At 38.1% G+C, this 71442-nt stretch overlaps 5 protein-coding genes and 3 long non-coding RNA genes across 13 annotated transcripts; 4 read left to right on the top strand and 4 right to left on the bottom strand.

Annotated features, from left to right (window-relative positions):
* Window positions 1-14909: 14909 nt before the first annotated feature.
* On the bottom strand, window positions 14910-16597 carry LOC110910955. The gene is made up of 2 exons (XR_004880381.1): window positions 16437-16597; window positions 14910-15056 (listed from the first exon to the last, which is right to left on the bottom strand). It is a non-coding gene; the product is annotated as an uncharacterized LOC110910955 (long non-coding RNA).
* A 6501-nt stretch (window positions 16598-23098) lies between these two features.
* Window positions 23099-25490, top strand: LOC110913021 (protein IQ-DOMAIN 1). The gene is made up of 5 exons (XM_022157880.2): window positions 23099-23244; window positions 24020-24096; window positions 24186-24473; window positions 24561-24776; window positions 24912-25490. The coding sequence occupies exons 2-5, from the start codon at window positions 24028-24030 to the stop codon at window positions 25332-25334; spliced, it is 996 nt and encodes a 331-aa protein (XP_022013572.1). The 5' UTR covers window positions 23099-23244; window positions 24020-24027; the 3' UTR covers window positions 25335-25490.
* A 359-nt stretch (window positions 25491-25849) lies between these two features.
* On the top strand, window positions 25850-27343 carry LOC110913023. The gene is made up of 2 exons (XR_002578333.2): window positions 25850-26337; window positions 27239-27343. It is a non-coding gene; the product is annotated as an uncharacterized LOC110913023 (long non-coding RNA).
* On the bottom strand, window positions 27140-36880 carry LOC110913020 (arogenate dehydratase/prephenate dehydratase 2, chloroplastic). Of its 2 annotated transcripts, XR_004880382.1 has the most exons (12): window positions 36622-36880; window positions 36172-36239; window positions 30798-30890; window positions 30436-30636; window positions 30281-30361; window positions 30044-30139; window positions 29890-29967; window positions 29709-29798; window positions 28085-28149; window positions 27688-27781; window positions 27520-27601; window positions 27140-27441 (listed from the first exon to the last, which is right to left on the bottom strand). XR_004880382.1 is itself a non-coding variant. In XM_022157878.2 (11 exons), exons 1-11 carry the CDS (start codon window positions 36812-36814, stop codon window positions 27382-27384), a joined length of 1107 nt encoding a protein of 368 aa, XP_022013570.1. In that variant the 5' UTR covers window positions 36815-36880; the 3' UTR covers window positions 27140-27381. The 2 variants fall into 2 exon arrangements, 1 of the variants encoding a protein (XP_022013570.1); XM_022157878.2 differs by lacking the exon at window positions 27688-27781.
* Window positions 36881-42563: 5683 nt separating this feature from the next.
* On the bottom strand, window positions 42564-46389 carry LOC110913019 (vacuolar protein sorting-associated protein 9A). Of its 2 annotated transcripts, none has more exons than XR_004880383.1 (3): window positions 46235-46389; window positions 43681-45131; window positions 42564-42678 (listed from the first exon to the last, which is right to left on the bottom strand). XR_004880383.1 is itself a non-coding variant. In XM_035983680.1 (3 exons), the coding sequence occupies exon 3, from the start codon at window positions 45091-45093 to the stop codon at window positions 43741-43743; it is 1353 nt and encodes a 450-aa protein (XP_035839573.1). In that variant the 5' UTR covers window positions 45094-45131; window positions 45625-45774; window positions 46235-46370; the 3' UTR covers window positions 43691-43740. The 2 variants fall into 2 exon arrangements, 1 of the variants encoding a protein (XP_035839573.1); XM_035983680.1 differs by lacking the exon at window positions 42564-42678 and adding an exon at window positions 45625-45774 and having other exon boundaries at window positions 43691-45131; window positions 46235-46370.
* Window positions 46390-50520: 4131 nt separating this feature from the next.
* Window positions 50521-56190, top strand: LOC110913018 (chorismate synthase 1, chloroplastic). The gene is made up of 10 exons (XM_022157876.2): window positions 50521-50788; window positions 52311-52461; window positions 52550-52626; window positions 52720-52778; window positions 52869-52952; window positions 53040-53345; window positions 53430-53532; window positions 54779-54939; window positions 55646-55730; window positions 55805-56190. Exons 1-10 carry the CDS (start codon window positions 50641-50643, stop codon window positions 55951-55953), a joined length of 1323 nt encoding a protein of 440 aa, XP_022013568.1. The 5' UTR covers window positions 50521-50640; the 3' UTR covers window positions 55954-56190.
* A 4885-nt stretch (window positions 56191-61075) lies between these two features.
* Window positions 61076-67023, bottom strand: LOC110913017 (patatin-like protein 7). 2 transcript variants are annotated; one of them, XM_022157872.2, is made up of 3 exons: window positions 65512-67009; window positions 63044-63327; window positions 61076-61698 (listed from the first exon to the last, which is right to left on the bottom strand). In XM_022157872.2, exons 1-2 carry the CDS (start codon window positions 66565-66567, stop codon window positions 63070-63072), a joined length of 1314 nt encoding a protein of 437 aa, XP_022013564.1. In that variant the 5' UTR covers window positions 66568-67009; the 3' UTR covers window positions 61076-61698; window positions 63044-63069. The 2 variants fall into 2 exon arrangements, with proteins under 2 accessions (XP_022013564.1, XP_022013567.1); XM_022157875.2 differs by lacking the exon at window positions 61076-61698 and having other exon boundaries at window positions 63192-63327; window positions 65502-67023.
* Window positions 67024-68150: 1127 nt separating this feature from the next.
* On the top strand, window positions 68151-70787 carry LOC110910953. 3 transcript variants are annotated; one of them, XR_004880385.1, is made up of 4 exons: window positions 68151-68691; window positions 69098-69943; window positions 70034-70145; window positions 70519-70786. It is a non-coding gene; the product is annotated as an uncharacterized LOC110910953 (long non-coding RNA). The 3 variants fall into 3 exon arrangements; XR_002576599.2 differs by having other exon boundaries at window positions 69098-70145; window positions 70519-70787; XR_004880384.1 differs by having other exon boundaries at window positions 68151-68476; window positions 69098-70145; window positions 70519-70787.
* Window positions 70788-71442: the final 655 nt, after the last annotated feature.

The raw sequence follows: 71442 nt of genomic DNA on the forward strand, positions 1-71442 counted from the left end.
CAGGGAGAAACAGTGGTCACCATTGACAAAGACCCCTTCTGAGGTCTTAGCCACTGAAAATCACCAGTTCAAACCACCCCTGCAGATGCGCAACAAGAGGGGTCAAGATCCCAACCTCTTCTGTGAATTTCACAAGGATACGGGCCACCTGACCGATGACTGTTTCAGGTTAAAGCAAGAAATTGAAAGGGCCCTGAGAGATGGAAAACTCACTCACCTGGTAAAGGGCGGAAAGCGCGATTACCGTCAAATTCAAAGACGAGAGGAAGGGCCAGATAACAAAAAGCTCAGGAAGTTAGAAACCCACATGGTTCAGGGAGGTCCACGAAGGCCAAGAAAAAACCATAACAAGCGCACACAAGACGACTCGTGGCGCCAGCGGCAAGTTATTTTTCCCGTTGTTAGAGGGGGGCCCGAGGGAAAAGCGACTATAACAACCCTCGGTAAAACCGACGTCCTCATAATAATTCTGATACCCTAATATATCTCTAAATATATCTATGTGTTTTTATATGTACCCCTTATGTGAAAACCGAGCCCTCAAAATAGAGTATATTATATAAAATAAATAAAAAACAAAAATAGTTAAGTTGAGGCGGGCCGCATAGACCTCACCTCAACCTAACGCGGGCCGCGCGAGTAGTAACCAGGATTTGCTAAAACCCTAAGCCCAAGCGGGCCGCGTACATGGTGGATTAAGTCCATGCGGGCCGCGAGTGTCCGGAATTGTGGCGTGACCCGGAGCGGCCACGTGTCCAAGTCGTGTCGAACCTATTAGATGACCCGGATCAGCTAAGCCTAGGCCCTAGGCCAGGCGGGCCGCGTAGAACCAGGCCCAAACTCCACGCGGGCCGCGTGGGGACGCGATTTCACAACTATAAATAGAGGGCATCGGGCCTTCAGTCTGATCGCTCAAATCTTTTCTTTCTTTCTTAAATTCTGAAGTAGTATACACTATAGCCGGGCATTATACCCCCTAAAATAGCGAGGTTCTGCTACGATGTAAGTATTATAACCCCTGGAGACGTATTAGATACGCTGCCCGATTGATCTAGGGTTCCGTAACGGCTGTCGTGGTTCTGCCCGACGTAGTCGTTGGAATGCCGTCTCGGGGAGGGTATTACTAATGTTAAAATGGGTTATTATACTAACACACGTGCATTTGTGTAATTTATAGATTATCTCCAGGAAACCATTACGAAAAACCTAAAACAGCAATGTGAGTAATCTTCTTTTTGAAAACTGTTTTTACAAAAACCTTGAATATCTTTCCATGCGAATGACAGTTATTGAGTATTTGTAAGAATACAATTACAGTCGGTAAATTTGGGGTTTTGTATACAAAATTTGTTACCACCTGGTAAAGGAGTAACATGACCATAAGTCGGAACGACATTACCGTGTGGTGGTAATTGATATAACTTGGAAACAAATGTAATTGCGGATGCGCCCTCAATACTGTTCACTGTGAATTTTTATTTAAACCTGATTAAACTGGGATTCACTCACCAGTATTTCCCACTGACAAAATATTTTTAAAACGCGTTTCAGGTAACAATATGTGAAAGCCAAATAGAAGCCAGCTGGACAGCACTGAAGGCTTGGAAAAGTGGCAATAAAGTTACCTAAGAATAAAATGGATGTTTTTATTCAAATAAATAGGATGTATTCCTATGAAACGTGTGTATTGAAAACTTGGGTTTTTACCCATATGTTTAATGTTATAAAACATGGTGGTTTACTCTGATTAAAATATTTCCTAACTACGATCCTGATGAAAATTTCCGCTGCCAAATTGAATAAATAAATGTGATACCACCAAAACTGGTTCACGGCCGCCCGTTCCCGGGAAATAGGGATCGGGGGCTGTGACAGAAGGTGGTATCAGAGCTATGCCACTGATTCAGCCACAGAAGTGTTCTGCTGACATCAAAATTCAAAGTGTTAGGAAATAAATTATGGAAATACGTGTATAATTGTATTTCTTGCTCTGTGTTATCTGACTATTTGTTAGTTTACAGTATGAGTGACCAAGGACCTTCTGACGCCTATCGTCAACTGTCTGGTTCGCCTAGGAGCGAAGGCACCTCCTCTTCTCAGCCTGCCCTCTCAGGGTATTCTGCTGACACAGAAGAAGGAATCTTTGTGTTTAAGGCTCAGTCTGAAGAGCCATTTCCTCAGAAAAAGAGGGGATGGTTCAGTAGGGGAGCGCATGAACGTAGGAAAAGAATGAAAAAGTTGCAGGAACAGCGAGTGTTAGCCGCAGCAAAAAGAGAAACTGATGCTTATAATCAGGATATGCTCAATAGGGGTATCGCTAATATCCATATTTTAGCAACCACTGCTGCTGACCCAAACCTGGAACAAATGCTAGCACCACAACCACAAAATCCTGATCAACCCATGGAAATAGAAAACCAGATAGAAATGCCTGATTTCAACCCGGAGGAGATACCTAGGGTACCTGCACCTGATCCTTTAGACCCAAACAATTACGACCCCTGGTGGGACGATGTTAGGGACTACGTGCAACAAAACCCAATTCAGGAAAATGTGCCAATACCCAACTTAGGAGCTTACCCAGGGTTAGATCCTCAAGATCCCTACAACATTAGTGACGCATATGTTAGGGAAATTTTAGAAAATCCATACCCGTACCAAGCCCCTATGCCTCCGTATCAGGAACCCGTACCTCAGTTTCCAAACCCAGTCCTAGAACCTGCACCCCCAATGAGTGCAGAAAATGTCCAGGAACTTAGGACTTTTGGGGAGGAAATTTTAGAAAGCAGTGATCGTATGCGACAGGTGGGAGAACGCCTCGTATGGAAATACGATGAGCGTAATATGGATTTTTGGATGAATCCATATCAGTGAAGGTGATGGTAGAAACAGTAATAATAATAATAATAATAAAATAATATATGTGTGTATGTGTTAGAAAAAAAAAAAAAAAACACTACGGATGCATACTATTAGTATTGTAGCTTTACAATTCAGTCGGTACTGTAAATTTTTATTTCTATACTAGTGTGTATTGATGCATACTATATAAATAGAGTAAAAGTCGCAATGCTCGACGTTTTTGGGTAAACGTGCGTGTTATGTGATTGGATATATTCAAATATTAATTGTGATATTAATATTTGGTAAATGTCTAAAATTCAGATGGCCGACGCGGGAAATCAAGAAAATCTGAATAACGATAACCAGAGTAACATTAACGTGGTTAATGAGAATTCGGACAATAATAATAACGGAAACCAAATGGATAATAGTGTCGTTCAGCATATTGTGGCACAAGGAATTATAGATGCGATGCCATTTATTATTCAAACAGTTCAGGAAGCGAATAATAAAAGTAAGCATAGCAGTAAGCGACCAACTGAACCAGAAAACAGCGTAAACAATGGACCCATAGTTCAAGCGCCCATTCCCAAAAGAAGAAGAACCATGCCACATGGTTGTTCTTACAAAGAATTCTGGTCCTGCAAACCAATAGAATTCTCGGGCAATGAAGGACCCATTGCAGCTTTACGCTGGATAGAGAAAACTGAGGCAGTTCTGAAAATAAGCAAGTGTGCTGAAGAAGATAAAATAATGTTTGCTTCAAATCTGTTTAAAAATGCAGCCTTAGAATGGTGGAACACTATCCTCCAATCCAGAGGAAGTGATAGGATTTATAATATGGAATGGGAAGAATTCAAGAACATGGTAGAAAGGAAATTCTGCCCTCCCAATGAAAAAGAACAGATAGCAAATAAGTTTCTGAATCTAAGAATGACCGGGGTAGATAGTAAGGGTTACACTACCACATTCTTTGAATATGCTAGGATAGTACCTACCCTTGCATCACCTGAACCGGTATTAATCTCCCGTTACATCTGGGGATTAATTGGAGAAATTAGACATGTAGTCAAGGCCGCTAGACCCCAAACCATAGAGGAAGCTGTAGAACTAGCCAATACCTTGACAGATGAGTTAATCCGTACTAGAGAAGAAGACCAGAGGAGAAACCTAACCCAAAGGCTTACTCAAGAATTCCGTTCTGGGAATTCCAATCGTAGGAATGTAGGTTCTACCTCTGCACCATACTGTAAGGCCTGCAAAAAGAAGCATTCTGGAAGATGCTCTACTTACTGTAATTTCTGCAAAGCACCAGGACATAAAGAGGAGACATGCAGAAGAAAACCAACTAATGGGATGTGCTTCAATTGTGGAGAAAAAGGTCATATCAAGCCAAACTGCCCAAAAGTGACCCCAGCTGCAAATAACAAGAACCCTAGAAATGCTAGAGCATTTGTTTTGACTGCAGACGAAGCCAAGATGATCCCAGACGTCATTGCTGGTACGTTTTTAGTTAATGATATTTTTGCTAAAGTATTATTTGACTCTGGTGCCAACCAAAGTTTTATTAATACTTCATTTTGCAAACTCCTAAATCAATCATTAACTAAACTACCACAAAAATGTCTAGTGGAAACCGCAAATGGAGAAACTGTTAGGATTTCTGAAATCTTGCAAGGGGCAAGAATAGAAATTTTAAATCAAAAATTTATGGCAAACCTTTACCCAATGAATCTGGTTGGATTTGATGTAGTATTAGGAATGGATTGGTTAATAGCCAATAAAGCCAGTATTTTATGTGATCAAAAGACAATTCAATTAAAATCACCAAGAGGTGAAAAGATCTCAATTAAAGGAGATAGACCATTTAGATCCACTAAATTTATCTCTGTGATGAAAACTGCAAGTTATATAAGAAAAGGATCTATAGTGTATTTGATTTCTATAATCACTAACACTAAAGGAAAAGAAGTAAAAGATATCCCAGTGGTATCCCAATTTTCAGACATCTTTCCAGAAGAATTGCCAGGACTACCGCCAGACAGGGAAGTTGAATTCAGAATTCATCTGTTACCAGGAACAGCACCGATTGCCAAAGCACCTTACCGTTTGGCACCCGCAGAAATGCAAGAACTGAAGAAACAATTAGACGAATTGTTGGAAAAAGGATTCATACAGCCAAGCTCATCGCCATGGGGAGCGCCGATTTTATTTGTTAAAAAGAAGGACGGATCAATGCGTATGTGCATTGACTACCGCGAATTGAACAAAGTCACGATTAAGAATCGGTACCCATTACCAAGGATCGATGATTTGTTTGATCAACTTCAAGGAGCTCGATTTTTCTCTAAAATCGATTTAAGATCAGGATATCATCAATTAAAGGTACAGGAAGAGGATATTCCTAAAACCGCATTCAGAACAAGGTATGGTCATTATGAATTTACTGTCATGCCATTTGGTTTAACCAATGCCCCAGCCGCATTTATGGACATGATGAACCGAATATGTAAGCCATATTTGGATAAATTCATAATTGTCTTTATAGATGATATTCTCATTTATTCTAAAAGTAGAGAAGAGCATGCTAAGCACTTGCATTTACTTTTAAGTTTATTGAGAAAAGAGAAGCTTTATGCTAAGTTTTCAAAGTGTGAATTTTGGTTAGAACAGGTACAATTTCTCGGACATTTAGTGAATCATGAAGGAATTCATGTAGATCCAACGAAAATCGAAGCAATTACCAAATGGAAAAACCCAGAATCACCAACTGAAGTTAGAAGTTTCTTAGGATTGGCCGGTTATTATAGAAGATTTATTCGAGATTTTTCTAGAATAGCCATTCCTTTGACTAAGTTAACCTGTAAATCTGTTAAGTTTGAATGGGGACCAAAACAAGAAGAAGCTTTTAGAATCCTTAAGCAAAGATTAACCCATGCACCCATACTAACATTACCAGAAGGAACTGAAGACTTTGTAGTCTTTTGTGACGCTTCTAAATTAGGTTATGGATGCGTATTAATGCAACGCCAAAAGGTTATAGCTTATGCATCTAGACAGCTTAAGAGTCATGAAGGAAATTATTCAACCCATGATTTGGAATTAGGAGCTATAATTTTTGCCCTTAAGATTTGGAGACATTATCTTTATGGTAGTAAGTTTACCATATTCACAGATCATAAGAGTTTAAGATATGTCTTCGGGCAAAAAGAATTGAATATGAGACAAAGACGCTGGATGGAATTGCTTAGTGATTATGATTGTGATATCCAGTATCATGCAGGAAAAGCAAATGTGGTGGCTGATGCTTTAAGTCGAAAATATCACGAAAAGCCAAAAAGGGTACATTCTCTTAAATTAAATCTACAAGTAGATTTAAACAATCAAATTAGAAAAGCACAAGAAACAGTAATCAAGGAGGATACTGAAAAGTTAAAGGGAATGATTAAGGAATTAGAACAAGGAACGGATGGAATTTGGAGGTTCCATAAAAAGAGAATGTGGATACCTAAATTAGGAAATTTACGTCACCGTATATTAGAAGAAGCCCATAAGTCTAAATATACGATGCACCCAGGAAGTGATAAAATGTACCAGGATTTAAGGAAAAATTTCTGGTGGATAGGAATGAAAAAGGATGTAGCAGCTTATGTTTCTAAATGTTTAACTTGCTCACAAGTTAAAGCTGAACATCAGAAACCCTCAGGTTTGTTACAGCAATTAGAAATACCAGTTTGGAAATGGGAATTGATAACAATGGATTTTGTTACTAAATTACCCAAAACAAGAAAAGGTAACGATACAATCTGGGTGATTGTAGATAGGTTAACCAAATCAGCTCATTTCTTACCAATGAAAGAAACTTTTAGTATGGAACAATTAGCCAAATTATATGTAAATGAAATCGTTTCATTACATGGCATTCCTTTATCAATTGTTTCTGATAGAGATAGCCGTTTTACTTCTCATTTTTGGTCAAGTTTCCAAAGAGCAATGGGAACCAGGCTAAATCTAAGCACCGCGTATCATCCTCAAACAGACGGACAAAGTGAAAGGACAATTCAGACAATGGAAGACATGCTTAGAGCTTGTGTAATTGATTTTGGAGGTAATTGGGATGAACACTTACCTTTGATAGAATTTTCTTATAATAACAGTTATCACACAAGTATCAATGCTGCACCATTCGAAGCACTTTATGGAAGAAAATGCAGAACCCCAGTCTGTTGGGCAGAAATTGGGGAAAAACAATTATCTGGACCTGAGATAGTACAAGAAACAACTGACAAAATTATTCAAGTCAAGGAACGACTGAAAACTGCACGTGATCGCCAGAAGAGCTACGCTGACAACAGGCGTAAACCCTTAGAATTTCAAGTAGGAGACAGAGTATTATTGAAAGTCTCTCCCTGGAAAGGAGTGGTAAGATTTATCAAAAGAGGAAAGCTAAGTCCCAGGTATATTGGACCTTTTAAAATCATCAGAAGAATAGGACCTGTAGCCTATCAGCTACGACTGCCAGAGGAAATGGCAGGAATACATGATGTGTTTCATGTATCTAATCTTAAAAAGTGTCTAGCCGACGAATCACTCATAGTACCTCTTAAGGATATAAAGGTTAATGAACACCTCAAGTTTGTAGAAAAGCCTTTGCAAATTGAAGATAGGAAAATTAAGAATCTCAAGCATAAAAGACTAGTTTTGGTCAAAGTGAGATGGGACTCCAAAAGAGGACCCGAGTATACATGGGAGCTTGAGTCAGAAATGAAAAAGAAATATCCACACTTGTTCCAGTAGATCTCGAGGACGAGCTCTAAAACAAGGTGGGGAGAATATAACAACCCTCGGTAAAACCGACGTCCTCATAATAATTCTGATACCCTAATATATCTCTAAATATATCTATGTGTTTTTATATGTACCCCTTATGTGAAAACCGAGCCCTCGAAATAGAGTATATTATATAAAATAAATAAAAAACAAAAATAGTTAAGTTGAGGCGGGCCGCATAGACCTCACCTCAACCTAACGCGGGCCGCGCGAGTAGTAACCAGGATTTGCTAAAACCCTAAGCCCAAGCGGGCCGCGTACATGGTGGATTAAGTCCATGCGGGCCGCGAGTGTCCGGAATTGTGGCGTGACCCGGAGCGGCCACGTGTCCAAGTCGTGTCGAACCTATTAGATGACCCGGATCAGCTAAGCCTAGGCCCTAGGCCAGGCGGGCCGCGTAGAACCAGGCCCAAACTCCACGCGGGCCGCGTGGGGACGCGATTTCACAACTATAAATAGAGGGCATCGGGCCTTCAGTCTGATCGCTCAAATCTTTTCTTTCTTTCTTAAATTCTGAAGTAGTATACACTATAGCCGGGCATTATACCCCCTAAAATAGCGAGGTTCTGCTACGATGTAAGTATTATAACCCCTGGAGACGTATTAGATACGCTGCCCGATTGATCTAGGGTTCCGTAACGGCTGTCGTGGTTCTGCCCGACGTAGTCGTTGGAATGCCGTCTCGGGGAGGGTATTACTAATGTTAAAATGGGTTATTATACTAACACACGTGCATTTGTGTAATTTATAGATTATCTCCAGGAAACCATTACGAAAAACCTAAAACAGCAATGTGAGTAATCTTCTTTTTGAAAACTGTTTTTACAAAAACCTTGAATATCTTTCCATGCGAATGACAGTTATTGAGTATTTGTAAGAATACAATTACAGTCGGTAAATTTGGGGTTTTGTATACAAAATTTGTTACCACCTGGTAAAGGAGTAACATGACCATAAGTCGGAACGACATTACCGTGTGGTGGTAATTGATATAACTTGGAAACAAATGTAATTGCGGATGCGCCCTCAATACTGTTCACTGTGAATTTTTATTTAAACCTGATTAAACTGGGATTCACTCACCAGTATTTCCCACTGACAAAATATTTTTAAAACGCGTTTCAGGTAACAATATGTGAAAGCCAAATAGAAGCCAGCTGGACAGCACTGAAGGCTTGGAAAAGTGGCAATAAAGTTACCTAAGAATAAAATGGATGTTTTTATTCAAATAAATAGGATGTATTCCTATGAAACGTGTGTATTGAAAACTTGGGTTTTTACCCATATGTTTAATGTTATAAAACATGGTGGTTTACTCTGATTAAAATATTTCCTAACTACGATCCTGATGAAAATTTCCGCTGCCAAATTGAATAAATAAATGTGATACCACCAAAACTGGTTCACGGCCGCCCGTTCCCGGGAAATAGGGATCGGGGGCTGTGACAGCGACCGATAGTCATCTCAGGAGTGATTGGTCATTACCAAACATACTACATTTTCATCGACCCGGGAATCACCGCGGACATCATATATGAACAATGCTTCAATCAATTTGATCAGGAGGACAAGGCGCGCTTGGAACCAGTCGATTACCCACTCACTGGTTTCTGCAACGAAGCCGTCTTTCCCCTGGGACAAATATCATTCCCGGTGTTACTCTCAGACGAAAGAAATTCGAGAACAGAAGAGGTCACATTTATGGTGCTGCCAGCACATTCAAGACACGACATCCTCTTAGGAAGAGAATCCCAGGGAGACTTCAGTATGATATGCTCTGCACCACACTCAGCTGTTGGGTTCCCAACAGAAACGGGCATCGCATTAATATACGCAAGCAAAGAAGTCTTAGCAACAGACGAGGTGAGACCCGCAAAGGCAAGTAAATCAGCACCGCGTGCAGAAGCAGATAAATGGGTACTGAACAGCGCATACCCAGAACAGACAGTTACCCTAGGACCTGCAATGTCCGATTTAACGCGTGCGCCGCTCAAGAAATTGTTACACGAAAATACGGACATGTTCACCTGGAAACCAGCAGACATGGTGGGTGTTCCACGGCACATGGCAGAACACCGGTTAAACGTCTCGAAAGAAGCGAAGCCAGTAGTACATGCGAAGCGCCACTTGGGCGATATAAAGCACGATGCCATGAAAGAACAACTAATGGAGCTGTTGAATGTGGGCATCATTAGAGAAGTTAGATACCAGACATGGGTGGCAAGCCCAGTGATGGTGAAAAAACCAAATGGAAGCTGGAGAATGTGCGTAGATTACAAAAATTTTAACAAGGCATGTCCACGTGACTGTTACACCTTACCAGACATAGACGAAAAGATCGACTCTCTAGCAACATTTAGGTGGAATTGCTTCCTTGACTGCTACAAGGGGTATCACCAAGTCCAAATGGCTGTTCAAGATGAAGACAAAACCGCATTCCGCACACCGACAGGGCTGTACTGTTACACCAAGATGTCTTTCGGCCTAAAGAATGCAGGCGCAACGTATCAGAGGTTGATGAACGAGACATTCAGCGATGCCATCGGCAAGTACATCGAAGTGTATATGGATGATTTGGTGATTATGAGCAAGGAAGAAAGCATGATGTTGGTGAACATCCGAAAGACTTTCAACACGCTGCGCAGCGTAAGTATTAAACTGAATCCAGCAAAATGCTCATTCGGAATGGAAGAGGGAAAGTTCTTAGGTTTCATCGTCACAAAAGACGGCTTCAAGGTAAATCCAGAAAAAGTTCAAGCAATTGAAAGAATGCCTTCACCATCAAACATCAAAGTGATGCAAAAATTAGCAGGACGGTTAGCCGCACTCAATCGTTTCCTAGCTAATCACGCCGCAAAGTCTTTTCCGTTCATCAAGACATTGTAATGCTCCCAAAGCTGAACACAACTGAGCTCACACAATAACCTGCAACTCGATCACTTCGTAGTCACAAAAGTAACTCGCGCACAAATACGACAGAATAAAACGTTGTAGTTAAACACAACATAACCTGTCAGTGCCATCATTCATTCGTGACACCTAATCAAAGTAATTCCACATGCACATATTATGACGATAGCAAAATTCGCATAAACACAAGTAAATATTCAAATACCCAAACGTCAAACTTGATCAGTGTCCACACACATAACAGGTAAAACAAAATAAAATTGTTTAAACAGATCATCAAAATTACAAGGCCGCCAAAGGCCATACGCGGCTCGCAGGCCGGAATCAACCAATCAAGAACGACTTGTACCAGCGCCTCCCGCCGCGCTTGCCTCATCCCCAAGGGCCTTTTTCAACAAGGAAACACCATCAATTTTCCTAGCTAGCTTTTCGGCAGCTTTAACAACGGCAAATTCCAAAGAGGAAAACCCCTTCCGCTTTGCAGCATACCTACTATCACAATCCTCCGCGTAAAGCTCAAAATGGTGATCTTTCTCCTTATTAACAGCCGCAGCTTTACCCTCGGAGTAACCGTACTTTTGACCACTATTGTATCCCGCCTGACCCAATTCATACATATAAGTGGCAAGCTCAGGGGAATTCACAATACAGTCAGCAAGCTGCAAACAAGCAAACAACAACATAAGAGGAACCGCCAAAACATACCAAAAACAAACATAAAATAATGGAAATTACCAAAGGCACGGCACGCGATATCAACCATTTACAATCGGCAGATATCTCCTCAACGAGGCCATCAGAGGCCACACATTCCGAAGTTTTTTTCTGCAAGAAGCTTTTCAGCAGCCTCGCACTCAGAGACTTTCTGCTTCACAAGGAGCTCCAACTTGTCGATGCGATCGACATACTCCTTCTCTTTCTTCTCAGACGCAAGGCACGCCTTATTGGCTTCCTCAGCAAGCTCCTTTTTCTCCCCAGACAATCGAACAATCGCCTCACGCTGAGATTGCATTTCAGCATTAGTGCGCTCACAGGCTGCCTCCCAATCTTTCTGCTTCTGAACATTAACTCGTTTCTGTTCCTCAAGTTTCTGCTCAGCATCAGCAAGCCTCCATTGCAATCCTTTCTTTTCAGAATTGAATTTTTCTCTCTCTTCGGCTAAAGCTTTCTTCGCATCCTCAAACGCAGTTGACTCTTCCCCCATCAATCGCCAATCGCGCAGAATCTCTTGAGAAGTGGCAAAGAAATTAACTCCAGCATGAACATGATCGTCCAACAACTCAAAGCGATTGCGCCTTTTTTGGAACATTCTTTCCGCATGGGGGAGAGACAAAGAGAAGAAATCATGACAATTAGCCAAATCACTCATCCGGGAACCTTGAGTCAGATTCCACCGAGGACCGTGCAGCAGGTCATCACAAGCAGGATTGTGCGTATCCCATGAATCAGCATGAACTTTCTCAAATTGAGGGCTACGAACAACACCGGAAGTAGCACCATCACCACCCGGAGCACGTTTGGTAAAGATAGTTTGGCGCGGGGTAGCTTCACTAGACTCCAACTCGGTCTCCACACCCGTACCCTTACCCCCAATACCTTCATCCTCGGCAACATCACCACCACCTTCACCTACAGTCTCTGCAACAACCTCACTCGGTTTCTTCTTCTCCCCGATACCATCGCGCGGAGGGGTTAACCCAACCGTCCTCGAAGGAGGAGACTGCGGATGAGTGATGTCTGAAATATCAAACCTGCGAGGCCCTTTTCTAGGCTTCACTCCTGTCATAAAAAACAACCACAACAATCAAAAATAACTCAAAGAAACATGCAGAAAATATACAACTACAACACCATTACCAGTAGGGGCAGAAGCAGCAAATATCTGCTCCAAGAGATTCCCCCGTTGTTCACTAAAGATACCCATATCTATTTCAGACTCAGACGACGCAGGATGGGCTTCTTTGTGGAGTCTAGCCTTTTTCGAGGCAAGAAGGGCAGCAGCTTGCTCGTCAAGTTTGCGCTTTTTATCTTCAAGAGCCTTTTTCTTCATATGCTCGGTCAAAGTAGCGCGGTCGTCCGGATCAGACCCGCGCGGTTTCGCTCCAGTTCCTAAACCAGATAACGTATCAGATACGACTACATAATCTAGAAAAAGGAGGAGTAGAGGGTCGTTCAGGGAAAGTACCACTCGTTTGGCCCTCAACCCTCTTCCCACCTTTATCAAGCTTATCAGTTTTAGCTTTCTTCCTGGTCTCCACCTGAGAGGAAGGAGTAACAGGAATTTCTACATCCTCACCAACAACCTCCTGAACAGGTTCATCAACACCACCCTGCGCGGTACCTGCACGCGCATAATGAGAAGTTAGACCTTCAAAGGGCTTGTCAGAACTTCCACTCGAGAGAACAACAACTTCCTCTCGAGTGGGACCAACAGGGTCATTGATGTGCGTGAAGTGTGTTATATTTTTAGATATATATTTAAGCCTTTTTTACACTTTTAGCCAAGTTTTAAATTTATAAAACACGATATTTACTAACACTAAACACACATATGGGCAAGTGCACCCATCGTGGACGTAGTATAGTGTTGGTAAGATACCGAGGTCGTCCAAGGACACAAGAGCTTTTAATACCGGTTTATCCTCAACGTCTAATCAAATCAAAAAGTTAGAAAAATGTTTTAAACTAAGAAAAATAAAAACTAACTAAATGCTGAAAAATAAAATAAAATAAAAACAGATAGACAAGATGAATCACTTGGATCCGACACGTGTATTAGTATAACCTTTGATTATTTTCGCACTTTTGCACTTGTTTAAGAGATTATCTTAGTTATTGTAGTAGGCCCCTCTTTTGAAGGCGACGTTACCCTCAACCCAGTAGTTTGAGTCAGCAAGGATACAATCCTAAAGGGTCGGATTATTGAAAGATAATGAATTAAGTTATTAATGCAAATTATGGTAGGCCCCGCTTTTGGCGGTGACGTTACCCTCGGCTAAGTAGTCTGAGTCAGCAGGGATACAGTCCTAAATAGCCGGGTTATAGTATTAATAGTAGTTAACTTATGAGGGGGTCAAAGAGTTTGGATCCCCGCCATCCAATACCTATGGGCATTGAAGGAGATCCTACTAAATTTGACCCAGGTCCCAAGCAGGACCTCTAAACGCTGAACAAGGGCAAGACCCTTACCAAACCGTTCCCTTAACCCCCGACCAGGTAGCCAACATACCTCCATATAGACCGTGGAGATATGAATGGTGAAAATCTTTTATTTTATATAGACAGTAAAATAATGCCAAGACACCACGGACAAACGATAAGGAAAGATCACCTTCAACATAAGTAACTAGTTATTAAAGTCATTAATACAAAACCAAATAAAAAGTGCAAAAGATTAAAAATAAAAAGTATTATACTAAACACTTGTCTTCACCAAGTGATGTAAGAGACTTAGGCAAACATGGCCTTGATTGTCAAGAACTCTTACGATCAATCTTGGATCCCGAGACGACTCACACACTCTACGATGGACAATGGATGATGGTGGTGGATGATGGTGATATGGTGGTGGTGGGTGGTGGATGAGGTGTGAGAGAGGTGGTGTGCCAAGGGATGAGGGAGAATGAAACCAAGCTCCTCTATTTATAGGCTGGACAGAACGCTGGACACGGCCCCGTGTCCGCTGGACACGGCCCCGTGCCCGTCTGACACTCTCTCTCTTCATTAATTGTAATTGCGAATTACAATTAATGCGCCTGCTGTACTTTCAACACGCCCCCGTGCCCGCTGGGCACGGCCCCGTGGTGAGCAATGGAAGCTTCTACTGGTTTGTCTTTTCTGCTGCTTCCTGGGCACGCCCCCGTGTTCGCTGGACACGGGGCGTGTTCAGACTCTGTTTTCTTCTCTTTGTTTTGGGAGGTGCCGTTGAGGGTCCGGGCAGTCCACTTTTGTTCCTTTTCTTGTATTTATGGTAGAATTAGTGGTCTTTTTGCTTCTTTTGTGATTTTGAGCTCATTTCATCCTGAAAATACAAAAGGAAGACAAAAACACTCTTTTTCCAACATTAGTACTTAAAAAGGGTTAGTTTTATGCCTTAATTGATGTGTTTTATATGTTGCATTTTACACACATCAGTCATCTTCATCATCTTCACCTAGAACAACGCTGGCATATCTAGTAAAGCTCTCATCAGATGGGTGTAAAAAACGGCCACGAATTTGGTCTAACGAAGTCGGTTTCCCATCTTCCTGGTGTCACACTCCAACCGATGGCGGAAACATCGGGATGAGACGAACAAATTGCTCAAAACAACATAACACTAAATGTGACAATATGAATTAAATCATTTTATTAATTTCCAAAGGACAATACAAAGTTTCAAACATTCAAACATAAATTCAAACAATAGTTTATTTCTAGAATGGGTTTCTAAAGCCGTCCTAGCTTGTTTTCTTGTATCTTGATCAATCAACCTGCAACATGTATTAAAATAAAGTCAACAAAAGCATGTTGGCGAGTATACAAGTTTTCATACATAGCATAGTACGTGTTTAAAATGTTGCTCATATCCAAATGTGAATACAATACCATGTTAACAGTATACTCGAAACGATGTTACTCTACGTGTCCAAACCAAAGTTTAACGCAATTAAAGTGCCTACCCAAAAGAGTATGGGTGGTTTTAACATAGATTAACCTAACAATACCCGTTAATATAACGAGAGGGGCGTTTCTCAACCTATAGCGCTACCATTGTTAGGGGAGGCTTGTACGAAGTTAATGAACACATAGTCATGAATGTTTACATTAGCATAACATGTCTAACATGATTAAAATGTATCACATAGGGTAAGGATAGAGTGTGCGTAAAATGTTTGATGTGATTGTGATGTTTGATATAGAATACATATTGCACCCAAAAGTGGAATTTAGAAAATGAGTCATGTATAATCACAGTAATTGCGTTGCGATTTCTTGTAAATACGCACGAGTAAAGATGGAGAATCCAAGAGATCGAACCAAGCGATTATCCTAATTAGGGAATAACAAAATAACGCTTTAATTAATATTTAAATATTAATATTTATTGCTTATAATCAATTATTTAGATGTTATAATTTATCTCATAATTAGCATTTATAACTATATTATTAAGTATTTTTGTTTAAAAGAGAAAATGAATAAAAATGACTAAAAATAATAAAAGAAAGGAAACTGTAAATTATAATTCTAAGGGTTTTAAAGGAAGGAAAAAAAATGGATTGTAAATAAAAGAATAAAAGGAAACTTTTTAAAAAAGAAAAAGAAAAATCAAATAAATAGATAAAATAAATTGGGTTCACACTAATGGCGCCAACATCACTAGACTACATCAAGAGTTTTTGTTATGTCAAATAGATTTTTAATTCATATCAACCATTTTTTAAACAGTTTCTTTTTCCCTTTTAGAAAGAGGTTGTCTTTAGTTTATGTTATCAGGGGCGAAGGATAAGAGGGGTGGGGAGGGGCGCCCGCCCCCCCGAATTTTTCGCTCAATAGTGTTATATATGTAGTTTTCGTATAAAAATTTGTGGGTATATACGTTTTCGCCCCCCCCCCCCCCGGTTCTATAGAAATGGTTGGGTATATACATTTTCGCCCCCCGACCGAAAAATTCAAGCTTCGCCACTGTATGTTATATGATTAGTTGTTAAGTATATAGGATTTGTTTCACTAATAGTTCATGAACTAAATAGGAACAGTTTTAAATCTAAGTAACCCATTTACTAACAAAACAAACTTGCTTTAAATAAGAATGTTAATATACGAACAGTTGTGCCAATGAGCTAGTGATGGAGTGGTAAGGGAGAGACCTTATGTTCCAAGTGACCTAAGTTCAATTCCTGCCCCTAGCATTTAGTTTCTGCGGCACCTGGTGATGATGGGAGACTAGGCGAGTAGGCGGCGATCGCTAGTTCGATCCTTGAACTGAGCGGGTTTTACCTCACCGCACTGTCGTGCCTTCGGGCGAGTGTTCACGGGCTTCGGCCCTAGGTGAGGGTTTTCCCCGGTTCGGAAGGCGAGTGTATCCCGATGTGGTGAATTTCGCCAGTAGCCCATTTGGAGGATTCGTTGGCCGTTCAAAAAAAAAAATATACGAACAGTTGTCAACCATGATGGTTTTTTTTTTTTTATATAGAAAATATAAACACTTAATAAAAGAATGGTTTACGGACTGCAAAACGAAACCCACTATTTCCGATGTTGTTCGTTTGCTATACACTTAATATTGTCCCATTATATAGAAATAAGGAAAACAGATTGATCGAGTTAAAGGGGTTATACCGATCACGGTGAAACACGAGTTCCGATTTGCGCTCGACGTAAGATTAGGTGTGTTCGTGGCTCCGATGAGACTCCGATTTCTCCGGCGAAGTGCAAGGATGTTTCAGACGATTTGCGAGTAGTGGCGGTTGTTGCGGTTGTTCAAGAAAGAAAGGAGAAGGGTTACCGGTTCTTAAGAATGGAGAAGGAAGGTATTTTTATAGGCTTGATTGGTTGAAAGCAAAAAAAGAAAACGCGTAAATTATTTGTCTATCACCGAGATGTCAGCAATCATAAGCAATAGAAAGGAATCATAAGCAATAGAAAGGAAAGTTGTTAGTTGTTCTTTGCTGTGATTGAGTGGAAAAAAGGAAATGGGCTGTCAATTCGCGAAGGAGAAGAAAAGGAAGGGTAATCAACGAAAAAAAGAAAGGAACAGTCGGTGTCTCGCTGTCATCTTTGGCGGCAAATGTTTAAAAAAAAAAAGATTCGAGTTCGCGCATAAGAATTAAATGGTTCAAGATATTAACAGCGATGATGGTAGCTCATCCGGTTAGTACGTGTGTCCGTGAATTGAGCGGCGCTTGTTCGAGTCCGGGCAGAAGCCCTTTTTACTGGTTTTTTTTGACTATCTAATATTTTTGGTTACTTGCTGATCAGTCCCTGATGTCATATTGCTTGACACTAACTGGCCTAACTGAGTTGTTTAACTCAGTTAGGTATTCCCTTTAAGTAACAACTAACTAAGTTAGTTGTTTTGATCCATGAAAAGGATTTATTAACTAGGTTAGGTTTAAACTAACCTTATTAACTATAAACCGACTTTTATATTTATATTATTTATTAAAATATTAGTTAATTATTTAAACTATTAAATTATTTAATTATTTAATTAAATATAATAAGTAATTTAATTATTTAAACAAATATATTCATAATAAACGAGTTATATTAACGGTAAAAATCTTTCATTGATATTTAAACTCGTGAAAATTTCTAAGGTTTCAGCTGTTAGGATTCGGATTTTTAAAACGGGTCGGATTTTGGATATCCGTTTTGACGGATGTTACACCTAAATCGCTTCAACCATGGCACCCGCAGCTTTCGGGTTCAGAACGTTTATCAAACTATAGCCAACTGCAAAAGACAAAGAAATAAGAAAAGACACACACACAAAAAAATGCCTTAGAAAAAAAATCACATACATTTGCCTTGATAACTGTACACGGGAACACCCAAAGGATTCTTTGGCACCCACAACAAACTCATTCCCACACCAACCAGAGCCATCTCATCCAACTGAGAAATGACAGTCACCTTGTGTGTTATTTTCTTATACCAATCTTGTGCAGCATAATCCGCCAACACATCCACCTTCGGGATCCCTTCACTCATCAATCGATAATGCATATCCATTGGAATCACACGGCGACGTATGTAGAAGAACTTCTGCTTCCAATCATGCAAACTCTTCAACGGAACGGAACAAACTGGAGAAACACCCGTCCGGGCGTTGAAAGAGTTAAAACCAGTGTTATAAGTGACGGTGTAAAAGACGTTGAACATCTCAAACGTCGGCTCGATACGGTAAGACCTACAAACGAACTCAAAATGAGTAACACGTGGAAGCCCAATCGCGTTGATCTGCGAAATATGCAACCCATAATTCCTCAAGACAGAGGCAGTAAACTTCGTAATCGGAAGCCTAAAGCTACCCTCACGGAAAAATGCAGCATACAGAGTGATGTAATCTGGAGGAGCATCCACGGCGGTGGAATCAGCAGTCGGATACTGGGCTCCCCACTCAGGGCGAAAGCCCATTCCTTGAACAAGATTGTAGAATTCTTCTTCTTTCCATCCAATGACTGCCTGGTCAGGACCAGGAGGAGCTCTCCCTTTATATTTTCTCTTTCTCTGAGTGGGATTTGTACCAGACATGACGAAGATAACGAAAGGTTAAACAAAATACTCAAGTAAAGAAAGAAGGAAATGAAAGAGATGGAGAAAACCAAACTTGAGAAATTTGAAAAAAATGAAGAAGAGGGAGAAACCGCTTCCTATTTATACCCATCGCATTTAATGCGATGGGTAAGGGACCGTTAGAGTCCAGGAAAAGCAAGCAATGGGGGAGTGACACGTCAGAAGAGAGAGAAGACGTCACCTCTTTTTTCGAGAGCATGGGCAACAGGACCTGACGACGTGACAGAAAGTAACTGAAAAGGCGTATGTTCACCTCCGATAAGACAGGGACATCAGACAGTCACATCAATATCTTCCCCAAGTCAACAAAACTTCCATCAGAAGGAAACAACAAAGGGCCAAAACCCATGCGTCATGCGTCCATTTGGCTCACTTTTTACAAAGGACCATACGCCATGCGCCATGCGTCCATTTGGCTCACTTTTTACAAAAGGCCAAAACCCATGCGTCATGCGTCCAGTTGACTCACTTTTTACAAAGGGCCAAAACCCATGCGCCATGCGTCCATTTGGCTCACTTTTTACAAAGGGCCAAAACCCATGCGCCATGCGTCCATTCGGCTCACTTTTTATAAAGGGCCAAAACCGATGCGCCATGCGTCCATTTGGCTCACTCTTTACCAAAGGCCAAAACCCATGCGCCATGCGTCCATTTGGCTCACTTTTTACAAAGGGCCAAAACCCATGCGCCATGCGTCCATTCGGCTCACTTTTTATAAAGTGCCAAAACCTATGCGCGACGCGTCCGTTTGGCTCAACTTTTTTTAATTTAAATCACCAAACTCCACGCGCCCTACAAACCGCTATAAAAACCACTACTCTTATAAGTCCAGAATCCCTCCTAGACGATCAACTCAACTAGAAGGAACACTGGACTGGGGGGACTTGAAGAGGTATTGTCCCAATTCCCTGCCTACATGGCAGGGACCACACCACTTTTTGAGCATACATGGCGACCACATCAGCAAAGCAATCCAGAAGCTTTTAGAAACTTTTGTAAGATCTGCAGGTGGCACCAAAGATGCTCTACCCGACAAAAAGGACAACACGTGTCACCAGTCGCAGAACGCCACATAGGCGTGCGACAAATCAGGGGGCAGAGCTGACAACACCAATACAAGGTTTCTAACATGGACAAATGTAAGTGTGCCACGTGTACCACTACACCAACCATGGCAGAGCAGACCAAGAGGATATTCCCCTTGGTCGGATAGCTGGCGCGCGTCCACAGCTGGCACAGCTGCTCCTCCCTCCTTCACCCTCCGGCTATAAATAGGACCCTTCATCATTCAGGTTCAGGATCTTTGGCTCTCATTCACATACACTAAACACACACTGTTTATTCTCCCTCAGAACAGTACTTATCCTCACGCCGGAGCCTGGTTAAGAGGGAAACCCTCATATTCCCCTCTTAACGAGACTAACGGTGTTGCTGTTTTGCAGGATCTAGGTCATTCAGCGAGTAAGAAAGGAGATTGAACCCACAGAAGAAACAACCCCACAGATTAACCTCGGTACTAACCTGTGTTTCATCAGCTTCCATTGGCCAATACCAATCGTTAAGTAGAAGAGTAGAACCTCCTAACACTGAATCATCAAAGCAGGCGACATCATCAACAAATTCTTTTTCTTCCCAATCTCATTCAATGGAATTAAATGTCTAGACTAGTGCTATTTGTTCAAATTCGAATCTTGCTTCTATTTGCATGATTTGTGTAAACCTCTTTAACTCTTTACATTTATGTTTAGTTTGTCTTGTTGAGTTCCAGAGACGTTTACTCAATCCTTTCCTTTAAGTGGATATACATACACTGATACACACTTGAATGTCAAATTTTAATGTTGGAAACGATTAAAATTATACTCTTGAATATGTTTCAAGATATGTCTTATGTATTGCTAAATTTTTAAAATACTAGGATTGCGACCCGCCGCAATGCGGCGGGGATTCTTTAGTTATAACTAAGTCGATCTAGGAGCCGCACGTTATGTTAAACCTGTCAAACGGGGAAAAAATAGACGATGTAAAACGTTCACCCACACACGCATGTTGCATCGTGTTAACTCGCAAAATTTAGAACGAAACGTAAAAACGTTAAGCCAAAGACACACGTTGCGATGTGTTATGTCACAAAATTTAGAACCAAGCATAAAGCGAAAAATTTGCAGAAAATGAAAACTATAAAGGACCAAAGTTGAAAGTAAAAAAAGTTATGAGTATAAGTTGCAAAAGATAAAAAAGTTTTGGGTTAAAAGTAAAAAAAAACAAATAATCTTGGGTTAAAAGTAATTTATGAAATACTTTTGGGTGAAAAGTAAAAAAAATCATTTTTTTTGGAAAACCCCAAAGCCAACGTTACGACAACCATATGCATAACCATTTTTTTTTGAAAAACCCCCAAAGCACACCTCGCGTTGCAGCGGAGCGTAAAACGGTCTCCAATAGTACTAATGTCACACAACTGTCATCGACCACCAACACTGACTCGACCTAGGATATAAGGATATGCGTGTTGCGACGAACCTGTCAAACATGGAAAAATAGAGGCAAAAATGTTGAACCACACATGCACGTTGCGTCGTATTAACTCGAAAAATTTAGAACTATACGTAAAACGAAAATTTGCGAAAGATAAAAGTATGAGTGACAAAAGTTGTGAAGTTAAATTGCAAATAATGAAAAGTTTTGGGTTAAAGTTAAAAAAACAAATTATATAGGGTTAAAATTGCAAAAGGTAAAAGCTTTTGGGTTAAAAGTAAAAAAGTCAAGTTTTTTTTTTTTGGAAAATGTGTAAAGCATCATGTATAACTTAGACTGCGGGGTATGGGGCGGGAGTTTGGGCGTGGGTAGGGGGAAAACGCCCACGCCACCACCCCGGGTGGGCATGGGTTTCGGCGTGGCCCTTGGGGCATGGGTTTCAAGCCGGGCGTGGGGCGGTCTGGCCAAGCTGACATGGCGGGCTCTAATTGGACAAACCAAAGAAGCCGTTGGGCTAGCCGTTGATTTAACTATCAATGGCTCAGATCTAGCGAAGCCCACCAAACCCACGCCCCCAACCCCCGCCCCACCATACCCTGTTTAAATGTGGGTCGCCCCATGTCTGCCACCCCAAGCCACGTGTCAACAAATGTCCCAACCCAAGCCCAACCCCCGCCTCACCATACCCCGCAGTCTTATTATGCACAAAAAAAATTGCTAATTTATAATATATAATATATAATTTTTGTCACAAAATGTTGCGACCCAATTCCAACGTTGAATCAAGATATTCCATTTCAAAAAAATTTGTTACTTAAGTCTTTAGCTTTGTGACATTCTACTAAATCATTGCTCTATTTCGATATATACAAAGGGAGTGAATTCGAAAAATACCATATTGTGTCTTTTGAAATTTTAAAGATAGGGAAATTTCCTATGAAAATTCCGTAGGAAAAAGTGTCGGAAGTACCTTCATACAGTATACCAGAAACCCTAATTTACAACACGAGACAAGAAACCCTAATTTAGAGAATATATACTAGAAATTTTCTGAATGCACATTTCTAACTAATACCAACACGAAAAAAAATCATAATTTAGCGTCCCTATACATACAAAATACCGAGAAATCAAAAACTCATGGTTTTGCGCTAATATATTACGACTCTTTTTCAACCAGAATATTAAACATCATCTCGTAATGTGTCGGAAGTTCCGACACGTTTCCAAAAAAATCAGGTACCTTTTAAATATTAATTGTTAAGTGATTATAGTAAAAAAAATTTGCTGCTATTATTATTATTATTATTATTATTATTATTATTATTATTATTATTATTATTATTATTATTATTATTATTATTATTATTATTATTATTATGTGTAATATCCATAAATAGGGTGATTAACTTTAGTTAATTAATATTTTTAATGGCAAATTTGGATCATTAACGTGCCACCAGCGGAACCACTAGATTATATCTATCTTCACTAAGCTATAATGCCTATACATCAATTCAGGAGAAAAACCAATAAATCTGACAAAAACCGATGGTTTAGAAGATAACCACAAAATTTAACGGTATGTAAACAAATTTCAATGGTGTGCAAAATAAATTGTTAACTTGTGGGTTAAAATTAATCTCCAAAGTTGGAAATGGAGTTTTCTTCCATACAAGTACCACCTTTTACGGTTCCAAAAATAGGCATTTTGGGTGCTATATGTTGCTGGTGGTCCAGCATTGTGATGAACCTGCAACCAACATTCTTCTCATTCTCAGGATCTCTTCTCTTCACCTCCCGAATCTCTAGCAACAACTGGGATTATCCTTTTCTACTGCTTCCTTTCCAACTAAGGAAAAATAAGACAAGGATTCAATCTTTCCGTCGTTGTTGCAGGTACGAAATTGTTTTCGTAGGAAATGCGTAGGAAAAGTTTTTGTCCAAAAGTGTTTCCGGTCAGCGACGGAAGATCTTCCGACGAAATCATCTTTGTCGGAAACCGTCGCTAAATGCTGTTTCCTAGTTCCTACGCATTTCTGCGAACAAATGCGTAGGAAATGTTTTTGTCCAAAAAATGTTTCCAACGACAGATCTTCTGACGAAATCATTTTTGTCAGAACTCTGTCGCGAAATGCTGTTTCCTACACATTTCTGCGAACATTGACTTTAGAAACGACTCAGTTTTCTAGTAGGGGTAAATGGATAATATTTAATGTTAAATTGGTTTTTTAAGAGGAATTACTTTAACACCGCTCGTTGGAAATGCGTAGAAAATTTGTCAAAAATGTTTCCAACGACAAATTTTCCGACAGAAACAGTTTTGTCGGAAAAATGCCGCTAAATATGCTCCGCATTTCTGTTGAATATCATTTTCAGAAACCACCCAGTTTTCTAGGTGGGATAAATGGGTATTTTTTATATTAAATTGATTTTTTGTAAGGAGGTATTATTTTAACACCTCGCGTTGGAAAAGCGTAGGAAATTTGTCAAAAATGTTTTCAACGACAAGTTTTCGACAAAATTATATTTTGTCAGAAAATTGTCGCTAAATATGTTTCCTACGCATTTCCATCGAATATCACCTTAAGAAACGACCCGGTTTTCAAGCGGTAGATCTATATTTTTTCGGGATTCGTGGATGTTATATAGTTTTTTTTTTCCATTTTTGAAGAGGTTCAAATGGGGAAGAAGAGCTGGTTTTCTGCCATGAAGAAAGCTGTTTCTATTTCCAAGATCAAGAAAGAGAAGGTGTGTATGTGTTGCCACTTCTTTTTTGCATACCAACTGTTTGTATAAATGCCTATGAGAGTTAATAACTAACTTGTCCATCATTGCAGAGATCCAATAAATCAAAATCAAATCCCAAAAACTCATTGCAAGTAAATCAAGTGAGTTTGGATGCATGTTCATCTCACACAGAAGCTGCATTGGCTAACCCTATCCCTCAGTATCATTCAATTATGGACACGGAGTTCATAGTTCCCGAGAATGAGCAGATCAAACACGTGGATGTGGATACGATCACATACACCACAATCGTTGCAGAAGATGTCGTGTCTCAATCTGCTGCTACAAGTGAGGAAATCAGTGCCACCAAGATTCAGGCGGCTTATCGTGGGTACACGGTAATGATCTTTTTGATGAGTTAGTTATTACTACAAAAATTATTGTGACCGAGATGTGACACGATTTTTTTTTTTTTTTGTTTTAAGGCAAGAAGGGCTTTCCGGTCTTTGAGAGCCATGAGGAGACTGAAATTGTGGCTTCAAGGGCAGGCAGTTAAACGTCAAACGACGTCTGCCTTAATGCGCATACAGACAATGGGTCGTGTCCAGTCTCAAGTTCGGGCCAGGAGTATGCGAATGGCTGAAGTCAACGAGACTCTCCAACGACAGCAAATCAAGAAGCGTCAAAAGGTTCTTGAGAAGGTTAGTTCCTCTAGCCCTACATCAATGTGGGTCCATTCATTTGAGATGGGACCCACAAAAGTACCGCGTATTTTAGTGTCATCAATCATTATATATTTATATATAACTGAGACTTACACTGGGCTTATTCTACAGCAAGCGTTTGATTTGAGTCCGAAATCAAAGGCACAAGTAGAAGCCAGCTTACGAAGCAAAAAGGAGGCTGCCGAAAGAAGAGAAAAGGCATTGGCGTATGCATTCTCGCGTCAGCAGATGTGGAGGAACTCACAATCACCCAAATCTGCAGTTGTGGACCCAAAGCATTTTGATTGGGCTTGGAGTTGGTCCAACCGATGGGATGCGATTAGACCAAGGGAAACTGGAGCCATGGTTCGACCCCAGTCGCCACCCTCTAAGCCAGCTCTGTCATCTGGTCAAAGGTCAACGTCACCAAAATCAGTGATACCAAAAGCCAGCCCACGTCGCGTAAATACAGGATGTCGGGTGGGGTTAGCCAACAAGCGGCATTTGGTCACAAGTACACCATTTACTGGTGCGGCTAGGATCGCTGTGAGGTGAACGGAATCATGCGGGATTTGAACTGAGATTATTATTCTTGAGATGTATCTATAAAGGTGTGGAATAAGCAGAGATCATGTATGAGATCGTTTCAATCATCTTTATGAGAAAAGAACACATGATTGCATACGTTTAACTTGCTTATAACTTAACTACAACCCGTTAACTCGTTTATAACTTGTCAATCGGCTTAATACGTTTAGATAAATGACACGAAGCAATTCATCCCGAATAAATAATAACTTCCAAAACACCAACAAGGTGGCAATCTAATGTCAAATATCTTCAACAAACAATATGTGTGTAACCATAACATGTTTGAAACATACTTCGACAATCTAACGTCCGATTGTTGGATTTTTTCGTAGTACACAGACATGTTTTACAAAATGTCATATTAGTCGGAGACGCACCAACAATTTCAAGGAGAACACACGATACTATATCACGTCCGCACATGTAAAAAATAATATCATATCTCAGGTGAGTAAAGAATAATAACACGCTTACAGGGGCGGATCTACACTTCTTCGGGGGGTTCCCGGGAACCCGTTTGGTTTGTAATTTATAGCGTTAAGCTATATATAAAATTCTGAAGGAACCCCTTAATATTTTGTAGGGGAACCTCATGAATAAATCTTTAGACTGGTGCAGTGGTAATTGTGCGCGCTTTTTAATAAGAGGTCACGAGTTCGAAACCCTTTAAACTCGTTTTCCCCTATCTTTTTTGCGTTTTTTTTTTTAAATTTAAAAATAAATTACATCTAGGGTTTCAACTTTAGTTAGGTCTTGCTCCTTTCTTTAACACAACAGAAACTAAAAACACGCTCCACAGGACCACAGCCACCGTCTTCAGCCTTGTGCCCTTGTCTCCACTCTCCCTCCAGCCACCGTCGCAGCCGTGCCACAGCTCTCGCCGGACGCCGGAGTCATTTCAGCCTCCACCTTACTAGACTCGTCGCTTCCCCGCCTCTCTCAGTTTTTTGACCGATTTTGATATCTGGTAACTAAACCCTATATTTTGTAAATATTACATTAGAGTGGAATTGTTTAAATCTTCTAGGTGGTAGCTGCTGTTATAGAATAATGATATGATTGTGAGATTGTGAATTTGTGATTGTTCTTTTTCGGTTTTTACTATACTACTTTGTTATTGTGGATGTGCTGATCGTTTATTTGAATTTATGATTTTGAAAGTAAGAAATACTGTTTTATGCATACGATTTTGTTAATTTCATTGTGCTATTGTTAGTTGCAAATTGTGATTTTTTTGGGGTAAATGAGCTTTATGCTGTAATATCTTTTACATGGTTGTTTGGATATTGGATATTGTTTCAATATTAAAACTCTATTATTTTGATGTAGTTGTTCTCGCAATTTGTGATTTAACATTTAATTTGATGTAACTTTGTAATCTTTTGAAACTTATTTGATATTTAGGTAAATTTGTAATCTTTTGAAACTTGTGTTTGCTAAGTTGAAAGAGTTTTTACAACAACTTTCTATCGAGAATGTAATGCAACGTTTTCAAAAGATGAAACCTCGTACGGAACAACTTGGTATGCTTTTTATTTTGTTCGTAAAGACTATCTTATTTATGTTTCGTGTTTTTAAATTTATCATGACGATGTTTTTTTCATTCTTGTATCATATTTTTATTATGTTATGAACTTTACCCGACCCGAATCGTCGAACCGTTCCGTATTTTTTTTATTTTCGGACACTTAGAAAAGTGAACCCCTTGGAAAAAATTCCTGGATCCGCCACTGCACGCTTAGCATGAATAAAAAACCTACATTTATGTATAACTTTAAGCAGCTAGACTGGTAAGAACTGCAAGCCAAGCTATACTTGCTCGGTTAATAACTTCAAAGTCAAACTAAAGCGTAACTATTCTCAAACAGGAGCCAAGTAGCAATGGTCAGTAATATTCGGATCCATTTTCTTTCCAAATTTTGAAGCATCGATCTTAACGTTTGACCTTCAATGTATTACCATCTAGAGTTTGACCAAGATGAGTCAAAATTGTTTCGGTTGGTTTATATACTCATAACAAGTTGACGTCCATTGGGTAGCTCCCAAGAACTCTCAAAAACGTCGCGAACTCCTGCGAGAAGAGGAAAGATTATTGTATTATAGTATATTGTTTAGAAGTCAAGAATGAAAATGAAATATGCATTTTCACCTTTAAATGCTTAAGCGCGTTTTGGGCATTGTGGTCAGCCATTGATGCTTCAAAATCACAGTAGAAGAGATAGTCGAAATGCCTATAGATAAATTTTGACAAACGACTTACATGGTTAGCATAAACAAAATCACAGTCGCGTTGAGTTACTATAAAAGATGGTCAAACCTGACGGGTCAACCTTTCAACCAGGACCCATTGACATTGTAAAGTTGTTCATATTGTTGTGTACCCTTTGTCTACGAATTGTTTGACTTTGACTCTGTTTAAAGAGTTTACCTTGTGTTTTTCAGTGAGTAATTGAATATTTAGATAACTTTATATTGTATACTTTCAATGTAGTTTTAACATCAAGGGCTGCCCATCGGTCAACTTTTCGGGGTCAACTACAGTGTGCAGCCCTAGTTTGACTTTGGCCCTCAAAAATGATTGATCCGAAAGCCAGCCTTGGGTCAACTTTTCTGGGTCAATCACCAAACCACAGCCCAGAGGGGAGTTAATTTTGGTTCTAGTCATAGAATAATTACATATAAATATTATATTATACAAATAGATTTATACTTACTTCAAACCATCATTGTTTCCAACAAGCCGTAGAAGAGGACGTTTCCGCTGAGGACGACTTTCAATCTAATTACATGAAAACAAATAAAGATTATAAAACCAGGTAAAGAGAAACAGTTATAAATCAGACGAAAAAAGCAACAATAATTTTGACGTAATATACAGCAAATAAATGCAGTAGTGGTGACAATATCAATGGTTCAAACGGGTCATACCAAAAAAAAATGTTTAGCTAAAAGTAAACATTAAACTAGTAAAAAGCACCTAGGGTGCATTATTAATGTAGGATTAGGATCAAATACAAAGGATCCTAATTGTAAGAAGTGTAAGAAGGATTTATAGAGTGACAAGTGTCCAATAACCTAAAAAAACCCACTACACAAAAAAACCTCACTACAAAAAAAAAAAACCCTTAAACATCCACCACCATCAAAAACCTAACCCCCCACCCCCCCACATCACCCACCAAAAAAAAAAAGAATTTTTTTTTTTTTTTTTTTTTGCCGAGGGGGTGGGGGGTGAGGGTTTAGGTTTTTGGGTGGGGGTAGGGGTGGGGGTGGGTGTTTAGTTTTTTTAGGTTTTTGGGGGGTGGGGGGGGGGGGTTTAGGTTTTTTGGGGGTTTTTTTGGTTAGGTATAGTTTTTTTTTTTTTTTTTTGCCGCGGGGGGGGGGGGGGGGGGGGGTTTAGGTTTTTGGGTGGGGAGGGGGGGGGGTTAGGTTTTTGGGTGGTGGTGGGGTGGGGGTGGGTGTTTAGGTTTTTGATGGTGATGTAGTGGGTTTAGTTTTAGCTTATTAGACACTTGTCACTCTATAAATCCTTCTTACACTTCTTATAATTAGAAGTTTTTGTAGAATAACTTGACCCTATTAATGTATACAACCATCTAAACCGCTTCCATATAATAAAGTTAGATTATTAATGTAATAATATAGTTTTTTTGCCATATACGAAACATAATTTAGTTCTAAGAGAAAAATTTATGACAAAAATGTGTGGGTCAACCCAATTCGACCAGGTCCGTTTTGAGTCTTTTGACACCTGGGGGTGTTTAGTATTCGATTAGGATTCGAAAAATTCGAAATTCGACTTAATTCGATTCGATTATCAAAAATTTGAATTCGAATTCGATTCAATTCGAGTCCAATAAATCGAATATGACTTAATAATTTCAATTTCGATTCGATTCGAAATTCGAATTAAAATTATACATACATATATTTGTTATATTAATTTATAATACACATTACACATATAACTCTAAGTTGGGCTATAGATATTTATCTATAAATTTTGTTATAGATCTTAAAATAGCCCATTACCAAACCCATTATCAAGCTCATAACTTAAACCTAGCTTTAAATCAAAACAAATTTATTCTAGTTTATCCGAATTCGATTCGAATTCGAAATTTTAATTGAATACGAATCGAATTGGCTGGTTTTTTATCGAATTAGAATTCAAGCAAAAATAAAAATTATTCGAAAATTCGATTCGAGAAATTCGAAAATTCGTTTTTCGATTCGATGAACACTCCTATTGACACCTACTAGTCTTAGAGAACTACCCGCCACCTCCAAATTTGACATAATATGAAGCAACGAGATGCGGTATAGATTGAATATGACCTTGGTGAGATTGATATCTCTCATAGAAAAAACAGCAAGTGCCTTGTAAAGCATACCGGGACCCTCATCGAGAGAAAAAACTATGCTAGTCTGCATAAAATTGAAAAAAAAATTAGTAATTATAAATTAATAGAAAAAAAAAAACATTTTTTATTTGCAATATTTTGAGTAAATCACCCACTTTGAAGGGTCTATCGGTGCCAGGAATAATTGGATCTCTTGCTAGCATCAGAAAGCGAGTGATATTGTCTGAATCGTCCTGCAAATCAACGAAATATTCAAAACTTAAACGCGTCAATTCGGAAAGTATTTTTTAACCAAGGAAGAAATCAGACCTGTATATCTTGAGCTAGAACATTCAAATCATATATCCTTGCAGCACTTATACTAGCAACTGCAGCTGTGTCTTCGAGTTTATGCAGAGCAACAAACTGAAATTATTCGAAAGAAATATTGTAATCATGAACACAAATTATTTATATAAACATTAAAATTTTGGATGATAATTCCTTTGGGTCAACAACCCAAACCATTGACCGGTACAAAAATGATCCATTATCAACCCAACCAACCTGTGCAGCACCAGCTGTATCATCAACAGATTCCCGAACCACGTGTAGACTCGTTAATTTGTGCTCACACTGTGCAAGAGCCTGCAAACAGTTATTATGATCTTTGTCAACATTCAAGCCACAATAAGGAAGAGTTAATATGCATAAAAACTTACTTGCGGATGACTGAGAACCCTTTTAAGATCTTCAAGTTTGACACCATGATTCGCTAATAAGCAGTGTCGGACAGAAAGTTGCACTTCTCCAACAATATGTAACCTGTGACGAAGTAAGAGATCGTAATTTCGGTGGATGCTACCACCCAGAGAATTCTCAGCAGGCAAAACAGCTCTGTCTGCGATCCAGTTTTCAACTGCCTGCATTTATAAATTAACATTTGACTGCATATTCATATTCATAAACGGTATGATGAAAGAATATATTAATACATACCACTGAAAATGATACCAATGTTCAGAAATATAAGTAAATGAATGTTAGAATGATCAGTAATAGTAAATAAAAATTGCGCTCATACCTGAAATGCAATATCAAACTGCTCACAAGGGACAGTTTCACAGTTTGGGTATGCTTTCTCAGCTGCAGATTCACTGTACGCCCCACTAACGCCCTTCACAATGAAGATTATTAGTTGGTAAATCCATTGATAACAGATGTACTTAGGGGTGCAAACGAGCCGAGCTGCTTGAGATCGGCTCAAGAAAAAGCTTGAAACTCTTAGCCGATATTTATGCATTGAATAGATATTCATGTATCTTTGTAATTTATTTAGATTATTCTGTTTCCTAGAATTATGCTAGGTTTGTTATTGTAATCTCCCTATATAAGGGATGTTATATGTTCGTTCTATTCAAGCAGAATTCTTTCACCTTAATCTCTTTTATGGTATCAGAGCCATAATTTCTGATTACCTCTTCCGATCCCTTTCTTTTTTTTTTCCCGACCAGCCTTTATTCCAGTCGCCAACCTCCTGCCATGTCTAAAGACGATACTACCCCTAAATCCTCCACACCGAAACCCTCCCCCTTGCACCCTGCTTACTCGGTTACCAACATTCAAACAAAGATTCGAACGTTGGATGGTACCAAAGTAACCTTTTCTTCTTGGGTTAAACTTTTTCGTCTACATGCTGTCGCCTACAAGGTACTCAACCACATCGATCGAACCCCTGCTCCGGTTTCTCCGGCTGCTGATGTGGAATTATGGCAGGAGCTTGATGCTCTAGTTTTGCAATGGATTTAGAGCACCGTCTCTGACGATCTGTTATCCCGGATTCTTGATACCAAAACCACTGCCCATGCGACTTGGTCAAAACTAGAAAAGATATTTTTAAGCAACAAGAAGGCCCGCGCAGCCGCGCTGGAAACTAAATTCTGCAACCTCACATTAACAGCCTGTTCATCCGTCGAAGATTATTGTCAGCGCCTCACCGAGTTGTCCAACCAACTCGCTGATGTGGACCAACCTGTTTCTGAATCCAGGTTGGTTCTTCAGTTGGTTCGTGGTCTTCCCGAAGAATACAACACCACAGCTTCTCTTATTAATCAACAAGGAGTCAGGTGGGATCAGGCCATCACTATGTTAAATGACGAGGTGCTCCGGATTGATGCACGCAAGGGCTCTACCACAGCAGTCTTGGCAGCCCCTTCGGCTCCCATACAACAGCAACAAAACCCCACTCAACAGCAGCAACCTCAGGCTTCTGACCCTACCGCCTTTTCTTCTCGTGGTCGGGGCAGGGGCCGGGGGTCTTGGAACAAACGTGGCGGACGGGGTCGCGGTTCTGGTCGACAGCAGCAATACTCTTGGGCTGGACAGCAGCAAGGATATCCAAATTGGGCATGGTGGACACCTCCACCCTGCCCTTACCCGACCCAACAGCCATGGCGGCCCCACAACAATCAGCCGACAGCCTCTCCTCAGCCCGCACACTATGCTGCTCCACCACAGTTCCACGGACAACCTGACTTCACGCCAGGTTTTGTTCAGCCACCTACACCTGGGTACAATGCACTCTGTCCATCTGATTTAAGCGCTGCGTTCACTAACATGCAGGTCAATCAGCCACAGTCCTCTTGGAACATGGATATCATGGATACGAGAGCAGGATCTCACCTCACTCAGGAACCAGGTAAAATTTTATTCCCTAATTATTCTCCGGTTCGCAGTAACATTTTGGTAGGCAATGGCAATTCTCTACCAATACTTGGATCTGGCACAGGCCTACACATCTTACCCAACCGTACTTATATCCTGCCCAATGTCTTGTACAACCCCCAAATGATTAAAAACCTAATTTCTGTACGTCGTTTTACTCGTGATAACAACGTTTCTATTGAATTTGACCCGTTTGGTTTTTCTTTGAAGGATCTCAAAACTAAGAAGACTCTATCTAGACATAACAGCACCGGGGATCTCTATCCATTCACGCCACCTCAACTTCCACCTCAAGCTTGTTATCTTACTTCTCCTTCACTTCCCTGGCATGATAGGCTCGGTCACCCCGGAGCTCAAATTTTAGATGTCTTAGGTCGTAATTTTCAAATTTCTTGTAATAAAGACAATATGTCTAATATTTGCAACTCATGTCGAATTTCAAATAGTAAACGTCTTCCTTTCTATTCATCAAATTCTTTTACTTTTGCCCCATTTGACATTGTGCACTGTGATCTTTGGACTACTCCTGTACCTAGCAAATCAGGGTATAAATATTATATGGTGCTTATAGACAATTTTTCCAATTTTGTTTGGGTCTACCCCCTTAAATACAAATCTGAAACCTTCCCTACATTTACCAAATTCCACCAACTCATTCTAACACAATTTCAACCAAAAATTTAAAACTTTTCAATGTGATTTGAGTGGTGAATTTGATAACCATGCCTTCAAATCTTTTGCAGATCACCATGGCCTCCTATTTCGTTTTTCCTGCCCCCAAACCTCACCTCACAATATCCTACCCACAAAACGCCTAAATTTGTACACTCCCACTTTTGCCCTCTATCTCCGCCATCCCGAATATGCGCATCTTCTTGTGTTTGGGTGTGCCTGCTACCCAAACCAATCCGCCACTGCACCCCACAAATTACACCCACGGTCGGTCTGATGTATATTTCTCGGATACCCCCCGGACTTCCGAGGGTATAGGTGCTTCGACCCTACCACAGGTAAGGTTCACGTCTCTCGCCATGTGACATTTGATGAACACACGTTTCCCTACACCATTCCCCAAAACTCTTCCTCTTACACATTCCTTGATGATCCCGTGCCACTGGAGTTCAATTTTCCAACTCCAATTCCAAAGCCGTCTATCACAGCCCCTTTCCCGATCACCTACTCTAGCCGCCCACGACCTACCACTATACCACCACCCACCTCTTCCGCACCGTCCTGCCATACACCAGCGACCGGTGCTTCTTCTCAGCCCCTATCCCAGTCATCACGGCCTACAGCTGTGAATTCCCACCCCATGACCACACGATCTAAATCAAAATCCACCACCCACTCAGCCTTTACCGCCTCCCATATATCACCTGTTCCTACCTCTTATGCCAAGGCCCCAGCCGATCCAAATTGGTCTAAAGCTATGCAAACCGAATTTACTGCACTACAGGTTAATAAAACATGGGAACTAGTTCCTCGTCCCTCGGATTATCCGATTATTCGCTGTATGTGGCTTTTTCACCATAAATTTAAATCCGATGGGACGTTAGAACGGTACAAGGCTCGTCTGGTTGTTAATGGGAATTCTCAGACGGTTGGGATTGATTGTGATGACACGTTCAGCCCGGTTGTTAAACCGGCCACTATTCGGACAGTGTTGTCCTTAGCCGTTTCAAGGTCGTGGCCTATCCATCAGTTAGATGTTAAGAATGCATTCTTACACGGGGATTTACATGAAACAGTTTTCATGCACAAGCCACCCGGGTTTGTGGATCAACGGTTCCTCATCATGTGTGTTACTTGAAGAAATCACTCTATGGCCTCAAACAGGCACCTAGAGCATGGTACACTCGGTTTGCAACCTACATTACCTCACATGGTTTCATCAGCAGCAAATGTGACAGCTCTTTATTTATTTACAATCAAGGTCCTTCCAATGTCGCCTACCTACTTCTATATGTGGATGACATAGTTTTGACAGCTTCAAATGACACTATGCTAGCAAGCATCATCAAAACCCTCTCCGGAGAGTTTGCTATGACCGATCTTGGCAGTCTTCATCATTTTTTGGGCATCAAGGTGTCTCGCATTCCAAATGGCATGTTTCTCTCCCAATCTCAGTATGCCAAGGATATCATTGCTCGTGCCTCCATGACTGACTGTAAACCGTGTACCACACCGGTTGATTTGCAGCCAAACTGAGTGCTACTGATGGCAATTTATTTAGAGATCCAACCCTTTACCGTAGTCTGGCAGGTGCTTTACAATATCTCACGTTTACCCGCACTGATATATCCTATGCTGTCCAGCAAATCTGCTTATTCATGCACGAACCACGGGATTCCCATTTTGCATTTCTCAAACGGATTATCAGGTATTTACAGGGAACTCTTGAGTATGGTATTCGTATTGTTAAGTCATCTACACATTCTTTGGTTGCTTATTCGGATGCTGGTTGGGGAGGGTGCCCGGACTCTCGAAGGTCCACTTCCGGCTATTGCGTCTTCCTCGGGGATAACTTGATATCCTGGTCATCTAAACGGCAGCCTACAGTTTCCCGATCAAGTGCCGAGGCTGAATACAAAGGTGTCGCTAATGCTGTGGCCGAAGCAACCTGGATCCGCAACCTGTTACTGGAACTACATACTCCTCTTCGGCAAGCTTCGGTGATCTATTGTGATAACATATCAGCCGTATACTTGTCTAACAACCCTGTTCAACACCAGAGGACGAAACATATCGAAATCGATATTCACTTTGTGCGTGACAAGGTTCGGGTTGGTGACATACGTGTACTCCATGTTCCAGCAGCTTTTCAATACGCCGATATTTTCACCAAGGGCTTATCAAAGCAGCTTTTTCAATCATTCCGGTCCAGCTTGAGCGTTTGTCCTCCTCCCGCTCAAACTGCGAGGGTGTCTTAGCCGATATTTATGCATTGTATAGATATTCATGTATCTTTGTAATTTATTTAGATTATTTTTGTTTCCTAGAATTATGCTAGGTTTGTTATTGTAATCTCCCTATATAAGGGATGTAATATGTTCGTTCTATTTAAGCAGAATTCTTTCACCTTAATCTCTTTTAGAAACGAGCCGAGCTTGAGCCTAAAATAAAGCTCATTTATTTATCGAGCCTGGCATGTGAAGCTCGTTGGGCCTTAGTGTAATATTAGTTTTTAATAATAATTAATAACATTTACCCCGTATTTAAGTTATCTATTAAATGAGCCGAGCTGAGCTATTTAAACTTGTTTACGAGCTGAGCCCGAGTTTCACTTATCGAGCTCATGAGCCTAAACGAGTTTGTTATTTAAATTATTTTTATCTAATATTTTAATTAATAATAGATGATAAACGAGCCGAGCTCGAGCTTTGAAAACAAAGCTCTAACGGAAGCTCTCATAAGTTAATCGAGCTCGTTTGCACCCTTAGATGTACTGTAATGTTAATAATCTAACCAAAACATCCAGGCACGCATCTATGTACAACCAAATAAGCTTTATTTAGAACCAGAAATTGCGTCTCTCTCATCTGTTTTACATATCAACCAACTTTTCAAGTAAACATTTCATAGTTTCTTCATTCCCTTTAGTTGTTGTTTTTTACATATAAATCCCCTACACACCCAGAAACACATGAGGCGCACCTTTTTAAACCGAGGCGATAAGGCATTGCATCACTCTTTTTAATACAGAGCACCCGGTAATCCGGTATGCAGTCTCATACCTGATACGCCACACGGATTCCAGCGCCATCCTTTGATGAACCAGTGATATCAGTTGAAGTTAATGGCCCTGAAATTTTATCAAACATGTTAAATGCACATAAACATCCTTCAAAATCAACCTTATATTAATCAAAACTTTCATGATATAAATTATGTTAGGGAATTCCGATGTGATCACGATCAAATCGAACGCAAGCAAGCAAGCAAAATGAGGCAGATTGACTTCAAACCTATAATTTCTTGTTGCTTAATATCTTACAGAAAAAGTGAATGCTTCAGGCGATCGATATTAACGAAGAGCAAAAATCAAAATTCAACATGATTTTTTCAAACAAACACTGTTAAACAACTAAGATCGATATTAACGAAGAGCAAAAATCAAAATTCAACATAATCTTTTGAAACAAAGACTGTTAAACAACAAAGTATCAATCACGGTATGTCCTCACTTTTATTCTGCGATGGAGAATTAGCACAACATGAGGTTTTAGGTATGGTTCTTCTTCGGTGAGGTTCATATTTCGTCTGAATTGAAATTCCGGTGGTAAATAATTTGATTTGACATGAAGAAGAAGATGATGATATTGTTGTAGAAGGTGGATGACGAGGAGAGGGAGTTAGGAAATAAGCTCCTGTTGCCATGAGAGAGAGAGAGAGAGGAGGTTTCTTCAGAGTTCAAACGCCGACGTAGGCCATGTCAATTGGGGTTTACTTTCTTTCAAATGGGTCGGGTAGGGGTTTTTTATATTAAAATCAAGAGTAACTGCAATTTTACCCCTGAGATGTAGGCTAAGACCATGCGTAATGGGGCGTTTTTTTTAAAAATTTTTGCCCTATAACGCCCTATAACGCCCCTACCCCCATTACAGGGGGCGTTATGGGGCGTGATTTTCGAAAAAAAAGCTTCCCGGCGTTTTAAAAATAACGCTTAAAAACGGTGGGGGCCACATCTTTCGACCGTTGCCTTCAACGGTAACTTTCTTTATTTTTTTTTTTTTATTTTAAATAATTCCCACTATATATATTTAACACACATTTACACCATTTTTTTATACAAAACTTCACAAACTCTCCCACTTTCTTCCAACTTTTATAAAAAAAACCCACTTTCTTCATATTTTTATACAACCATGCATCCTTTCCGCCCTCCTTTTGGTGTCCCCGCTAGACCCGCAAACCCGAACACAACCCAACCGCAAACCCCATTCAACCTTCAAGACATGGACCCGAGCTTTTTAACTTACGCGGCTTTCTTAAGTGGCGCCCCTCCGTTTGTTCCTCCAAGTTGTTTCGGCTATGGTCAAGCCGGCGGGTCTCAACCGTCACAACCCGAAGCCGAACCCGATGTGGAAGTCGTACCGGAGACGCAACCCGAACCGGTGCAAGAAACATCGAAACGCGGCAAAAGGTCGCATAAGAAGAAGGATAAGGACGCTCCGAGGCGTACAAAAAATATAATCAAATGGACGAAGGAAGAGGAATACACGTTGACTCGGGCGTATGTCGACATTTCGGAGGACGAAGAGACGGGTAAATATTTTATATAAATATTATTTTACTTACTTTGTTATTTTATTTTTTAACAAACAACTTATTATTTTTTTTTTTTTTAACAAACAACTTATTTTTTTTTTTTTTTGTAGCAAACTTTCAAACGGGTCCGGTGTTTTGGGATAGGGTTCGTGCACTCTTCTTTAGCACGTGGGGTCAAGGCGAACATCGGGACAAAGACTCCATTTCTAGCAAATGGACCGACATCAACAACAAGTGTCATGGGTTTCAAGAAGTCTTCCAACGTAACTACGATAATCGGCCGAGCGGTGAAGGTGACGTGGGGGTTTTAACGAAGAGTTTGGAGGAGTTCGAGAGGACAAAAGGCCCTTTCACGTACTACAAGTGTTGGGAGCTACTTCGAAAAAGTCCGAAGTGGGCGGTAGTTAACCCAATGACGTCTAGTAGTAGACGTCGGGCTAAAAGGTCAAAAACATCATCCTCCGTTGACCCGTCAACTCCGACATCGGATGCCCGCAATGTTGATTTAAACGAGGCGGTGGACGAGGGCATTCAAGAAGAGTTGGCCCGACCCGCCGGTAGAAGAAAGGGAGCCGGGAAAAAAACGCTCGAGTCGTCTTTCGATCTCGAGTTAAAGGATGATTTCGAGGAGATGAACCGTCGTCTCCAAGACATTCGAGATCTCGGCCACCAACGTTATGAAATTATGAAGGAACGAATGGCCGAAACAAAAAAATTTAACGAGATGCAAGAGGCGAGACAAATGGAAAAGGACATCGAGTTTTTGTCCAAACCTATCGACCACCTACAAGGCGATGCGTTGATCCTTGCGCAAATGCGTCGCCAAAAAATTAAAGAAAAATATGGACTCTAGATGATATTAATTTTTAATGTTTTTTTTTTTATTTTTTTCAGTTATTTTTCTGTTTTTTTTTATTTTCAGCTTTTTTTTTTCAGTTTCGGTTTTTTTTTATTTTTTTTTTAATTTTTTTTTTCAAGTAATGTAATTTTTTTTTTAAATTAATGAATGTTATTTTATGTTTTAAATTAAAAAAAAGATAATTGTGAAATGATTGTAAAATGATTGAATGGGGCATTATGGGGCGTTATACCACTACACCACTTTTTCTATAATGCCCCCATGCTGACTAGGACGCCACATGGCGCAAAACGCCCCATGGTGGGGGCATTATAGTTGATCACCACTACACATGGTCTAATTGATACTCTGAGCCTCAATGAAATAATTGCAATTTTACCCCTCCACGTTTGGTGTTATGTCGCAAGTTTACTCTCTGCTGTCAACTTCTGTTTAAAGTCAACATAAGTAAGTAACGATCAAAGAGTATAATGGTTTTTTCCACTCTAGTTTTATATCTTACTCAAGATACCACCCTACATATTTCACACTCTTGCACTCTTAGAGCATTCTCATCCAAACCATCAAAATATGTGAGAGATAGTTTTTATATTATAAAGGGTATAAAAAATGGTTGTGAGTGAAAGAGAGAGAAATGTTACTGTTCATCTGTATATTTGGGAGAACACTGTTCACCCAGTATAACTTTTTTAATATATATTGAAAGTGGTTGTGAGTGAAGGAGAGAGAAAAATGTAATGATAATATTATTTAATTGAAAAGAAGACAGAAAAAGTATTTGTTTTTAGTGAAAATATACTGATATAGGAGTTGTTTTTTAGTTGAATGTATGTATAATTTGATGGATTGGATGAGAATGCTCTTTTACCCCCACATATACTCAACCACCTCCATTCACCACCACAACCACCTCCATCTCCACCGTTTCACCCCAGCCACCATTATCGAGCGCCACCACTGCCGCCACACGCTACACCAGCCACAACCACCACACCCCATACCAGCCACCACCACCGAGCTCCACACTTCAATCTCTGCGACAAGTTCAACATAGAGACATACATCAACAACCAAATCTCAGTCTAACAGGCTCAAACATTATCAATCTGCTGAAGTTAACCGTAGATCTAAACTTAAACGAATAAAATCTAGTGCAAGCAATTAGTTAATAATAATAATCTAAACAACACAAGCAACCGTAGATCTAAACTTAAGCAATTAGTTTATTATTTTTTAGAATTTTTAGAATTTTTTGGATTTTTTATTACTTTTAGATTTTTTTTGGAGTTTTTAGAATTTTTTTGAATTTTTACGATTTTTATGATTTTTAGAATTTTTTGAATTTTTTGAATTTTTTGAACTTTTATCTAAGATACTTGTTTTTAAAACTTTTGCTAATTGTTTATAACTAGGGGTAATTTTTTCTTTTTAGGTATTTTTAAATTCTAATTCCATTAATACATTTATCAACCAAACATATCTATGGATTTCAAAGGAATCCATCAAATTCCAATTTAAATTCCAATTCTCATAGAGATTCCAATTCCAATTCCTACACATTCCGCGAACCAAACGCCCCCTTATACTTCATTCTAACCTACCACAACTCAAAACTACATTCAATTTCTCTGGTTTTCTTCGTCTACAACTCGCCGGATTTATAACTCCAGTCAACTTCAATCAAACTTTCAGATTATCAAAAACATAAACTATGGAAAGAAAAAAATAAGAACTCACTGAACTCAATTACCACATCTGATTCGACTGCCTAAGAGAAAGAGGAAGATGGCAGCATCAGAGGTTGCAGTGAAGTTGAATCTGCAAACACACCCAGAAGGTGGCTTATTCTTCGAGACTTTCAGACACACCTCCATCACCCTTTCTACTTCTCAACTTCCCCCTCAATGTAACCCTAACCCTAACCAAACACCAACCCACCACCGTCCACCACATCCACCATCATAACCAGCCATCGTCTCAGATCCGCCTTAGATCCAAACCCAGCTCTCCCTTGTTCAGATCCAACCACCATATTGAATCTAACCGCCTCAGATCCAACTTGAACCAGAGTGGAGGAGCCGCCAGAGAGTTCGTCGTGTGGATGGTGGGTCGCCGGAGATGGTGGTGGTGGCGGATGATGACAGAGAGAGAGACAGTGAGAGAAATAAGAGAGAGATATAGAGAGACCGAAGAGAGAGAGAGGGACTTTCAACTTTATACATGTTTTTTTTTTTTACTTTAATTAAAAGAATAAAATTACAAAAATACCCTTATTTGTCTACAAAAATTACAAAAATACCCTGATTTAACAGAAAAAATTAACTGGGTTTGGCCTAAAGGACATATCGTGCAAGATTTCGAAACATTAAGTACAAAACTTGTTAACTTTTGCGTTAAAGGACACCGCCTGCAAAATGGTGTAAACGTAAAGGACAAAACTTGTAATTTACTCTTAAGAAAAAGTAAAGTATTTAGGTCAGCAGTTTTCAATACTTGTCATTTAACCTTAATGGATTGAAGGCTTAAAAGTGTCTATTGTGATGGGATGTCTACACTAGCATTCCATGTCAATAGTGACATTCTATGTCTAACCACAATATACAAGTCCCCATGCTCACTGCAGCACATGATTGAGTGAGAGAAATCTAATATCAACTAAATAAAACTCTCGCTCGCCTAAAAGGGTAAAATATTATCCTGCAACTCAGGTACCCCTTTTAGTCTCTGAGCTTGTCGTCCAAGCTAGCTGGGTTAAAGAGGCTCCACTGTATATAAATGTCTTGGGCATCTGAGGTATCATTCCACACCTCCCTCTCTCACGCTCACTACAGTCCCTCAATTCCATATCCTCCCCGTAAACATTTAAATTATTCTCACGTCGGAGTCCAAACTCGAAAGACCACCTCCTGCTTTAAGACTAGTGATTTGTTGTTTTGCAGAACCATTTAAGGCTCGGAGCCTAGGAGACGTCTATAACATCCCCTATTGGTTATTTGTTGTTTTAACACGGGTATATATAAATAGGATTGCGCAAGTCATGCTAAAATTACATGATTGTAACTTGTCACCCCGATATAGATTATTGGTTTGAAGGATGTCTAGGATGGTTTAAAAACCTGTGCTTTATACAACAAAAACGATAGTTTAATAAATCCGTTATTATTACTCTTATCTTATTGTTAGTTATCATGAGAATAATTTGATTGGACAACTTAACAAAATATAATCTAGCTTAGACTTGACTTTCATTGATTTCTTTTGTTTTTACGAAGAAAACAAAATAGTTTTGGAGGTTAAGAAGGGTATTGAAACCTGAAGAATCAAGGCAGGCCGTTTGATCCAAAACCAAAACAAAAAATAACAGAAACAACTTAATTCAAGTAAAAGAACATAGTAAACATGCGGTAAGTGAGTTAGAGATAATGTTACAAAATATATTACGAACATAAATCCCAAGTAAAAGAATCTACAACATAAATTATAGTTTTCAATGTAAAGGGTAAGATAGTCTTTTCAAATCTAACTAATGAGTTTTTCTAATATCATTTAATGAAGAAAAAATGCACAAAAATTATCATGTGGTATGTCAAAATTTTGGATTTAGTCCATTAACTTTGAAAAACTACACCAATGATTCAAACGTATGCAAACGGATAACACTTTTAGTCCTCCACTTGGATGGTCGCTTGCATAAACTGACATCCAACCAGGGATAAAAGGTGTTGAGCATTCGCGTAAGCTTAATTCATTGGTGTAGTTATATATGACCAATTCCAAAATTCTGCAAAACACAGAGTATCCATATATTTTTTTCTTTAATTTAAATAACCAAATGTATTATGCCATTATGGTTAACATATTATATGTATAATTTCTCAAAAGAAATAAACTGAAATTTGACTATAATTTATGCCTCAAGGCCAAAACTTCAATAACCCTAACCAAATCTATATCTTTATAAATAAAATTAAGAGGTTAACACACAAATTAAACATACACTTTCATCTGATCTACGTTTATAACAATGTACCTTCATGTTTATGCAAAAAACAAACTTTCAAGTACTTGATGTTTGTGCAAAAAACAAACTTTTGAGTACCTACTCGTGTATTTGTTAGACCACCTGTAGTGGTAAACAAGAATAATGCCCCCAACATGGGGCATTATACGACACGTGACATCCTAGTCACACATGGGGCATTATAGCAAAAGAGGCGTAGTGGGGCATTATTCCAATAACGCCCATTCAATCATTTGACAATTATTTTTTTTTAATTTAAAACATAAAGTCTTCATTAATTTAAAATAAAAATTACAATACTTGAAAAAAAATACCAAAAAAAACAGAAAATTAAAAAAACCGAAAAAAAAAAAACAGAAAAAAAAAATTTTAAAAAAAAAAATAGATGATCTAAAGTCCATATTTTTCTCGTATTTTTTGGCGACGCATTTGAGCCAAGATCAACGCGTCGCCTTGGAGGTGGTCGATCGGTTTGGACAAAAACTCAATGTCCTTTTCCATTTGTCTCGCCTCTTGCAACTCGTTGAACTTTGGGTTCGGATTCGGGTTCGGGTTGTGACGGTTGCGACCCGCCGGCTTGACCATAGCCGTAGGTGGGAGGTACAAACGGAGTGGCGCCAGTCAAGTAAGCCGCGTATGGTAAAAAGTTTGGGTCCATGTCTTGAAGGTTATACGGGTTTTGCGGTTGCGTTGTGTTCGGGTTCGTGGGTCTTGCGGGGCCACCAAAAGGGGGTCGGTATGGATGCATGCTTGTAAAAAAATAGGAGAAAGTGGATGTTTTTTATAAAGTAATAGAAGAAAGTGGGAGAGAAAGTAGGAGGATTTTTATAAAAAAATGGAGAAAAAGGGTTGATATATATATAGTGGGTAAAATTTTGAATTAAAAAAAAAAAAAAAAAAAAAAAAAAAAAACTTTTGACCGTTTGGCAACGGTCGAATCTCGCAACCCAACAACATTTCAGCGTTTTAATAAACACGCCGGAGCCATTTTTTTTCAAAAAAAACGCCCGGTAACGCCGCATGTAATGGAGGTGCGGGCGTTTTCCGGCGTTTTTTTGAATTTTTTTTAAAAAAAACGCCCCATTACGGGGGGACTTATTACAGATAAATAGAAATGGAAGATCTAATCCACAATAAAATCTAAAAATACACAATTTATTTTTCAACATTTTCCTCAGTTTGAGAAGCAACTTCTCCGGTCACCGGAGATTCATGTGCTGAAGCTCCTACACCATCATTCCGATCACCTTCTACTCTAACAGCCTCTACCTGAACATCGTTTTCCGGTGCATCCACCATTTCACCACCAATTACGATTTCCGGTGGTGGTTCCGCTACACCCGACCCTTCCTTTTTACCATCATCTCTTGTTTCACCGCTGGTTTGGGTTCCCGGAGCGTCTGGCTGCACCACCGGAACACCCATCCCTTTAGCAAGACAAGCATACTTGAACACGAGTTGCTTATAACCGTTTAACAAATCTTCTACCTCACCTACTGTTAAATCTCCAGCTTTCGAGTACAAATACCGAAAATTCTCAAACTTTTCACTTCCTTCTTCGTCCATCACAAGCATACTCGCACCTTTATTCTCCAAATCCGAAACTGACGGGACTTCTTTCAACTTCGATTCCGATACACTTTGACTTTGACCACTTTGACTCTGCAGATGTTCACCATTGTAGTCCCCAGAAAGCCCCGAAACAACTATTTGCGCAGATTCCATATTCTTCACGAACTCGGTTTCATTCATCGACAATGCTTTCGCATCAATGTTCAAAATAAACGATTCTGCAGAGAGCATATTGGTGAAAACATAAGCTGCTTCTCCAACTAGTCGGGATTTGTTTCTGTACCTTTGAATATACATCAAATTTGAGTGAAACTGAGGAGGGTTTGCTTTAATCGTAACGTAGATCAAAACAGGAAAAAAGTCGTCAGCCCCAGGTGGATTTTCATTACTAGAAACCGAGGCGTTAAACATCGAATTACTAATAACCTTACAACAGCTAAGGATGCACGCCAGTTTGTCTCGTGGTGATTTATACGTGTTGATTTTCAGAAGTTCTTCCTGGGCTTGTAACCATGATGTTTCGTTCCGATATATCGGTTGAATTTCCAAGTGATCAGGATGTATAAATTGTTGGATCAAAGCCGATTTCCTGTTGAATTCATTGTCTGTCTTGATATCATCTGGGTGTGTAGCGAACACGCGAGTGAATAATTTTGTCATTATGTACTTCTCCAGGCCTTCACCCGTACTATCTAATTCTTCTTCGGTTCGACCAGCCCATAGAGGATGGGCCCGGAAACTGGCTTCCATATTGCTGAAAAACTCTTGTACAGATGCAGTGTCTCTCTCTGGATCGGGAGCATTGTTGGATAATGACACGATAAAATTTTTGATCTGCTTAACGAATTCTGTAGCGGAAGGTTGTCGCATTCGCTCCAAAAAGTCATGCCATGTACGGGTTGCAGTTGAGGAAACTGATGCTTCGGAATTTTCCATTAATGTTGCTTAACTTACAAGCAATCAAGTCTTTTAACCTGCAAAAGAAATATATCAACAAGAGTTGTTAAATATTCAACATAATAAGTCAAATATTTAATTATAAAAGTATTTCCATTTTTAACTATCTCATTAAGACCATGCATTTAATTTATCCTTTTGATTTGAGTTAATTACTGTTTTCGTCCATGCGGTTTGTCAAAAATCACTATCTCAGTCCATTAGTTTAAAAATTGCGATTTCAGTCCCTGTGGTTTCACTTTCGTAACGATTTCAATCCATTATTCTGTTAAGTACAGGAACTGAAATGGTTACGAGGTGGACTGAAATGGTTACGAAAGTGAAACCGCAGGGACTGAAATCGCAATTTTTAAACTAATGGACTGAAATAGTGATTTTTGACAAACCACAGGGACGAAAACAGTAATTAACTCTTTTGATTTTTTTTTCACCCTTTTCTATTGCTATAACTATAAAATAAGACCGGCCAGAGTTAAAGCGTATGTAAGCTGTAACATCTGGCCCTCGTACCAATTAATGAGGTTACCCATCATGGAATTACTCCAACCCAAGCATGTTTAACTATGGAGTTCGATCATCCACAAACAAAGCGCCCCAAAATCCGTCAATGGTATTTAATTCGGGACATTTCTGATTTCTTACATAAGGTATACAGCATTTCTGATTCATAGAAGAACACAGTTTTGAGTTTCAATAGATTGATTGGCTAATAAGAGATTCAAGTAATATGTATGTATGGATAGCCTAGAAGATGTGTAACATTAGCCACTAATTTGAACTATGCTAATCTATTGCATAACATTAGTAATAATCCCAAAATAAAAACAAAAACTAGAGTGATATTCAATGAAGCATGCAATTCCAAAAAAAGGCCTAAAAAAAACATTGGATTCTAACTTTCTAGGGCAGATAAACGATTTCAACTTCAAATTCTGACGCATTTTAAATAGAGTTGCATAGCTAAATCTGCAATCTCAAAATCATAAACATATGCACAGATAGCACAATAAAATCATAAGCAGGATAGGATATAGGATAGGATACAACAATGCTGTAACATGTATGTATGTATCGTATCGAATCGCGACAATAGATTAGAAGAAGTATATGCTGTTGATACCTGATGATTCGCAAGTAAAGATGTCTCCAGCAGCAGAATCCTGATTGTAAGCCCTAGCGATCGATTTCGAAGAAGAAGACCAAACCCAACCAAGATCTGATATCGCACTTACGTGGAACCTTTTATATTTCCTTCCTATTTTTTTTTTCGAAACTAACTTGATTAACTTTTTACTGATATAGTATGTTCAGATTTATTAATTTCCAAAATTATTTCTTGGATGGTTTCTCTCATTTCCCATTTTTTACCTTTTAACTTTCTAAAATTGTATCTATATTTCATGTGATTTGATCATTTATTTTGCTAACGTGGTGTGAAATTAGGCTATAGGGTGTGGTCATGACCACCCTCCATGTTAGTGCCATGTAACTCATCTTTAATTTACCATCCAAAACCACTACCCTAAGGGTATGGTCATGACCCAAACCATTAGCTCCTTATTTATTATCTTTGTCTAAACAAAAAGGAAATGATTTGTTGAAAAATGGAAAGGAGGACCATGGTTGCCATGGTTTAATCCATGCAAACCATGGTGGATCAATCAAGGGGGTGGCGTAGCCTTCCATTCATGTTCCTAGGTGGCAAATCATGTTCCAACTATGATCCCCACACCCTATAGCCTTATAGGTCCCATAATTATTTCTTGGATGGTTTCTCTCATTGGGGAAGGTTTATTTAAGAATAAAATTTATTTGAGAATAAAATTTAATTAAGAAGAAAAATAACAAATGATACAATTTTAAAACATTAAATATTTTTTCACTTATCTTATTTGTTATTATCTTTGACTAATTAATGAGTAATAAAAACTATCATCCTTCACACTAATGTTATTTGACTACACACATCAAAAGTTACCCTACACATGTTAAAATTTATCCTACATAACCCGTAATTTATCATACACTTTAAATTATTTTATTTTATTTTTTTTTAAATATATATTTTGAAGATAAGTTACAAATTTTAATACAGTTACTATTAAAGAGAAATACTGCTAATTAATGATCTTTGTAGATTTACCATATTACCCTTATAATAACATTAAATACTTATATTAAATAAAGTAAAATGAAACATTCTTATTGGTTGAGATTTCTTCTTTTTTTCTTTTTACAAAAAGTTTTTTCTCATTTGAACTCTCCACTTCTCTCATTTCCCATTTTTTACCAATTTAACTTTCTAAAATTATATCTATATTTCATTGATTTTTTGAACAGTGACTTTCTTTTTGAGTGACCTAATGTCACACCGTCTAAACGGCGGCCCTAGCCAATATCTGCCCAGACTACGTTATTTTAACTGGGCCCGCACTGAGTTAGTCAGACTTGATTAGGACGTTCCCGAAAACCAAGATTTGATCATTTATTTTGCTAAGATGGTGTGAAATTATTAAATTATCCTTACTTCTAATAATAATATTATTAAATAAAACATATTAATCTGATTAGTCATTTAAATTCCAATTAGGCCCACTACTTATTAAAGAAATATAATGAAATAAAATCATTTAACTAGAGACCACCTCCACCATTGCCCAACCCCTCCTTCTCCCCTAGGGTTGTTAATGAGCCCAGTCGATCTAAGCCAGACCCAGCTTAAACTGGGCTAGAATTCAAAACAAGCTAGCTCGGCTCGAGCTCGAATTCTAAATCGAGTTGAACTTTTAGGCTTGAGCTCGACTCGAATAAAGCTCGAGCCAACTCAGCTTGATTTAGCTCGATCTAACAATGAACCATCAAGTTTACTAGCCTAAAAATCACTCAAACGTTAAACTTTATCTAACCTGGAGACCATAGTTACAGTGTAATTTAACTAAAGGGTTAAATATGCAACTTATAGTTAGGCCAGCACCGTAGGGGTGTTCATCGAATCGAATATCGAATTTTCGAATTATTCGAATCGAATTGTTCGAATAATTTTTATTTTTCCTTGAATTCGTATTCGATTCGAATTCGATTAAAACCTATCGAATTCGAATCGAATTCATATTCGAATAAAAAACCCAATTTGTATTCGATTCGTATTCGATTAAAATTTCGAATTCGAATCGAATTCGAATAAATTCAGATTCTTTAAAACATGTAAAAAACTATAAAAATGAAACATAAATTTTAAAGCAGCCATAAAACACGATATCACATTAAAAAGTTTCAATTAAAGTACCACAAGTCTAAATTTCAAAACGAGAAGCCGGGAATAATCACTCCACATTATAAGTTAATATTTTTATGTTTAGAAATCTATTGATAGATTTGTTAATTAGGTTTTACTTATGGATCATGTAATGGGTTTGATAATGGGTAATTTTAATACTTGAAAAAAATTTAGAAAAGAATTTATAGTATAGCTTAATAAAAGTTATATATTTATTATATATAAAGATAATAAATAAAAATGTATACTTTTTATTCGAATTTCGAATCGAATCGAATTTGAAATTATAAATTCGTATTCGATTCGTATTCGATTTACTTGACTCGAATTGAATCGAATTCGAATTCTTATAATCGAAACGAATTCTTGATAATCGAATCGAATTTAAACGAATTTCGAATTTTTCGAATTCGAAACGAATCCTGAACACCCCTAAGCACCGTCACACAACCGCCGCCATCAACCCACCAACTTCGCCCTACCACCGAATTTTTTAGAGAGGAGGTGGATGGAATTTCATATTATGTTAAGAGAGAGGAAAAATCAGACCAGAGAAAGAGAAGAAAGAGTTTGTATAAATCCTTTTATTTTTTGGTTTTTTACAAAACATTTCCTTGTTAAAAGTTCTTTCCACAATACCCCTTAAGAAGGTGAAATGACAATAATGCCCTCATGTGCAAGGCACAAGACCATACTTAACCAAAAAATCTAACTGGGTTAGGGACATAACGTGCAGGATTTTAAAACGTTAAGGACAAAACAAGTCAATTTTGAAGTCAAAGGACACCGCCTGCAATTTGGTACATACATAAAGGACAAAACTTGTAATTTACTTAATAAAAATGTGTGCGTTTAATGCAGACCGATTATGCAATTAACTCGGGGAATTCTGGTGGGTTTGTGTTTAGTGATAAGGAGAAGTGTGATGGTATTGCGTTTAGTCTCTAGGACGCTGAAAACATTAAGATATGTCAACACTTGTGATAATGTATTTTATTCAAGATTACGAGGAAAAAGGAGTGGTATATGGGTAAATATTTGTTCAGATTCTCTCTTTTTACATAAATACGAAGATTTACACATCTGTAAATTATAGTAGTTAAATAATAAACATAGATATCAAAGTTTACACATGCGTAAATCATAATAGTTAAAAAAATAAGTATAAATATAAATGTTTAGACATGTGTAGTTTAAAAAATAAATTTAAAACAAATCTTCATATATCTTAAGTATAAAAAAATTAGCGCAACAACACCTGTAAAGTTAAATATTAGTCGGGCAACAAAGGATAATTCTATAAATTATGAAGTTTTTGTTTTGGGTCATATGGAACTATTAGTGTTTATGGGAGTTACACAAGAAAATCTGATTTTTGTTTTAGTGAATATTTCTTTCTGGTGCAAACATATTAAAAGAAAAGGTGTTGCCGAAAGCTGGGGAACTTATCAAATGAGCAACAACTACGCATAATTTTTTTTTTGTACTTAGAACATCAATGTTTTTTAAGATCATGTATTATTAATAATTGTAAGAAGACAAAACTTTGAATATTACACATTTAGATTGGTGTTTGAAATATGTAGATTTGCATCTTGTTTGAGAATTGAATAAGCTTTCGAACTTCATACGATGCGTCTAACACTATAAGCGCCATATAGCGTACGATGTAATCATTTCTCAAGACCAGACAACTACATGCTATCTGGCCTTGAAAAATGGTGAGGTCCTACTGTATACGAAACGTATGATCCTCTACATGTCGGATAAAGGGTGTCCAAACAATTTTGACACTGTCTGATATACTTGTTAAAACACCCCATTAAAGGTTCTTGCCAATGAGGTGGTGGTGGAGTGGTAATAGAGAGATTTGGTATTATAACCCTTCTCATTATTTTATGCGGCACCTGATGATGATGACATACTAGGCGAATAGGTGGAGATCGGTAGTTCGATTCTTGAACTGAGCGAGTTTTACCTCACCGCACTGTCGTGCCTTCGGGCGAGTATTCACGGGCTTCGGTCGTAGATGAGGGTTTTCTCTGGTTCAAAGGCGAGTATATTCCGATCTGATGAATTGAGAATTCATTGAACGTAAAAAAAGAAAAAAAAAAGTTGTATCCTATCCCTGGCGGCTGTTTCCTCCACCAACCCCCAACCCAGATACATTCACACACACCAACCGTCGACGTCACCTGTATATACAACATCACACACTTGCATTACACCTACCCTCTCTCTCTCCAACAATGGCATCTTCTCTCTCTGCGAAATCATTCATCGGAGCTCTATCTTCAGACCGATCCTCACGATTCGGTTCTTCACCTCATTCCGATCTCCGTTCTGCAGTCCTTCAAATCTCCACTAGCCGTCGTCAATCACGCTCTCCAACACTCGGTAACCCTCATTCTTCCGTAGTCTGATATATATATTATTTTTAGTTTCGATTTCTATGAATGTAATTCAAGTCGTTGATCCGTTAGTCTGCTCTTGCTCGGATTTATATCGTCAAATCATTGTTTTCTGTTTATCTTCCAATGATTCCTCTTGCATTTATGTTAAATCTTTTAAAACGTATATTATAGTGTTTGTTTGGTTTCTTCTTTGAATTTTTGCAAAATCTGCAGTAGTTTATTTTCAACAAAAATACATGCCTGATGATGAATATGATTTTCAAAGCTGATTACTAGTTAGTTATACCTTTATATCTTGTAAAGATACATACTATGGCATCCACTTAGTTGATTTCTTTCATTTTATCAAATCCCTGAATCTGGTTTATCTCTGTTAGTATGATAAATGGAGCCATGTTCAAGAGACGTATTATAAACATGTATCAGGATTTTATCTTGCAATCTCATTGTCTATACTACCCACTGTTGGAAAAATCGGCGATTAATTGCTAGTCGGCCGGTCAATGATTATTTTTTAGGTAATTGGTGCCTGAAAATCGCTTCTAGTAGGCTGAAAATCAGCTATAGTCAGCTGGAAATAGGCTATTCCAGCAAGATTCTGGCCAAAACCTGTAAATTTTGACGATTAATCTTGTATACTTAAAAGAATGTCCACTTAAAAAAATTATATACAAAAATGTGTGTGTGTATATATATATGTATGTATAAAACTATAAATCACATAAAAATCTCAATCCGATTAATCGGTAGTCGGTAACCCTCCGGCCGACTAGCGCCTAGCGATTCTTACAACCATGATACTACTCGGTCTTCACAATCTCCCTTATTTTCAATTCGTCTAAATGCTGCAACATTTCAGTATAAAAATTCAAATGTTAACTCGGTGTTACCATCACTAAGGTAGTGGCACACTGGCACTTACAAATGTATATTACAACATCCCATCACACTTAAAATTAAAATCAGACAATGAATGTCAACCTAATCGTTTTGTGACTTGCTACCAGCAACATAGGCATCCAGATTCTCTCTTAGTGACAAAACATAGATAATTCCAGGAATCTACCTACAACACATGTTACACTGAATCATTTGATCCATCTATTAGCCTCCTGCTCCCAACTATAATAATAAAACTGACATCCTCAATTACGCATACGTATGATAATTCTACGAATCTTATAGCTAACAAGACCTTCCATAGTTTTGTCTTTCTCAAATAGACACCTAAGCAGTATTAATACATGATAATGTAACCAAATTAGTAATTTCCAAACTTCACCTATAAGACTGATGTTTAAAACCAGAATCCCCTAATATATTTATCCCTAAACCAGTAACTTGGTTTTTTCATAAACCAAAGACCCAAAACTGGTAAAACGTTGGTGGAATCACTCTTTTTCTGTAAATTATAGATGGTCTTCCATGTTTGTGGTTTCTAGTTTCCTCTAATTTGCGTACATTTCAAAGTCAGATAAAAAAATTATCACCTTGCATTTGGACAGAGGTAAAAGCAGTTGGAAGTACATATGGAAACTACTTTCGTGTTACAACGTTTGGTGAATCTCACGGTGGCGGAGTTGGTTGCGTGATTGATGGATGCCCTCCTCGAATTCCCCTTTCAGAGGCTGATCTACAAGTCGATCTCGACAGGAGGTATTATCCTACTCATCATCTAGTACAACTTAACATAAGTCTGGTTTACATAATGTAGACCACTCAATGCTCTTTTATATATATATAGGAGGCCAGGTCAGAGTCGGATTACGACACCTAGAAAAGAAACCGACACAGCTCACATATATTCAGGTGTTGCTGAAGGTTAGTTTGTCGTTAACACCTGTGTAACCGTCTTTTTTTATAAAGTTTTTGATGCAATATTTTTTAAGACTCATGCATGGCTCTTTAATGCAGGATATACTACTGGATCTCCGATTATGATCAAAGTGCCCAATACAGACCAAAGGGGAAAAGTGAGTACTCATTAGGATTCAATTACAAAGCAATTATTGGTGTTTGTAGTTTTTGAACTATATTAATAGTTGTACGTAACTACGTATCAGGATTACAGTGAAATGTCAATGGCGTATAGACCTTCTCACGCTGATGCTACTTATGACTTCAAGTACGGTACGAGATCAGTGGAGGTAACCGTTTTTTCTACAACTACATATGCGACATATGACTTTAAGTATGTTAACACTTGAAAGTTGAAACATGTTGATGGATTGTAGGGCGGTGGTCGGTCATCCGCTAGAGAGACGATTGGTAGAGTTGCTGCTGGTGCTGTTGCTAAAAAAATTTTGAAAGCATATTCAGGAACTGAGGTTCTTGCGTATGTATCGCAAGCTCACAAGGTTGTACTTCTGGAAGAGCTAGTGGATCATGAAACATTGACCCTGGATCAGGTAGAAAGCAACATTGCCAGGTGTCCGGATCCCGAATATGCAGAGAAGATGATTGCTGCTATCGATGCAGTCCGAGTGAGAGGAGATTCGGTTGGTGGTGTTGTTACGTGTATTGTGAGGAACCTCCCTCGTGTAAGCACTTACTCTGTTTTACTATGTGTGCGCCTGCCTGCTCAGACGTGATTGATTGATACTCTCGTATCTACGTGATGACAGGGGCTCGGTTCACCGGTTTTTGACAAACTTGAAGCTGAGTTAGCTAAGGCGGCTTTGTCGTTACCCGCAACCAAGGGCTTTGAGTTTGGCAGTGGATTTGCAGGTATAGACATAGAGGTGGAAGCATAGTTGTCAATAGCGGTCGTTATGGTCACTATAGCGAATAGCGTAGCGTATAGGTCGAAGGTCGCTACAGGGTATGTAGCCATAAATAGCGGGATTTCAGTTTATTTACTTTTTATTATTTTTATTTTTTAATATAAATAGCGATTAAATATAGCAATAAAATAGCTGGATTTTAGGATTTTGTTAAACATACATGTAAAATAGCGTATATACCAGGGTATTTTGATATAATATACATATAATTTATTTTTTAAAAATTTTTCTAGTGTATCGCTATATATAAGATAGTGCCCGCTATTTATCGTGATTCGCTATGTAGCATATAGGTACCTTATCGCTATTTGTCGCTATTCGCCATTAACAACTATGGGTGGAAGAATGGGTGGGTCGGACATATTGGTTAAAAGGGTAGTTTTTTTGTCCGGTTCAAACGTGTAACTTTTATGCAGGTTGATGTATAACACATTTGTCCAAAATATTTTATGTTTTCTGTTTACGGAAACTATATTGTTTTATTACTAATTTTTGAGGAAACTGGTTGATGACCTTTTTATGCATGAAAAGATATATTAAGTATTTTTGACCCGTTTTGACTATTTGACTTGCTTCCCTTTTAGCTAATTATAATAAATCTACCTAGTAAAATGCCATTTTTGTCCCTTAGGTTTGGCCAGTTTTGCGACTTTCGTCCAAAAGGTTTGCTTTACTGCATCCGGACTCAAAAGGTTTGAAATATTGCCATTTTCATCTAGCTCGTTAACTCCATCCTTTTTTCTCTGTTAAGTCAGGGGTATTTCGGTCTTTTTTTGTTAACTTGAAGGGCAATTTGGTACTTTTCAGGGGTATTTGGTCTTTTTTACATAAAGTGAAAAAGACCGAATTGCCCTTTAAGTTGGCAACTAAGACGGAAATACCCTGGCTTAACGGAGAAAAGTGGATGGAGTTAACGAGCTGGATGAAAATGGCAAGCTTTCAAACCTTTTGGATCCAGATACGAAAAAAAAACCTTTGGACGAAAGTTGCATAACTGACCAAACCTCAAGGACGTAAATGACAGTTTACTCTAAATCTACCAAATCGACCCACTAATCAAAATTGCCCCCTGTAACTAACAATAAAGAATGATACAAATTGGTTGTGTTGCTATATCCTGTTTGTCTATGATGATTGCACTTTTGTCATTGTGTATTTTCTGATTATTATTGTAAATGATGAAACCCTAGGTACATTTTTGACTGGTAGTGAGCATAATGACGAGTTTTACATGGATGAACATGGACGCGTGAGGACAAGAACAAACCGCTCGGGTGGGATCCAAGGTGGTATTTCCAATGGAGAGATCATCAACATGAGAATAGCTTTCAAACCAACATCGACTATCAGTGTATGCCTATTCTTTATAATTGGAGTAAATTGCCATTTTAGTCCCTGAGGTTTGACTAAAATTGTCATTTTAGTCCAAATAGTTATTTTCTTGCTATTTTCGTCCAAATGGTTTTGTTTTCTGTCATTTTAGTCCCTAACTTTTGTCTTTTTTGCCATTTTCATCGACCACCACCACCCACCCCATTACAACCTTCTATCATCGCCACCACCTGCCTACACTGTCACCACCCACCCCACCACCATCACCACCCACCATTTTCACCACCACCGGCCACTTTTCCGCCACCCACGTCATCAACCAACACCACCGCCATCATCGTAAAACCAACAACCACCGCCATCATCTTCACTGTAAACCGGCACAACACCATCCCCATACCATCGCACCTGCAAAAAAAGAAAGAAAAATGTGGTTTGACCAAAATTCACCTAAGTTAACTAAATTTTTTGAATGGAGTTAGTGGTTTGGATGAAAATGACAAAAAATGACTAAAGTCAGGGACTAAAATGGCAGAAAACAAAACTATTTGGACTAAAATTGCAAGAAAAAAACTATTTGGACTAAAGTGACAATTTTGGTCAAACCTTAGGGACTAAAATGGCAATTTACTCTTATAATTGGGTTGATTTGGGTTATGTTGTATTGCTAAAGGGTCAAACTGGGTCAATGTGCTATCTTATATGTATGTTGTAATGTGATGCAGAGGAAGCAAAACACAGTGACCAGAGACAAAAAGGAAACAGAACTCATCGCTCGTGGCCGACATGACCCATGCGTCGTCCCAAGAGGTTTGTACCGAAATCCATACAGTTTTTGTTCTATATGTATATGTTTCGCGTTTTGATTGATGATGGTGGTGCAGCCGTGCCCATGGTAGAAGCATCAGTGGCATTGGTGTTGATCGATCAGTTACTAGCACAATACGCTCAGTGTCAGTTGTTCCCCATTAATCCCGAGTTCCAAGAGCCATTGCAGCTCCCCAAACTTCAACAAACCGGCATTCCCTTATAAACCTTGCCCTCAATATCTCAAAATTTTTTGTTCCCGAGGTAAACGGTTTATTATTATATTGTCTTCGCCGCCCTAGGCTTGTCCACAGGTGTTGTAGATTCAAGGATTGTTCATGGGGAGGTAGTTATGGCTTCAATTTCCGTTGATTTACATTAAAATGGATGGTTGATCAAATCCAGATTTGTAGTAAAATTTTATTGTCAACTTTTTATATTACAAACTTTAGTTTTCTGATTATTGCTTCAATTTTCAAATCTTGTTTATTAATGGTACTTTCAATAGTATTTGTATAAAAAAATTAGGATGAAATAACATAGATATAAATGAGTTTCATTTATGAACACACTAATACTGTTAAACTTGGTCAAATGTATAATATAAGGGATCATATAAGAACCAAAAAGTTACTTGAGAACCAATAGAACCATTATTAACCAATAAGCTTTTTTTTGTTTATTTTTTATATGTTACTAATCTTTAAAAAAGGGTAGACTTATGTGTATGTAGTTCAGTGAGATACATAACTCATGAACTATATACATAGGGATCTTAAGCGAACTATTATTTTTTGGGAAGTTAGAGCATTGACGTTAGGGTCTCTATTTAGCTATTTTTCTCAAAATTATAGAAAAAAAATATATGGTTTTCTTTCATTTATACCCTCCATCGGCATCTTTAAATAGAGATAATGTTTAGAAAAGCTACACTAGTACTCTAAGTACTTAGATTCATTATTAACCTCTAAATATAACTTTGTAAGTGTATAAAACCAAGAAATAACAATACAATAAGTGGGCAAAAGATCAAATACAAATAGCCATATCGTACAAAACGTACGAAATGCTATTCGTTTTCGAGTCGAGGGTCTCTCTGGAAGCAGCCTCTCTATCCCTATGGATAGAGGCAAGGACTGTCTACATCCCACCCTCCCCAGACCCTATAACTAGCTTTGCTATTTGTGGGATTTACTGGGTATGGTTGTTGTTGTACAAAACGTACGAAAGACATGAAAATGTAAAAAAACGCGGTGACATTTTCGTAATTATTTACTCGTAGAGTAATTATCAAAATTACCCTACAAATAGTCTAAAATGACCTTGTAGGGTAATTTTGTAGGGTATCATAATTACTCTACAAATAATCTTGTAGAGTATCATAATTACTCTACAAATGATCTTGTATGCTAATTTTGATCTTGTAATAGTTTTGATATTGTTGGATAATTTTGTAGAGTATCATAATTACTCTACAAATGATCTTGTATGCTAATTTTGATCTTGTAATAGTTTTGATATTGTTGGATAATTTTGTAGAGTATCATAGTTACTCTACAAATGATCTTGTAGAGTAATTTTGAACTGTATGTAGTTTGATAAACTTGCAGAGTAATTTTGATACACTTATAGAGTAATTTTGATAATTACTCTACAAGATCAAAATTACCCTACAAGATCATTTGTAGAAAAATTTTGATAATTACCCTGCGAGCAAATAATTACAAAAATGTCACCGCGTTTTTTTTTTTTTTTTTTTTTTGCTTTTTCATGTCTTTCGTACGTTTGTACGATAAGGCTCTTTGGATCTGAACTTAACTATTTTTTGTGACTTGTGAGTAAGATAGAAATTGAAATAGAGAATATAACGTAAGAGGTTTTCAAAAAATAAAAAAAAAAGAAGTTAAGAAAAAAAAATGATGTATTTTAGTTAAATTATAGTGATAGAGACAGAGAACCTCATATGAGTGCTCTATAAAGAACCTATCTAATCATTGATTCTTTTTTTATATTAATTAATGACCATCGATTACTTATGCTCGATGACGATGATTACTGGCTCATCTGAGAAATGCGATGGGGATGTTCATGACAATGATGATAATGTTCGAATTGTATCTCAATGACGATGACCACTGGCTCATCTGAGAGTAAGTTTATGGCTGTGATTATTTGATTGCTTTCATCTAAGCCTCGATTGTTACCTAACATCCGTCAAATCCAAGCGGAATTACAAATAGCCATCGAAGTGCTTTACGCATGTTATGAAGCTCACAAGGATGTCAATGAACTAGATTATATTAGGCGCTAAAATAATTGATTGTGTGAAGAAACAAGTAGAGAGAATTCTACATCATTCAAGTGTGTATCACCTTTACATATATCATTTAACATTTTTGTTTTTTACTAGGAGTTTGTTGTTTGATTTACCATTACCAAATCATAATTGAAAATAATAAAACGGATGATGGTTGAATAGCTTTACACCCTCTTCTTAAAGCAATTAGTTTCCTTTTCTTAATTAATCAATTAGCATAAAGTTGGTTCAATTATGGAAATAAAAAGAAGTTATAAAGACTTTTCAAAAGTAAATTCGTTGAAAGTAAAAGGATTAAAGGAAGGGTAAAAAAAAGTGGTTGTGGTTTTGGAGACAGAAAGGGGATGCTACAAATATAGAGTCTGGGAAATGTATGATTACCACCACTACCTTCCTTTTTTGGGTCACTATGAGTCCATGACATCATAAATAGTACTTGTATGGCCACTAAATCTTGTACCCTTTTTCGGTTTTACCTCATTGATGGAAAATTACATTATATCCTTTTATGGACCTATTTTTTTTTTATCAAACCAAATTAAATATAAATTTATTTTACTTTTACAAATAGATCACGATATGGTCAAAAACTTAAGTCAAATATTAGAACAGAAATTTCAAAAATTTAATTGAAGGAACATTGCATGATTGATATGCCATTATTAACCTAAAAAATTGTAACACTCCTTAGCTATGACATGGGATGTCTCGGATCGACTCTTAACAGCGACATAGGATGTCACGACATCCAACCTTAGCAAAGATACGTAACGTCCCTGCAGCACTCGCACTATGCCATTAACTTTTGAGTAAGTTACACAGACGGTCCTTGCTGTTCACTCGACACCAGCTGTTTTTAATAAATTAAAAAAATAAAATCCACGCCTCTCCGTCAGCCTTTTCATCTTTATCCCCCACCACTTGTTTTCACCACCAACTCTCTAGCCACGTGAAAAACCTATACCAACCCTTTGGTTCGACCATGACCAACACCTCTTGTGAAACAACACCCTTAGCAAATACCGTGTCCAAACAATATAAAACTCGACCATTGAATATGTGTATAACTGAAAACAAGGTACAACCTAATTTGCCATGACCTTCACACGACTGAGTCTGAGACAGAGACAATATAAATTTATGTGGGTTTTCCCATAACGGTTTAGTGTACGAGACATTTGGACCAAACTTGTTATCAGTCGACAGTCGGTGAACTCTTAAATTGAACTAGTAATTTCTAAAAAATAAAAAATCAAAACCTTATTATAACTTTACTACTTACTATATGTACCATTCATGTAATTCACTTTAACTTTTTATTCTTATTATTCGTTTTCTATGTTATTTAATTTAATGTTATTGTTGTTGTTAATATCTTTTAATTTTTATTTTGTTATTCTATATTATTATTATTGCACCAAAACTTATTATTAACGGTTTCAATTATGTTGTGTTAAGCAATATATTAATCAACAAGATAATTATAAGAATGATGCAACTAATAATTCAACTTGACCATATTTCAATAGGTTTATTTTCTGTTTCCTAATCTGTAAAATGATATAAAAAACATGAAAAGCATATTATAATTATTATAATAAGTTAAATACAAAACCCCATGTCAAGATCAAGTCACTTCGTCTTCATGACTTTTTGGATTCGCTCTTAGGATACCAATCCTTTAATGATGTGGCCTCAATTTAATAAGTGATGGTACTAGATGACATAATTTATTACGAAAAAAAAAACTAAATCGAAGGCTCACCAACATACTTAATGGTCAACCCAACCAAAATAATGTATGCATGTCTAAAACCGATTTAAACAAAATAGTTGGAAATCGTATTAACATAACACTCAATAATCTCAAAAACCGATTTAAACAAAGCCAATTGGTTAGAAACCGAAACCAATCGATTAACCAATTAACCGATTAACCAATTAACTAAAACCAATTAACCAAAACCAATCGGTTAACATGTTACCAATAACCGAAATTTCGATTTTGATTTAAAAAAAAAAAAAAAAACTAATCCAAACCGACCATGTACATCCTTACTTTTCACTGAATGATGTTAAAAGTTTTGTTAGTTTCATGTGAAATGATTATTATACTATTGTAACCATTTTTTTATTTATTTTAAGGACCGTTTCATTTTCTTAAACCTTTATTAATTAGTCATGTTGGTTATGACTTATTGATTATAATCTCTTGTAACCTAGAAGACCAATTTGTAACTTTGTAAATTTTTGTTAGTAATTCGCATTAAAATAACCGGGATTCAAATTGTTTTTTATAACGTTTTGAATTCAAGTACAAGTTCAAATTTTAAATTTCGAATAGCACGATTTGATTAACTAGATTATTGTACGCACCATCAACTTTAATCTAAGGTGAAGGGACTTGAGAAGAAGTTGACAAGGTTTAATATCATCTGCAACAACCTCTACAATCACAAGACAAGTGGTACGCGTGAAGTCAATCTTTTGAGGACGGCTTATGACCAATACTTTTTATATAAATAACATCACGTCGTTTGCGCATATAGCTGCTTGGAGAATAATGGGGTATTTTATGGTTAAAAGATGGAGAATGGAGATTGATGTGACGTTAATATGACACAGAATAGAGAACGAAAGGTGTAACAAATGGTCTAATAGTGTGTTTGATTTATTATAACGGTGCATCCAGTTTTCCATTGTAATTCATTTTTATAATGAGTTTGCTATAGATTACAACGATATGTCCAACCATTCATTCACACAAGGGTTCGTTATTGTTGCAAAAGCACATGTAGTTGAATTAGCACAAGTACATCCACGCATGTACACATATTGTATGCCGAAACCTTCATAAGTTTCATTTACTAAAACGTTTTCTAACTAAAAAAGGAATAACAAAGCGACGTAAGGAAATACGAAATCGAAACATAAGGAGAAGGTGACGAGGATGAACAAGAAAACCGAGGCACATATTACTCTTCTTGTCATCTAATTTCTTTTATTACATCTTAACCCTATACACACAAAATCGACGACAGTGATATTATTGTCCATGAGTCTGAAAACAACTAGGATAAGAATCTTGAAGCTGACTCAAATGTTGGAAGTTGTAAGAGATAATATGAATAAACATAACCTCTAAATCTAGTAAAATCTTCTTGTCACATTACATTACAATGTCCCACACCAAGGCATGTTGCTTTCCATCATACCCACTACTAGTCTATAACCAACCATAAATGAAAAGGGCATTCTCGTAAATATCCACTACCTTATATAAAACATAAATCTAATACATCAGCCCCAAAAATAATTACCACCTTTTAGGACTTTCATACACACTCACTGCTTCTTGTTCTCTTTCTTTCTTTGTTTTTTTTTTTTTTTTTTTTTTTTTTTTTTCAGTTTTACCCTTTGTTTTTTGTTTTGTTTTCTTTTGTGCCTTAAAAGGACAAAGCAAGACAAGAGTGGACATCAAGATAATTGTACTCCAGCAGGCAAAACATATCACACCAAGATTACCCACAACAATCCCATATGCCTTTTTACAGTTGAGTTGAGTGTCCTTTTTTGTCTGTCAATTTACCTATCTCTCTTTCAAAATAAAGCTGAGTATGCACTATGCCACTTTACTTCTTTTTCTTTTTTGCCCTGCGTACAAACATCACCAAATGAGAAACATAATTACTTCCAACATGTTTCACAAAGGACTGAAAACAAGATGTTCCAATTTTGTTATTTTTTTTATAAATGTCATATATATATATATATATGAATTTTGGTTAAAATTGTTTCTTCTGCCGTCGATTCAATGAAACATTTTGGTTGTAATTACTTATTAGTATAAACGAAGCCAAATTGATATTTGGGTAACGTTAACGTTAAGAAGTGCATATTTTCAACAAGGAAAGAAAAGGATGGGTTTTTTTGTGTGATACATAGCCGAATTTACCTAAATACCCTCTGGCTTCAACAAATTTGATCTTGGTCCAACAAGAGAACATAAGAAACTCAAGGTCAAAAGAGGATCATTGTTGTGCTCAAGCCGAAAAGTCCAATGGGGAGGATGACACCAAACTAATATATTCTAAACCCTCCTTATTCCCCACACCGAAATCGACCACACACGCACCCATATAAGGACTTTTTCAGATTTATGTTATTGAAATTACAGAAATGCCCTGGGAGACGGAAGACGGTCACCAACTCATATAGTGATATCAACCATTCTTCCCCACCACCATTGAAACTTTTAGAAATTATTCTGATTCAATGACAGAAGTGTCCCTTGTTAACATATGAATGTGTCGGTTAGAGGAGAACGCCGCGGGGGGGGGGGGGGGGGAGAGTTTTTATATTGCACTAGAGGCATTAACATTTAACGCTTGGGACATGCATAGAAAAAGACATAAATGGCCTACATGAAAAGAGGGCCCCAGCCTTAAAGTTTACTTTCAACAAGTGTGATCATATCTAATGCATTTTAGAGAAATAAATGATCTCTTCAGGTGATAAGGGTGTAAGGGGTGCTCACCTAAGAGGTGAGTCCCCTCTCTTACGCCCAACCAATCCTCGTGTGCCACGTCAACTCCCCTCTTAAACTCCCCTAACACCCTAAATTGATGGCGGCACTCCCCTCTTATGTGAATTGGTTTTTTTTTTTTTTTTAAAAAAAAAAAGGAAACTTTTGATTGGTCCCCTCTCCCTCTCTCCTCCCTCTCTCCTCCCCCTCTCTTCGGCAGCTCCCCACCGGTTTGTTGCCTCTCTCTACCTCACCGCTATGTTGGCGGCACCATCACTAATCGGCAAGAGGGGTACCCGAATGGTTTTCGGTGGGTACCTCGCCCACCCTAAAGAGTCAAGATTTCTTTCTTTTTTTTAACAGTCAACAAGTTATATTACTACACTGATACCTTAAAGCCACATGGGAAATCAAAGTTAGAAAGGGCAAATTGGTAATTTAACTGTAAGCATTTTGGAAACCGGCTCAATGTACCTTAACGTTTGTGGAGAAATAGTTGTTCAGGAGGGTTGCTTGAAAGCAACAGTTGGAGCTATCCTGCAACTCCTCCTCTGATGCTCCAACACAAGCTCACCCGCAAACCAATCAAGTTTCTCGAAATTGGTCTGCTCTCCTATCTGCTTGCCCTCAAAGAGCACCGACTCTACGTTCTTCTGTGTCAACATTTCATCAGCTATACCCGTCAGCAACTTTATGTTTTCGGGGCTACAGTCAGAGTCAATGTTCACCCCACAACGCTTCATACTGGATCCATTTGCCTACAAAAATTAGACATTTAGACACACTAACTTTTACCTATTTACTTATGCAATAGTCTAGTTTTTGTAAGCCTATATAATTCATTAATTGTTTATTAGTAATTCTAATACGCGGACAAAAAAGAGCGGGTTTTAACATCTTATGATTTGATATTATAACTAGTAACTGTCAACACCATGAATCACTTGGCCAAAAAAAAGTACTGCTAATGAAAAATCAGACATTAATCCAAAGCTTCATATACCGCCGTTAGCTAGAAAATAAACAAGCCTAAACTTTTCATTATATACTACATAATAAAAAGAGTAAATTGTCAAAATCGTCCCTGAGGTTTAGGTGTGTTTGTCAGTTTCATCCAAAACAACTTTTTTGTACCATATTGCCCTCACTTTTGTGATTTTTTGCCATTTTCATCCAAACGTCTTAACTTTTTTTGCCAAAACCGTCCCTGAGATTTCGGATTTTTTGTCATTTTTATCCAAATATTTGACAGAAAGTATAGAGTAAACTAGACATTTGGATGAAAATGACAAAAAATCCCAAAAGTGAAGGGCAATATTGTACAAAAAAGTTGTTTTGGATGAAACTGGCAAACACGCACAAACCTCAGGGACGATTTTGGCAATTTACTATAATAAAAATAATTAAATAATATATTATATTAAAAATTATTATTTTAAAATTTATAAACATAACTATATATGTAGAATTGTAGATATATAATTAATTAATAATAAAAAAAAGCCGAGTCAGAGCTTTTAAAATTTCTCACTCGCGCAGATCGAGCTTTGGATATAGAGCTCGGCTGTCTCGACTCATTTACATCGAATGTAAAAGAAGTATGAAAATCAAATGTAGTGCGTATGCAAATATTATTGGGGTTGCCTATCTGTCTCAAGAAAGCTACACACACACAAAATGTTGTAAAAACACACCAATTGGGTCTGTAATAGCTGGAGGACCTCGAATGATACAAAAAACCTATCTCTGTAAGAATGGTCACCCACCAATTATCTAATATTCAATTGCATAAGCCTAAAAAACAACACCACGGCATGTAAACTACAAAACAAACAACAATCATTTCTTCAAGGACCATTTCCATAACTCCCTTCCCAAGTAATTTATAACTTTTTTCCAACATTATTTCATGTTTTGTACCCAAAAAACAAACAATTACGCGTCTCGCACTCGCATCAACTGACCGAATTTACAAATTAAAATTCTGATTTGTCAGTAACGCCATGGGACCGGACGACGCAGTATGGGGCATACATACATGGGAATAACTATGAGAATGTACCATGCAAGTGTGTGATATATCATCATCATCATCATACTCAGTAAATCCCACCAATAGCAAAGCAAAGGTAGGGTCTGAGAAGGGTAAGATGTAGACAACCTTACCTCTACCCCGTAGGAATAGAGAGGCTGCTTCTAGTAAGACCCCCGGCTTGATAAGTGTGTGATATATGTGATTGTTTATTTGTTTAAAAGGTCATACGAAACCATCTTTAAACCAACAATTATTTTAACAAATGAAAGGCCTTTCAATATAATTATTACAATAATATTTTTTAACTTTCAACAACCAAGACCATCCCCAATGCTACCGGATTGAAGAGTGGCCCCCACCAGTGGCGAAGCTTGAGATTTCTGATCGGGGCGGAAGTCACCGGACCTAAAAATTCTATAAAACCGGGGGGTTCGAAAACGTATATACCAAAAAATTTATATACGAAAACTACATACTCTCCGCTACTGAGCGAAAAGTTCGGGGGTCGGTCGCCCCCTAAAAGCTTCCCCCATGGCCCCCACGTTAGCATGACCGGCTCTCTCCTCTCATAAAACCCCAAGAGCTAAAAGTGCACAAATCAGGTTCAAACCCTAAACTAGTTCAGGTTGGTCAACGAAAAGTCAAAACCGGGTTAAGTTGAGTTTTGTCGGTGCATTGACCGGTTTTGGCCAGTCTGTCAATTCGACGAGTGGCTCCACGTAGGCAACGGGCGTGCCCAGAGGAGAAAAAATGTCTGTTCAATTTAACTTGGAAAAAGAACAAGAACAGTTGATCCAAACTCTAAAACTAATACATGAATGAGTTGAGTAAAAAAATGTAACAAGAACACAATGTATGAATCAATGAAAAAGCTATATGGATGGATGGACCACATACATTAACATACCTGAATACGGACGTAATTAGTGGTACGGCATTGCCCAAAAGCCAGTGAGACGGCATGGTCCACCATGTCGGCGGAGCTGTCACCGGAAATTCTAGCCATGGGGAGAGCCCACTCCTTCCCCTTCCACCCTTTCACCTTGTTATACTCATCCAAAACCCCACCGCTACCCAACGATACCACCAGCAGGTCCTCCACCCCTCTAACAAACGGAAACTCATGCTTGTTATGCAGCACGTGCGTTATTGCAGCCGCCGTAGGGTTACTCATCGCCAAACCACCATCAACCGCCACACATTTTGTCTTTCCGTCAACCGATTTCATCGACACTGGCTCGAACAACCCTGGTAGTGCTGACGTGGCACGGCACACCTCCCACAGCCGAAAGTCAAAGCTCTCGCTTTCTAAAGCATCGGCTCGCGAGAACAGAAACGGAGCCGAGCTGGATAAGTCGTAACACGGGATTAACACCGGCTTCAACGTGTTTCTCAAAGTCAAACTCTTTCCGTTTCCGTTAACCGTGAATGCTTCCTTCATTACCGTTTCAAAGCCCAAAGTGTTTTCTTTAACGCCGTTACCGTTTCCGGTTCGGAGAATTCTTTTCAACAAACCGGAACCGGATTTCTGGCGGTAAAAACGGTTACCGTTCTCTACAAGAAACTTCCACGTGTCCTCCGCTTTGAAAATCGGACGGTTATCGTTCCGGCTTCCAAACAGCATCGCCGTGAAAACGCCTCCGACGCCGGTGCCGGCGGCGACGTCGAAATAATCGGCGATTCTGGCGTCCGGATTGCCGGATTTCACTTTCAACGCGTTTTCGAGATACGCTAACGCTTTTCCGGCGAGAATGCTCCGCATTCCGCCGCCGTCGATCGAGAGAATGCAGATTTTACCTCTCTGATTCTTCATTGATTGAACACCGGTATCAACAGGTTTCCAGAGCTTAGGATCGTCGTAACCGAATAAAAAATTTGATTCGAGAATAGAAAAGATCTCGTAACTGAGCTTATCGGTGTCGATGCTTGGCTCCTGCAACAGCTCCAGATGATTCGAGGCCATAATTTCTAGTAGTATTATGAACACCAACTTGCAGTTAAAATGCAGTCACTAATATCTGCATTAAATTTCTGAAGCACTCAAATAATGCGTGAATTCTTACCAAACCAGGGAAAACACAGAGAACAATAAACAACAATTTCACCTCGTGTCTCCCGCCAAAATAAGAAGTGGCAAAACCATTTACTGGTGAAAGTTGAAAATAAAAAGGCCTGATATTAATAATAATAATAATAATTGATTTGAAATTGGGAATGATGAAGAGGAGCAAGGAGTGAAAAGTGAAGAAGAAAATGAGAGAATGGAGGACATGACCAAAGGACTGGAGAGTGGAGAGCATGTCTGTTATTTAACCCATATTTATATAAGATGGTGTTCATAGCCGAAAGACAAACTAGTACACGTACTAATTGGCTTTTGTGTCAGTGACGGAGTGTTATGTGTCTTATATTCAAGGTTTGATGCAAAACTACCATCAAGGCGGGGGTCTCACTGGAAGCAGTCTCTCTATTCCTACGAAGTATATGTAAGGCTATCTATATACCTTAGCTTTGCTATTGGTGTGATTTACTGAATAATGATGATGATTATTTATATATAAAATTAATATTAGTATTACACGCTTTGACTGCAAATAAGCAATAAACTTTTTTTTTGTCTGTGGATAATAATAATAATACAGCTAAATGGACGATATAATATAAATAGTAATTTGATTTTGACGGATATATAAAAAAACAAGAACGTGAATATTGACTGTAAATAAGCAATAAATGTTATATAACTCTTTATTTTGTCAATGGATAATAATAATACAGCTAAATAGACAATATATAATAATAGTAATTTGATTTTGACGGATATATAAAAACAAGAACGTTAATATAATATTAAATGCTTTATGTATAAAAACAAGAACGTTAATATAATATTAAATGCTTTATTGTCTGTTTTTATGCTTTTTGTGTTTTTCATATGTAGCTTGCTATACTAAGGCTAGACGGTATGGAACCGTCCTTAGCCCGTCCTCCATCCGTCGCCGATCCAACCTCCATGCCGCCCCTCTCCGTCTTCATCCCGTCCCATCTTCATCGTCGATATACCGACGTCCCAGGACGATCCAAATGGTGGACCCCCTTTTGTTTGTTTGTTTGTTTGTTTGTGAATGGGATTTGTACATTAGGCTTTAATACTTGTACATAGTTTTGTGGGGTAGGATCATCTAGGAGACTAGGACCATCCTCTCATACCCTCTAGTTTAGTGGGATGGATCATCCTTGGGAGGACTATGACGTGGCGCCTACGTGGCGGATCATCCTCCCTTGGAGGACCATCACCATACCCTCTAGCCTAATATATTTCTATACCAATAAATGAAAATAATTTTTTTACACATATCACTTTCTGGTGATTTCTCACCTTATTTTCTTATTAATCTCTTATATTAAATAATAATTATATTAAATAATAATAATAATAATTTTAAGTAAAATATTAGATAAGAATAAACGTTTGTTTTTATTACAATCATATTTATATATACTATCAATTCATAACATAACCGAACAATAGTGTTTTAACGGTAACGGCCGTTAGCAAGTTAAAACCAAAACCCTACCTGAACTGCCGCACACCCACTCTTCCCCCTTCCCCAGTTGACCGATCACCGGAGCTACTTCCGGCGACCATTCCGCTTCCGGCGGGGAACAGTAAACAACGCCGTTAGAAAACGTCGTTGCCAAAAGAGAAACCACGTGTGACCCTAATACAGTTCCACCGCATCCCTCGACGTCCTCCCCTTCCTCCCTCTTCTCTTCGTTGAGAAACGTCGCTCTATTCAACATTCAACAGCGAAATCTCCATAGGAATCCACGTTTGATGCATGTCGTCTAAAAATTTAGGGCTCTGACAGGTATGTTTTGGGCAACTCTTCAGTTTTGCTTCTAAAATTAGGGCTCCGATGTTAATTACTTTGGGTAAATCTTTACAATTTGAGGTATGGTGTATTCTGTATTTGCATTTGTATTTTTAGATTACATGTATCAGTTGGATCTCACTTGGGTTGATTGTAGCTCCTTCAGTTATGTTTGCTTTTCATCTAACATTCACCATGGCAACGGATAGGAGGTACCAAGGGTTTTTGCCACACTATTTTAACTTAGATTTATTAAAATACCCATCATTTTATCAATCTGGTGTAGACAGAAGGTTTGATATTCTCATTTGATGACTGATAGCTACATTAAAGATGAATTAAATTACAAATAAAACTAGACATGGCATAAAATGTGCATATAAGATATGTACCCTGTGCATTAATATGTTGATTATAAGAAGTGCATTTTAGTTTTGTGGGTGCAATACCACATATATAAATACACAATGTTGCTATAAGTTCATGTTGTATAAGAAACAGTTAAAAAAAGGGTGCAAAATACTTCTTTTTCTTATTGCCATATACCTCTCTTATTGCCATATACCTTTGTTTGTTTGTGCTTAAAGTGGAAATGATGTGTTGAATGGGTCATATCAGGTTAATGGTCGAGCATGCTCGCAGGAGTTAAGTCAAATGAATATGGTGATTACGCCATCTGAGATGGCGGAACTGGGCGACATCCTGGCATCAGGCTGATGTGGCAAGACAGATGGCAATTGAGGTGGAAAGCATGGCTGGTTCTGCTATCTGAGAAGATAGATTCGAGTGACGTGGCTCATGGCTTCACACGTATACCTTATTCGTTGACATGGGATGAACACGTTGGATCTGATATCTGAGAGAGTAGAACCGAGCCGTCTGCAAATTGAAGGTGCACAGTGCTGTGTGGACGTGGCTAGGAGAGCTTCAATGGTTTGAGATGGCTAGAACCCGCTTAACTTTTTTTTAATATATTTGTTATACAAATAAGAATAAGTTGACACTCTCTATATCTCTATTTGCTAGACATTGGCCTCAACCATATCTAACTACTATATCTGTTGATGCATTGAGAATAACCTCTATTTATATCAATGTTTTAAACCTTGGATTTGAATTACACCGTTTTCAGCCATATCAATTGTGAGGTGACTACTCAAAACTTGTACCATGTATAGGGTTAATCTTGACGGTATTTTACTGGGTACAAGAAATGGAGCTTCATATTTGGATGAACGGGTCAAACAGGAGTTCGGGTTAAATTAATCATGTTTATTTTTATATTTGAATAGGTGTCAAGGTAGTGGGTAATATCAACGATTGTGTTTACTAAATTGTACGATAGCGGCTACTAAATTGTAGATGTTGCGATAATACATTTAGATGCATATTGAAACAGGGAAATATCAAAGCAAATCAAGGTTGCAACGCCTAATATCAAAGTAATCCGGGCTGCAAAGTCTGGTAATGGTCAAAAAGGTTTCCTCGACCTGAGATTGCGTATCCAATGTGTCCTCCAAGTGTGACATCATTTGTTACTTTGAGTGTGTGCAGGTGAATCATACAGGCAAGGTTTATCGGTACTAGAACAATGCGAACTGAATCAGCATGATAGGAATTCCAAAGGATTGGTTCTTCTTTCAATTTTAATGATATGAGATTTGAGGTATGTACCGGGATTTCGGCATATGCATATAGGTTATATTTACAAACCCTTGGTTTTCATGTTCCTTTATCAACTGTTGTTTAAACAAAATTGATTTTAGTTTTTGTTCATATAGCTTTAATATAAAAAATCCAATATTTGCTTGATATGGTTTTGACTCTCTTATGGAGTATCATATAATAAAGGATTTTGAGTTTTTGGATATAAAATTGGATTTTTAGATTTTTTTCCATACTAAACACGTAGATTTTCAGCAGCAATACACTTTATTCACAATAATCATGTTTTCCTTTGTCTTAATCCAATTAAATTTACACAGGTATTATCATGTATGTATGTGTTGCTTAATATATACATCTATTTGTTGACGTAGGTGCATTAATCCAAAAGATGAGTATCATCCTATCTATCTTTAATATTCAAGGTAACCAGCCAACTAGCCAAGTGACAAGGACTTCCAAGTCAAGCCGAATCCCCATCTCAAGTAGCAGGTTCCTTTAACCAGCCACATCTTCAGCCAATCTCAGCGAGTCGTACAAACCCCACCCCGCAACGCGGGGGTTTAAACACTAGTTAAATAATAATTCTAAACAGAAAATTAGATAAGAATATAAACGTTTGTTTTTATTATGATCATATTAAATAATAATAATTTTAAACAAAAAAAAAGATAAGAATTTATGGTAAATTAGGAATCGAACGTTCCGTTTGATACATACTTAATAATTGTATTATTATTATTATTATTATTATTATTATTATTATTTCACTAAAATTAAATAATTATTCTAGGTCCGGCATATGCTTCTATCAAAGTGTAAGTGTTTTTAGATGCATCACTATAATGGTATGCGTACTGTTATTATTGGATTAAACCCATCATTTATCGCACATTGCCTTTAACATGTGGAAAGAACACAATTTTTAAATATAACAATGTTATACTCCATTCAAATAGAATTTAGTTCTCGATTTTACGGTAGAATTCATAAAAATGATGAAATATATAAAAACGTGGGGATCGATCTCCACCTTTTTGTTTCGTAAACTCTCTTGAATACAAATTTAAGACGAGTGTTTTATGAATGAAATAAACAAATAAGCATATGGGTGCATAAAACTAACTAAAATATCGTATAACTTGAATGTATCATAAAAACATGATTCAACCCCATGTAATACATGTGTTTTTTATACCTAATAATAAATAAAAAAACAAAGTAAAATGTTATAATAAGTAAGTAGTACAGCAAAGTTCATTTTTAAAAGATAAATTTTGACGATTATATGTGCTAAC

Source organism: Helianthus annuus, chromosome 15 (assembly GCF_002127325.2).
Source record: "Helianthus annuus cultivar XRQ/B chromosome 15, HanXRQr2.0-SUNRISE, whole genome shotgun sequence".
NCBI lineage: Eukaryota > Viridiplantae > Streptophyta > Magnoliopsida > Asterales > Asteraceae > Helianthus > Helianthus annuus.

Bases quoted from the DNA above. Each gene is read 5' to 3' on its own strand.
- LOC110913021 (XM_022157880.2), top strand. From the start codon at position 24,028: ATGGGGAAGAAGAGCTGGTTTTCTGCCATGAAGAAAGCTGTTTCTATT. The intron at 24,097-24,185 runs GTGTGTATGTGT...CCATCATTGCAG, and splicing joins CCAAGATCAAGAAAGAGAAG to AGATCCAATAAATCAAAATC. The intron at 24,777-24,911 runs GTTAGTTCCTCT...CTTATTCTACAG, and splicing joins GTCAAAAGGTTCTTGAGAAG to CAAGCGTTTGATTTGAGTCC.
- LOC110913020 (XM_022157878.2), bottom strand. From the start codon at position 36,814: ATGGCAACAGGAGCTTATTTCCTAACTCCCTCTCCTCGTCATCCACCT. The intron at 30,637-30,797 runs GTATGAGCGCAA...TTATAAATGCAG, and splicing joins AGTTTGATATTGCATTTCAG to GCAGTTGAAAACTGGATCGC. The intron at 29,799-29,889 runs GTGGGTGATTTA...AATTTTATGCAG, and splicing joins GCACCGATAGACCCTTCAAA to ACTAGCATAGTTTTTTCTCT.
- LOC110913019 (XM_035983680.1), bottom strand. From the start codon at position 45,093: ATGGAAAATTCCGAAGCATCAGTTTCCTCAACTGCAACCCGTACATGG.
- LOC110913018 (XM_022157876.2), top strand. From the start codon at position 50,641: ATGGCATCTTCTCTCTCTGCGAAATCATTCATCGGAGCTCTATCTTCA. The intron at 52,953-53,039 runs GTAACCGTTTTT...GATGGATTGTAG, and splicing joins ACGGTACGAGATCAGTGGAG to GGCGGTGGTCGGTCATCCGC. The intron at 53,533-54,778 runs GTATAGACATAG...ATGAAACCCTAG, and splicing joins GTTTGGCAGTGGATTTGCAG to GTACATTTTTGACTGGTAGT.
- LOC110913017 (XM_022157872.2), bottom strand. From the start codon at position 66,567: ATGGCCTCGAATCATCTGGAGCTGTTGCAGGAGCCAAGCATCGACACC. The intron at 63,328-65,511 runs GTATGTTAATGT...TAATTTTTGTAG, and splicing joins CTAATTACGTCCGTATTCAG to GCAAATGGATCCAGTATGAA.